Genomic DNA, 72,089 nt, shown 5'->3' on the forward strand with positions numbered 1-72,089 from the left:
AATCATGGGGCGGAGGAGGCTACGTGGGAGAAATAAACTGATATGCGACAAAGATATTCTCAACTCTTTGAAGGTAATGATTAAAGTTTCGGGATGAAACTTGTTTATGTAGGGTAGCCTGTAATAGCTTGCCCTTAACCTATGTGCTAATCAAGTTCCTGAATTAATTAAATAAATCAAACGAACTTGGTTTGTTTTTCTTTTGTGTTGTTAGTTAGAAATATGACCTATAAAACTATTTATTTATTCTTTATATACATATATATACATCCATATATACTAGTTAAGTAACAATTCAAACAAGTAGTTAATCTAATCACAGTATATGTTATCACGTAGCGTTTTCTGCAACCTCGGATGAAGGAATTATTTATTTGAGAGAAGTTTTGACTATGAAATTGAGCCATATACTTGGTATAGTAAATTATTAAGCATTATTTTTGGGAATAGATTAAGTTAAATTTAGAAGAGAGCTTTTAATCAGGCCTAGGATCCAGTAGAAAATCTGGTCAGCATGGTGATAGTGAGAGACCCTTTTAACCCTCTTAAACTCATCCAAATAAGGGGATTTTTGACATTGTGCATCCCCAAGGAACATACCTCAGTATCATAGTAACCTCCACCCATTTCTCATTCATTTACCACTTGCCCAGAACCTTTCTTTCTCTCTCTTCTGCGAGCCCAAAACCAGCGAAGGTAGCTGAAGGAAATAATGTCCTTGGTCCAAGTATGCATTTAATGTTAAGTCTAATAAAATTAAATGCGGTTCTGTATTAATTAACAAGTTAATAAATTCAGTGAGATCAAGTGATCAGAATGCCTAGCTAGAGGCCGCTTCAGTTCAAGTGGAATTAATGATATTAATCCACAGCTTACTCTTTACTGAACCCGTAGGGTCACACAAATAGTACGTAAACGGATCAAGTATTTAATGGCATTAAATACTCCATCTATGGATATTCGGAATCGACGGATCTTGGTTTCAGTGGGAGCTAAGATCGTCAAAGGCAAGTAAATGAATACTCCGGAAACGATGATATTTCCGGAAACGCAAATATGGATCGTATCGGAAATATAAATATTATCCAAGTCGTAGATGTTGCCGGAAACGGAAATATGGTACGTATCGGAAAATATTATCGGATATGGAAATATTACCGGAATCGGAAATATTGCTGGAAACGGAAATATTGTCAGAATCGGAAAATAATTCGGGAAACGGAAATATTAAATATTTGTTCGAAACGGAAATTAATTCCAGAATCGGAAATGTTAAATAGTGTTCGTATCGGAAATGAATTCCGAAATCGGGAATTTAATCGGAAGCGTATCGTACGAATTAGCATCGGACGAGACTTGCTAGACGAAGGCCCAGCACGAAGGCAGGCCGTCGCCCAGCAAGCCACACGCATCAAGCAAACACGCCAAGGCCTCGACCAGGCCCAGCGCAAGGCCAGGCCCAGCCAAGGTTTGGCGCGCGCGCACAAATGGGCTGCGGGCAGTAGGCCTGTGCGACGTGCGCTCAGCGTGGGCCGCGAGGCTTGCGCATGGGCGTCCGGTGCTCGTGCGGTGCGTGTGTACGTGCTATACGAATCCTAAAGCTATCGAAATTCGTGCATTGATTAAATCCTAATCCTAAAAGATTAAATTAATTATTTAGAGTTCTAATAGCATTCTAATTAATTAATTAGTATTCTAACAGGATTCGAAATCCTTTCCATGGTTCTATAAATATATGCCTAGGGTCATAAATTTATACACGAGTTTTTCAACAAGTATTCATACAATAAAACAGTGATTTTTGAGCAGAAAAATCTGTCACATTCTCGCCCATAATTAGCAGAAAATTATAGTACCTTAAGGGCGATTCTAGTTGGTCAATCTTAAGGCGGATCCGGACGTGCTGTGGACTATCTACGGAGGGACGACACTTGGAGTCCTAAAGACTTGTTCTTGTTCGGTTCGGGCGCAGCTAGGGAGGGCACGCTACAAAGTGTATGCACCTAAATTATGCTAATTGATTATGTGTAAATAATATATTTCCTGGCATTAAGGTTTTCCGCATGATTTATGTTTTGTCATATGTATCATAACCTAACAGTAGCTAAGCTACCATTTCTCTTCTCCTCCTTTTTCCTCTTCTCTTTTCTTGCATGAAAGTTAATCAAACTAATCTTTGATATTTATTACAGAGTGGGTAGCAAGAGATTCGTAGGAAAAAGCTTGGGAACTTGGAGAATTAGAGGAAAACTTTTAATTAGGTAAATCTGGAACTCAGTCACTAGTTGAGGTTATAAATAAAAATGCGTTGGAGATCTTGGACTGACTTCTTGATGATTTTTGTTCATTGATATAAGGTGCAGCTTGGTGTAATGTTTCGTGGGAAAAAAAAGGAGTTTAGGTCAACAAAACCTCTGTTGTAAGGTACACACTCAGAACTGGAATTTTGAAAAAACAATGAAATTGGGATTTATGGATGGATTTTAATTCTTGGTCGAATTAAATAGTTGTGGGACTTGTGAATATTGAAAAACCATGTTTTCTTGCTGTATTTGATATCAAAATTGTTAAAGAATGTTTGCATGTTATGAATGTATGGATTTTTCCATACAAGAATTGCCTTAGTTTAACATCTTGGTGATTAAGGGTTTTGGTGATGAATTCATATCTTTTTGTGGTGATTTGTTGTTGTGAATGGTAACTTCAGATTTCTGATTGTATGAAAAGAGTAATAGCCCTTGGTTTTGTGAGGAAGATTGCATTTCTTAAGTTGCATGTTTTCAAAATTTAATCTAGTTGGGCTTTCCATTAATAAATTCTTGTGTGACTTGCTTAAACAACCAAATAGAAAACTAATTCTGAAATCATTATTCCCCTTTATTAATCATAAATTTCAGTAGAATAATAAACGTGTTTACTAATTTGGTTTTAGAAAAGTTCAACTATTAGGCCTTTATAAGCATTTAAATTGAAACCGAAATCCTTATTTAAAGCATGTTTAAGAGAAAACTACTTTTAAATTTCTAGAATCAATTTGTCAAGGAATTTAATTCTTACTATGTTCACATGGATTCATTAGGGTTTCACCCAAGGAATTTCAACTATAAACGATAAGATGTTAACACAATAGTTAAACCTAACTAAATTTCTTACTACCGATTTCCAAATTTTATTTTGAAATATTTGTGGTTTGAATTGATTTTTCTTAAGACTAACTCCTATTGTCAACCACGATGTTGAACTAAGGCAATGACAACTATTAAAGATTATTTTAAATAATATCTTTTCAAATAAGTTAAAGAAGTGTTTGGGTTACTACCCAACCACATTGCTTTCGAAACAAAAATCAAGTTGTTAAGTGAATCTTTAAAATTTTGACTTAAGTAAAACTCTGATTTGAATTTTCTTTCTAAAAGTACTAGGGTGTGAAGCCATGATTTGTCTTGAATCAAACCAACTTTACATAATTAAATAGCTAAAACCTTTTGGCCTAGGGAAGTAGTCGTGTATCACGGTGATAAAAAACATTAAAAGCGAGTGCCATAATGGTTGACTCGTAGTTCGGCGGGATATACCCGTTAAAGCGGCTTGGCCGTAAAGAGAGTGCTATAAAAGTAGACTCGTAGAGGCGGGATAGACCCGTAATTAGAGACATATCCTAGTAAAGACTTGCAAGCGTAAGTTTAAAGAGGAGGCGACGTCCCCAGTGGTCTAGGGATAGTTGGTTGAATAACCCCTCCCTATTCGTGTTCACTTTCCATTAAGGCAACCCTTTAAGGAAATTCTTTAAACCAAGTACTTTTTTTTTTAAAAAAAAAAAGTGTTGTAAACATTTAATTCTGAAATCGATATTTGTTTGTATATAAGGTGACTATGTTGTTTCCATTTTCTTCTCTTTTATTATTATTTTCCACGTTATCCCTTATTTTAAACTGTTGTGTACTCAGCTTTGTGCTGACTGTGTGTTTTGTTTTTGAACCTGTCATAGTGGGGGCAGACCCTCGTGGATCGTGCAGGTAGGCTGTAATGGGGTTCAGTGATGTTAGTTATTTTGCTTAATGTATATATTGTGTGATGAATAATGTAATTAAATAGTATCTTAGGTTTTGTGGTTAGCTGGTCTTACATATGTAGACAAGTAATGTATTTTGGCTGAAGGAATGAGTTGTAAGTCTTGTATTATCTATGTTATTGTGGTCGAGTACCTTTAAACATATCATGTTTTGTAATGACTTAAAGGATGGTTCCTTGTGTAATAGCCCGTTAATCCAGGGTTAGACTTCCGATGTCTAGTTAATGAATGCCTATATTTGTGGGCTATTACAGTTGGTATCAGAGTCGAAGTTTTTCCTATAAGGTAATAAATAAAAATGAAGGATTTTTGTGGTGAAAAGGTTTGGAATTCGACGGAAGCTGAGTCCAAAATACATCGGACCTTATGAAATCCTCAGCAGAGTTGGAGAGGTGGCTTATGAAATAGCTTTACCAGTGGAGCTCTCCTGGGTGCACAACGTTTTTCATGTCTCACAACTACGGAAGTATGTGTATGATCCTTCACATGTGCTCACCTACGAACCATTACCACTAGATGAAGCTCTACACTATGAGGAGAAACCTCTTCGCATACTGGATAAGAAAGATAAGAACTTGAGGAACAAAGTAATCCCTTTGGTTAAAGTTTTGTGGTTGAATCATGGGGCGGAGGAGGCTACGTGGGAGAAAGAAACTGATATGTGACAATGATATCCTCAACTCTTTGAAGGTAATGATTAAAGTTTCAGGACGAAACTTCTTTAATTAAGTAGGGTAGCCTGTAATAGCTTGCTCTTAACCTATGTGCTAATCAAGTTCCTGGATTAATTAAATAAATCAAACAAACATGGTTTGTTTTTCTTTTGTGTTGTTAGTTAGAAATATGACCTATGAAACTATTTAATTATTCTTTATATATATATATACATCCATATATACTAGTTAAGTAACAATTCAAACAAGTAGTTAATCTAATCACAGTATAAGTTATCACGTAGCGTTTTCTGCAACCTCAGATGAAGGAATTATTTATTTGAGAGAAGTTTTGACTATGAAATTGAGCCATATACTTGGTATAGTAAATTATTAAGCATTATTTTTGGGAATAGATTAAGTTAAATTTAGAAGAGAGCTTTTAATCAGGCCTAGGAACCAGTGGAAAATCTGGTCAGCAAGGTCATAGTGAGAGACCCTTTTAACCCTCTTAAACTCATCTAAATAAGGGGATTTTTGACATTTTGCATCCCCAAGGAACATACCTTAGTATCATAGTAACCTCCACCCATTTCTCATTCATTTACCACTTGCCCAGAACCTTTCTTTCTCTCTCTTCTGCTCGCCCAAAACCAGCGAAGGTAGCTGAGCTTCCATTTCTCTTCTCCTCCGTTTTCCTCTTCTCTTTTCTTGCATGCAAGTTGATCAAACTAATCTTTGATGTTTATTACAGAGTGCCTAGCAAGAGATTTGTAGGAAAAAGCTTGGGAACATGAAGAATTAGAGGCAAACTTTAATTAGGTAAATCTGGAACTCAGTCACTAGTTGGATATCTTGGACTGGCTTCATGATGATTTTTGTTCATTGATATGAGGTGCAGCTTGGTGTAAAGTTTCGTGGGTAAAAAAGGAGTTTAGGTCAACAAAACCTCTGTTGTAAGATACACACTCAGAACTGGAATTTTGAAATAACAATGAAATTGGGATTTATGGATGGATTTTAATTCTTGGTCGAATTAAAGAGTTGTAGGACTTGTGAATGTTTAATAGCCATGTTTTCTTGCTGTATTTGATATCAAAAATGTTTAAGAATGTTTGCATGTTATGAAAGTATGGATTTTTCCAAACAAGAATTGCCTTAGTTTAACATCTTGGTGATTAAGGGTTTTGGTGATGAATTTCAATCTTTTTGTGGTGATTTGTTGTTGTGAATGGTAACTTGAGATTTCTGATTGTATGAAAAGATTAATAGCCCTTGTTTTTGTGAGGAAGATTGCATTTCTTAAGTTGCATGTTTTCAGAAATTAATCTAGTTGGGCTTTCCATTAATAAATTATTGTGTGACTTGCTTAAACAACCAAATAGAAAGCTAATTCTGAAATCACATTATTCCCCTTTATTAATCATAAATTTCAATAGAATAATGGTGTTTACTAATTTGGTTTTAGAAAAGTTCAACTATTAGGCCTTTATAATCATTTAAATTGAAACCGAAATCCTTATTGAAAGCATGTTTAAGAGAAAACTACTTTTAAGTTTCTAAAATCAATTTGTCAAGGAATAAATTCTTACGATGTTCACATGGATTCATTAGGTTTCACCCAAGGGATTTCAACTATAAACGATAAGGTGTTAACACAATAGTTAAACCTAACTAAATTTCTTACTACCGATTTCCAAATTTTATTTTGAAATATTTGTGCTTTGAATTAATTTTTCTTAAGACTAACTCTTATTGTCAACCACGATGTTGAACTAAGGCAATGACAACTATTAAAGATTATTTTAAATAATATCTTTTCAAATAAGTTAAAGAAGTGTTTAGGTTACTACCCAACCACATTGCTTTAGAAACAAAAATCAAGTTGTTAAGTGAATCTTCAAATTTTGACTTAAGTAAAACTCTGATTTGTGTTTTCTTTCTAAAAGTACTAGGGTGTGAAGCCATGATTTGTCTTGAATCAAACCAACATTACATAATTAAATAGCTAAAACCTTTTGGCCTAGAGAAGTAGTCGTGTATCACGGTGATAAAAAACATTAAAAGCGAGTGCCACAATGGTTGACTTGTAGTTCGGCGGGATAGACCCGTTAAAGCGGCTTGGCCGTAAAGCGAGTGCTACAAAATTAGACTCGTAGAGGCGGGATAGACCAGTAATTATGGACATGTCCTAGTAAAGCCTTGCAAGCGTAAGTTTAAAGAGGAGGGGACGGCCCCAGTGGTCTAGGGATAGTTGGTTGAATAACCCCTCCCTATTCGTGTTCACTTTCCCTTAAGGCAACCCTTTGAAGAATTTCTTTAAACCAAGTACTTTTTTTTAAAAAAAAAAAAAGGTGTTGTAAACATTTAATTCTGAAATCGATAATTTGTTTGTATATAAGGTGACTATTTTGTTTCCATTTTCTTCTCTTTTATTATTATTTTCCACATTATCCCTTATTTCAAACTGTTGTGTACTCAGCTTTGTGCTGACTGTGTGTTTTGTTTTTGACCCTGTCCTGATGCGGGAAGACACTCGTGGATCATGCAGGTAAGCTGTGATGGGGTTCAGTGTGGTGGTTCTTTTGCTTAATGTATATATTGTGTGATGAATAATGTAATTAAATAGTATCTTAGGTTTTGTGGTTAGCTGGTCTTACATATGTAGACAAGTAATGTATTTTGGCTGAAGGAATGGGTTGTAAATCTTGTACTATCTATGTTATTGTGGTCAAGTACCTTCAAACATATCATGTTTTGTAATGACTTAAAGGATGGTTCCATGTGTAATAGCCCGTTAATCCAGGGTTAGACTTCCGTTGTCTAGTTAATAAATGCCTATACATATTTACGGGCTATTATAGTTGGTATCAGAGCCGAATTTTTCCTATAAGGTAATAAATAAAAATGAAGGATTATTGTGGTGAAAAGGTTTGGAATACGAGGGAAGCTGAGTCCAAAATACATCGGACCTTATGAAATCCTCAGCAGAGTTGGAGAGGTGGCTTATGAAATAGCTTTACCAGTGGAGCTATCCCGGGTGCACAACGTTTTTCATGTGTCACAACTACGGAAGTATGTGTACGATCCTTCACATGTGCTCACCTATGAACCATTACAACTAGATTAAGCTCAGCACTTTGAGGAGAAACCTCTCCGCATACTGGATAAGAAAGATAAGAACTTGAGGAACAAAGTCATCCCTTTGGTTAAAGTTTCGTGGTCGAATCATGGGGCGGAGGAGGCTACGTGGGAGAAAGAAACTGATATGCGACAACGATATCCTCAACTCTTTGAAGGTAATGGTTAAAGTTTTGGGACGATACTTCTTTAAGTAGGGTAGCCTGTAATAGCTTGCCCTTAACCTATGTGCTAATCAAGTTCCTGAATTAATTAAATAAATCAAACGAACTTGGTTTGTTTTTCTTTTGTGTTGTTAGTTAGAAATATGACCTATGAAACTATTTAATTATTCTTTATATATATATACATCCATATATACTAGTTAAGTAACAATTCAAACAAGTAGTTAATCTAATCACAGTATAAGTTATCACGTAGCGTTTTCTGCAACCTCGAATGAAGGAAATATTTATTTGAGGGAAGTTTTGATTATGAAATTGGACCATATACTTGGTATAGTTAATTATTAAGCATTATTTTTGGGAATAGATTAAGTTAAATTTAGATAAGAGCTTTTAATCAAGCCTAGGAACCAGTGGAAAATCTGGTCAGCAAGGTCATAGTGAGAGACCCTTTTAACCCTCTTAAACTCATCCAAATAAGGGGCCTTTTGACATTTTGCATCCCCAAGGAACATACCTTAGTATCATAGTAACCTCCACCCATTTCTCATTCATTTACCACTTTCCCAGATCCTTTCTTTCTCTCTCTTCTGCTCGCCCAAAACCAGCGAAGGTAGCTGAGCTACCATTTCTCTTCTCCTCCATTTTCCTCTCCTCTTTTCTTGCATGCAAGTTGATCAAACTAATCTTTGATATTTATTACAGAGTGGGTAGCAAGAGATTTGTAGGAAAAAGCTTAGAAACATGGAGAATTAGAGGCAAACGTTTAATCAGGTTGATAAACTCTTTAGAATCAACTAGAAGTTGATAAACTCTTTAGAATCCCAAATGATTTTCGAAAACATAATTTTGAAACGAACATGACATATTCTACCTCGAGAAACCGACTTGGGTTGATAGACATGGATTATGACTGAAACCATAATTATAACATTTTATTTTATTAACAGAATCAATTTAGAAAACTCAATCATATTTCCACATTAGAATCCTTGTTTGCATTAAGAAAAATAAACATGACTTACTCAAGTATATTATCAAAATCGCCTTCATTCGAAAAAGAAAAAGAAAAATAATTTCCATGGAATCAAAGTAATAATAACTTAGTAAGGTACTTATAAAGACTACTCAATCAATAAAACCAAACCAGAAAATCCAGAAAATCTTAGTTACATTATCATCAACAATTTATTTTAGAATACGAAATATTAACTTGAATTGTTCAATTACATAATCGAAATCACTTAATTAAACTACTGAAATTATTTTCATAAAATCAAAATAATTAATCAATGACAAATTGATTCCCAATAACTATTTCAATCTAATTGGGCTAAACTAAAATAACTCTAAAAGGAATTGAAGTATACCTTTAAATATAAATGGAAGAGCAAGAAGGATTTAGCAACAACAAGATCGGAACAACAACAACAACAACAACAACAACAACAATAGCGGTGGCTGGGGAGCAAGGTCTCCGCAGGCAGCGACGAAGGGGAGGCGGCGGGGTGGCAGTGGCGGCGATGGAGCACCGGAACATAAGCAAAGAAGGAATGAGGGGCCACAAAAGTCAGCTACAACAACAATCAACAACCATTTGAGAAAACCACTTGCAACACCGACCGGCTAAACGACCAGCCGTGGAGGCATCGGTGGTGGCTACAACTCAGAGGAGAGAGAAAATTTGAGTAAGGGTTTTAGCTTAATTTGGGATCTTTGATTCAATTTAAGTTAATCAACTAGAAGAGGAAAAAGAATAGATTACCATTTGGGAGATGGAGCATGATGAAAGTGATGTCCATGGCCACCATTGGCGGTGGCGGTGGCGGTGGCGGTGGCGGTGCTGCGAGGGAGGAGGGGAAGGCAGAGCAAGAAAACGGGCAGAGATAGATCAACAACAACACTAGCAACACACGACATCAGTTGTGCATGCGGAGGAGAAGGGAGTACGGCGTCGGTGGGGCGGCGGAGCAAGGAGGAGGAGAGAGAGACTCACCGTGAGGAGAGAGAATGGAAAATGAGGGAGATGGGTTTGGGTTTGGGTTTTGGTTCATTTGTAAAAGAAATAATGGGCTTGTGGTTGGGCTTAGGTTCCTCTAGAAATGTTTTGCCACATAAATTAAGAAGTAATGGAAATTTGACAACAAGATAAAACAATTTGGTTATCTATTTAATCAACAAAATCATATTCGCAAATTCCCAATTAAAACATTAAACAATTGCTTAGCAAAAAAAAACATTAAACAATTAAATTAAGGACTTGTAAATTATGTTTTTTTTTTTAAATAAATTAGTTTAGAAATTATCAAAAATCCAAGCGCTTTAAACGAATAAATTTCCAATAAAATTAAATTATCTCGATGTAAAACTCGAGAATTCATTCGGAGAATAAATTAAATATAATAAAAATCAAATCAAATTCATTCATCTTTAAATGAAGTTTTGAAGGTCTTAATCTCAATTTAGGCTTAAGAGAAATTCTAACAACATGTTTAAGACGATAATTACTCTTCATATCATATTAAGTAATGCTTAAAAATCAGGGCTGTTACAATATTAGTCAACGTCACCGTCACCATCAGCACCTCCGTAAGTGTCTGCATTAGTCTCTGCATCTGCGTTTAAGCCAGTGTTGTCATGAGTCTACATGATTCTATCTTCTGATTTTGGAGCATGGTTTTTGAATGGTCAACCTCAACTATTTCTCTATAACTATATTATTGTACCTGATCAATTTGGAGCGTGTAAACAGTTTATTGTTCATACTCTTACTGTCTTGGTCGGTGATCAGTATACCTAATATTATGTTCCAAAGTATATAAATAGATGTATTCTTTACATGTTTCAGTAGCCGAATGAAATGAATATAATTAGTTGAATATTTAACATGTTTCAATAAGTGAGGGTAAAGAAAGAGTGTTGGTCAGCTACTATTTCTTTGTGAATTATTTCAGTGGCTGCATAGTTTGCAACTTTATGACAAACTTTACTGTAAAATATGAGGAGTAGATCTTGCAATATGCTATAAGAAAAGACTTCTCAAGTTGGCATATGAATATATACTTCATATATTTCATATTTTCTCATTGCTTATATAAATGATTGGCCATATGTAAAGTAATTAGGGACCGAGATCAGCCTGTCACTTTATTACTTCTACAGAGAAAGCATATGATCCTTATCTCTAGGATATGTATGACTTCTCTCATTTTCCCTTGTTTGTCACTAATTATATTCTGAGGCAATATTATATGGTTCCCCCTAAATAGATGTAAGTTTTAGATACAACTTTTACACTGCCTCTAATTATATTTTGAGGCAAGATCATATAGTTACCTCTAAATGTATGTGCTTTTAGAAGCAACACATTGTATTACCTCAAAAATAAGCCTTTAGAGGCAACCACTAATTAGCGACCGAATTATTAGAGGCATCCACTTTTTTGCTTCAAAACTCATTAGAGGCTACATCCTTGTTTTCAGAGGCAATTATGACTTGCCCCTGTAAACAAATTTTCTTGTAGTGCACCACTTGTGCCTGGCGCACCCCCTTGTGCTTTGTCCCCAGTCCAAGTCTCTAAAAATATCCCCAATTTTTCCAACAAGTGGAGGAGGAGATCAAAAGAGAAATAATAGTAAAACTATAACAAAATACTCTCCTGAGAATACAAAATTTTCCAATTCTTCACTCATAAAAAATTCTACAAAACTCAAGTACTAATCTCAAAACTCAAAGACTAATCTCAAGTTCAACTATCAAGAAATTGGAGCTCAAACAACGAAGCTTCAACCTAGAGGACCTAGGTTAACTTCCGAGGCTCTAATCTCAACACTAATCTTCTACATTTTCTATATTCTATTTTTATAATCTTCAAGTTTCTAATTAATCCAATGATGTTTATGTAGGGGTTTAAAGTTAAATACATAACATGATAGCGGTATAACCACCAACTCCGCCTGTGAGTATTGCGTATGCGGCATTCACTGCCGGTCCCAAGCCCGGATAAAGGAGGAAGGTTGCGGTAGGTTGGTGGCGGCCAACAGTAAAAATAATTAGTCACATATCATGACATGAATCGACAATGGAATATCGTGGGGTCGTCCCCTTCTCAGCGACGCGCTACACCTCTTAAGCTCGAGTGTAGTGAAAAATATGCGAGGGTTGCTAGGTCGTCGCCCAGAAGCGGCGCGCCACCCCTACACTTGAGGGTGGTGTCAAAATATGCAAGGGTGCGCTACACTTTGTAGGTTCGAGTGTAGTGGAAAATATGCAAGGGTTGCTAGGCCGTCGCCCGGAAGCGGCGCGCCACCCGAGGGTGGTGTTAACTATCCAAGGTTTCATGGTAAGGGCAGGGGTAAGGGTAAGGGTATTAGGATGCATTTTGGGACGTGGAACATTGGCTCTTTGACAGGGAGATCAGTTGAATTAGTAGAGTTTATGAGAAGGAGGAGAATTAACATATTATGTTTGCAGGGGAGACCAAGTGGGTTGGAAACAATGCAAGAGAAATAGCTCCATGGGGTGATAAGCTTTGGTATTTGGGAAAAACTAGGGGTAGGATTGGGGTAGGTATCCTTATTGACTGAGAATATATTGATGATGCAGTGGACGTGTCCCGAAAGAGTGATCGAATTATGAGTATTAAGCTTGTGATAGGGGATGAAGTTTTGATTATTGTGAGTGCCTATGCACCACAAGCAGGACTAGGTTCTTCAACTAGACAAGAATTCTGGGAGGATTTAGAAGAAGTGGTGCAACGTGTCCTAGAAGTGAGAAACTGATCACTGGTGGGGATCTCAACCGACATGTAGGCTCGAATCGCGATGGATTTGAAAGCATTCATGGTGGTTTTGGGTATGGGAATCGGAATGAAGCGGGAAATGCTATTTTGGATTTCGCATTGGCATATGACTTGGGTATAATGAACACTTGGTTTTAGAAAAGAGACTCTCACCTAGTAACCTATAGGAGTGGAGGTAATACGATTCAGATTTAGTAAGGATTGCTTTGAGACAGTGCTACACCAATTGTAAGGTGATTCCGAGTGAGAGTACATCAACCAAACATAGACTTGTGGTACTTGATTTTCGAGGTAGAAGTTATGTAAGGAGGAGAAGACCACTAGTGGAGTCTAGGATCAAGTGGTGGAAAATTCAAGGGGAGCAACAACTAAAATTCGTGGAAAGGTGGCAAGTGAAGGTATTTGGGACGGTTATATGGATTTGGATATAGAGTCATTATGCACAAGAATGGAGCGAACCATAAAGGGAGTGGCGAAAGAGGTCCTAGGGGAATCTAAAGGAATCATGCAACTAAGTAAGGACACATCTTGGTGGAACGAAGTTGAGCAGCAAGCGATAAAGAGAAAACGAGAATGCTATAAAGAGTTGGGAAAATGTAGAAGTGATGAGAACTACGAGAAGTACAAGGAGGCTAAAAGGGAAGCAAAAAGGCCGTACGAGAGGCAAGAGCAAAGGTGAAACAGGATATATACGCAAGATTAGATTCAAAAGAAGGGGAAAAGGACATCTATAGACTTGCTCGAATGAGAGACAAAAAGACGCGAGACATAGAGAGGATTAAATGTGTGAAAGATGTTGATAAAAAAGTTTTGGTGGGAGATAAGGAAATCAATGATAGATAGGGGTTCTACTTTGATAGCTTGTACAACGGGGATCAAGGGTACGATATTGGGGATACAAGTATCCCTGGGGATATGGTTAACCTAGACTTTATGCGAAGAATTCAAAAGAGAGAAGTCTAAATGGCACTGAAAAAGATGGGACGCAAGAGGGCAGTGGGGCCTGATGGTATACCTATGGAAGTCTGGAGATGCTTGGGAGAGAGAGGAGTTGTATGGTTAACAACTCTTTTCAACAAGATTTGGGGAAATAATAGGATGCCATTAGAGTGGGGGAAAAGTACTATCATCCCCTTGTATAAGAATAAGGGTGATGACCAGGATTGTGCCAACTATCAAGGAATCAAACTAATGAGTCATACTATGAAACTTTGGGAGCGGATTATTGAGCAAAGATTGAGGAGGATTGTGAAAATTTCGGAGAACTAGTTTTTTATTTATGCCTGGGAGATCGACTATAGGGACCATTCATCTTATAAGGAAACTAATGGAGAATTATCGGGATAAGAAGAAGGATTTACATGTGGTTTTCATTGATTTGGAGAAGGCGTATGATAAGGTACCAAGGGAAATTCTTTGGTGGGAATTAAGTAGAAAAGGAATTCCGAGGAAGTATGTTGATATCCTCAAGGACATGTATGAGGGAGTTAGCACGAGTGTGAGAACTAGTGTTGGTAAGACCGAAAAATTCCCCATTATGATTGGAGTGCATCAAGGTTCCGCACTTAGCCTATTTCTTTTTGCTATAGTCATGGACGAATTGACGAGGTCAATTCATGAATGTCATTTGCAGCGCGGGTAAAAGGGGCATTTTGTAGCGTTTTTGAGCGCTGCAAGTGTGATGGCTGCAAATAGTGGGCTTTTATTTGCAGCGAACACAAACGCTGCAAAAAGCCATTAATTGCAGCGCATGGTGTCTCACACGCGCTACAAAAAGTCCATTTTTTGCAGCCCTTTGCAGTACGCAAGCGCTGCAAAAAGTGGTTTCAAAGCCCCATTTCTGTAACTATTCGCAGCATTCACTTAACAGTACGCACTGTAAATAGTACATTTATTTTATAAAAAAATAATCAGATGAACAATCCATTGCCAGAATAATCCCTAATGAAACAACCAAATGCAATACACCCACCACCTAATTATAGCAATAAACACCAAGCCACCATCACATTCTAAGCCAAACCAACAATTGATATTCAATCAATCTACATATTACATCAACATTTCTATCCTAATTAAAACAATCAGATGAACGATGAACAATACTCAGTACCTGACTAAATCAATAAACAAAAAATGTCAACCAAAACTTTGAGTTGACAAGCCAAACTAACAATAACCCACCTCAATTGTAATTAAGTTCATACAAATATTAAAAAATAATCACCCTTCTCCTATCCGTTGCCCACCTTGCTCTATACAGCAGGAGAACACCTCTCTTTGAATGAGTGTCATCCTCCTCGTACCGAGCCCTGCAAAGAAATTTAACAAATAAATCAATATGAGAGGTCGGGGGATTAGTACTTCCCCGATAATACATATGAAAATTTTCTTCCCCGACAAATAAACCAACATCGAATAACTTTAAAAAACAAAGGTATATTTTGCATTACCCCATTAAACACAATAAGTAAATGTAGTATTTTATTGACTTTATTCTTTGTTACTGGTTGTATTTCTATGTCGTTTGCATTACTACTTCAAAAGTTAAATTATTATGTCTATCAACTACTTTGTCTATGTGATCTAAAATACAGTCATGACAAAGAATATAATTTTTCAAAGAAGATCAAAGTCCAAAACGATTTTCCATTCGATACTTGGGCTTTGATTCTCATAAAGAAACTCAACAATCAACATAATTTCAGACTCTCGTAAGAGACAGGTGGCAAGTCAGATATTGAAAAAATTCCGAGGTGGACAAACACAAGTCTTTTCCAGGTTGTTTACATTCTTAACCATTATCTATCCCCGTCCCCCAAATGAACAAATAAATAAATAAATAAGATATCAGGTCGACATTGATTACTAAGCATGTAGCAGTATGTTGCAATTATAGACAATAAGCTCTAGATCATCAATATACATAAGTCTAAATAATTTCACAGAAGGACTGAAATTGCAACTGAAATTGCCCACAGTTCACAGTTCAAACTATGTCCTCTAGCACACAATTACTATGCCATGGTATTACCTTGTTTTCTCAATTCTCATTGCTAATAAAAAGATCTATTGTGTGAACAATGATAACTACTTTATCTAACATCCTTACTGAAAGAATTCAATCAGTTTTCTTTAAGTAGATAGTCCTGCTCTCTGCCTTTGGTGCTCCTGCCCTTTTCATTTATATTGTCAATGATTTGACTAAGAAGTTAAAGGTGTTGTACATGATCATTAAAATTTAAATAAAACTCTATGGGTACAATACAACAACGAACAAGCACTAAGGTATTCTAGATTTCTAGAACAAGCAGTCACACATGGAGTTGTTAGCATTCATTACTTAAAGATGTCTTAGAAAACCCAACAATTATCAACATACCATGGGCAGAGATGGACAAAAATGTGAAAACTGGAGCCCCTCCACCATCACTAGTATCATCATTGTTCTCTAAAAATTTAGAAAACTGTTTAATGGCACTACCACTAGTAGTTTTCAAGAAGCATCTCATCAATTTCGTCATGTCAATAACAACAGCGACCTACAAGATATGTCATCCAGCCCTAATTAATAATGTAAGACATGGACTATGTGACATTATATAGAATATATTACACCTAACGGATACATATAATTCTCATGAGTAGCATCCAGCACCTAACAGACATGGACTAGAAGTTTTTGCTTAGAATCTATTGAAATAGGCGACAACGAGTAGTTTCAGAATCGAAATAGCATAGTAACTGGTTAAATTTTTTAATTAAATGAAGCTAGAATTACAAAATAAGAAGAAAAAAATTCAAAAAAATAAAGATGGAGCATAAAAGCTGAACGAATTCAGTCGCAAGAACTAAACAAAATTCCAAGAACAAATAGAGATTAAGACTCAAACCAATTCGGCCAGAAAAATTAACAAAATCGACCTAAATAACATAAAACAAACAAACAACATACAACAAAATTAACCCAAAAATGACCAGAATCAGTCTCCAGTCAATAAAACCACCCAAAACTACAACAAAGACCAGATTTGGTTCCAATTTGTACCAGACTCAGACCAGCTAAAATATTAAGTCTAGCATGGAATCGTCCCAAAGAGGAAAAGACCAAACAAATCAGATGATAAAAGAAATCTTGATATTTACCGGCCAGATACTTTCAGAAGTTCCAAGTTGCAACACAATATTCTAGCAGAAGAAATAACCAAGAGTAATTAATAAGCATCTGCTTACCAACTTTATAGGTTCCAATTTTAGAAGTTCCAAGTTACAACACAATATTCTCCTACTCTGGAATTCTTCGTATGGACATGTTGCATGCATCATCACAATTAACAGGAAGTTTGTGAATACCTGTTTCAATAAAATAAGAACAGATCAGATTGAAAAGGTCTGTTGAAACATGCAATGAGTTACTGATGATAAAATAAAACAAAGAAAACAAATGAGAACAGAGAAAATAAATAAGACCTGGTAAATAAAACCTTTCATATAATTGTAAAATATTAAAATTGTAACATGGTATTGAAGCAAAAGCAAATTTCCCTAGTAATTTTATAATTAGAAGGATCAAGCATTATCCTAACCTCTACTTGTAAAGAACGCTAATGTTAAGCGAGGTCTGGTTTGATTCCTACACTCCATACCTACATTTTATTCCAATAGTTAAGAGAATACAGCTAATGCCAAGTTCAACAGATAATTAGCAGCAGCATACAAGTATTAAAATCATCTTTGCTCCAGAAAATATTACCTTTAAAAGGGCAGGGCCCCCCTCTTCCCTAACAATAGTCTTGACACAATCTACTAAGCCTTTGTACTGGTTTCCTGATCCCTGTGGTGAAAATATATGATGCCAAGAGTCACTATAAGAACACATTCAACAAGTAAAGAATACATAAATAAGAATAGATCAGACCCAACATTGCCTTCTTATTCAAAAAAAATAACACATAGAAAAAAAAAACAAAAGAACAAACCAAAAACATCTATCAGTTTCAGAATTATTTCACCATGTAAATAACAAAAAAATAAAATAAGAAATTCAACATGGAGAAAACTCTAGTATAAATAACACATGATTTGCTGAATTGAGACCGGGTACTTGATTAACAAAATATAATGTGGTACAGGAAGACCAACCTTTGGGGACAAGAAAAGAACAGGGAGGCGTGGGGGAGAAGGGGAAATAAAGAGACGCGGAGGAAAAACATTAAAAGAGATAGCTAAAAGGTATCATCAGCCGGGGCAGAAAATGTCCCTGCAGCTGAAGTTAACATTGCAAAAGCAGGAGGTGTCATGTCAAAATCGCTCATCCATTTGCTGTCACAACACAAGTTAGAGTCCATAAAATCAAAGGAACTGTCATGAACACTTGCCAAAACATAAACAAACGACCATAAAGATTGGCAATATAAGAAATACTACTAAATGGACATACTCCAATATAAGTCAAAACTGATCCAGAAGATCTTCCCTCCAATGCAACATACTCCATAGGTTGATTGAACTTCGGGACAACTGGATAAGGTTCGAAAATAAGTACAAGACGTTCCATGACAAGGGATAAAAATGTAGGAAAAGAGAAAATAAATCAAGAATTGCTGGTAATACTAATGAGCACGATAATTACATCATTGCGTGGACAAAGAACAAATTCTGGAACACGATCTGATCAAGTATGACAGGAATCCTGGACAAATTCCCTTGTGGATCAACATAAATGCAGAAATACTGCTCAGTGTTCATCTGGAGATCAATAATTCAAATGTTAATTCATATTAAAAGAAATTTGTCAAAAGGGTGTAAATGGACTACCCATAGCTATATGACACGACATCTTGTTGGAAAGCCACAAACTTTAACAGTGAGCTCATACCTAAAGTATGAACATATTCGAAGAGGATGAATGTGCCAATTGTAACAAACGTTGATTTATAAAGATGGAAGAAGTAAGGACATAAATATCTGGTTAAGTAACTTTGTAGTTAAACACAGTCACTAACCCGCCTAGGCCTCAAGCATGCAGGACAGGAAATGGACAGGAAATGGACAAAGGGAGAGGTTAATGACAGAAAAATATGCACAACCACCACCATCTATGAATTCATCAAAATCGGCATCAGACTGTTCCATAGCATACATGAATTCATCCTGTCACCCTTATGTAGACCCAAATTTTAAAAAGAATGATTTTAAAAGGTAGCAGACTAAGGTTCATGAAATCATGGAAAATCACTGAGCTTTTCCTAGTATTTTATCATTCCGAGTGTTATTGATCATCCAATGAACAATACTATACACTATACTCAGTCCTAATTTTGCTTTCAACAGTAGCTTCATGAATCATTACACTGTATAATCAATACCTAGCCTCTGTACTGCCTTGCATATCAAAGGGTTTGCTGAAATTGAATCTAGAGAAGTATCTTGATTAAATTAGTTTTAATAAAAAATTATTAAACTGGTAATGGTGGTCTGATGAATTAATTTTAGGAGAATAGATTATTACAAAAAATAAAATCAACCATACAAAAACCAGATCCCAAAGAACTAAAACTTTGAAAATTAATCAACTCAATTGCACGGGATTTATTCAAAGATATGAAAATTTACAAATAAACATCGAGTGAATTCCAAATAGCCTTAACCAGTTTGAACCCAAAATAGACAAAATAGCATTAAAAAAACAAAAAATAACAAAAAAAACCATTAATAAAAAAGCTGAAGAAATTAGGGATTTAGAAAAACCCCCAAACCAATGCAGACAAAACCCTAGAAAAAGACGGCAATGAACAATTCGAAAAGAGATTACCTTGCCGTAGGTGAAGCAACAAACTGGAAGAATCATGGTTCAATTCAAAGGTCAGCTGCTCCATTTCGCCTTTCCCCATCGATGGAGCAATTCTGCGGTGGAGGAACTTGATGGGTTTTAGGCTTTAGGCAGAGGTTTACAAGGTCAGATTAATAAACACCTGAAAACAATCACAACCGGAACCAAAATTGCAGCAGACATTAAGATATAAATGCACTAATCAATAAATTCACACTCAACAAACAAAACCCTAAGCTGACGAAACGGCAAAACGCGGCATAACAAGCTAATTGAACGAAATTAAAAACAAAAATAACGCACAAATAAATCAATATTCAAACTCACAAGAAACCCTAAGCTGAAAAATCGGAACATTAACAAGCTAAATGCAAAAAAATACAAAAAAAAAGAAATTTAAACGCCCAAATCAATCAAAGTCTACACTCACAAACAAAACCTTAATGCAACATTTGACGACGACGATTAGCGCAATAAGCACAAATTTAACAGCGGAAAACTAAAAATCAATTAATGGAACGAATCTACAAGAAGTTGAGAAACTTACAATTAAATTCGAGGTAATTGGTAGTGAATCAGAGCTCCGATACAAGGTAGTTCGACGACTCTCCCATGGCTTAGCAATGTTAGATCTGATGAAGAGAGAGAGAGGAGAGAGAGGAGAGGGGGGGTATGGTAGGGTTTGAGGGAGTATGAAATGGGAGAGAGAATTCAACTTACTCGCAGCCTCCAGTAACCACGCCGCGCTGCAATTTAAGTCTATTTTTTTTTCGCAGCGTTCAGAGCCCATTAAAAGTTGCTAAAATATCATTAAACGGTTGACCCGCGTTGACCATTTGCTTTTCGCAGCGACCGGTTATCACGTGAGTTGTGAATGGGTTGCTGCAAATGTCTTTTTTTCTACTAGTGATCAAGATGGTATATCCTGGTGCATGATGTTTGTAGATGATATTGTGTTGATTGATGAAACAAAAGAAGGAGTGGAAAGTAAGTTGGATTTATGGAGAAAAACTTTGGAATCTCGTGGTTTTAGGCTGAGTAGATGATATGCTCATATTTTATAATGTTTTTACCCCTGTCCCTTAGTACTTTTTGATCTCAAATTAGCTCTTCGGAGCGATTTTTAGTACTAATGTGCTCATTGTAGTGTACTTGTAGTTTCAGGTTCATCATTGTAGGAATTAACGTATTTTGTGCATTTCCTACTTATTTGAATCAATACAAGAGATTATGTACTTTCAAGAGCACAAACATTGAGTTGGAAGAGTTTTCAAGCAAAGCGAATAGTGAAAGAAGTAGAATACGGACACTCGTCTACTCTTTTGATCATAACTAAGTTATTCAACTCCAAATGCAGATATCCAAATTGTATTTGATTCTAGACTTCAAAATCTTTCTAACGAGTGGTCACTTGCCTAACTTCGACTTATAAATAAGGAGATTTTTTTTAAGATGGGCGCGGATTTTAGGTTATTTCCGGTTTTCATTTGTTTTTTAAAAAAGGAAAAAACAATGGGAGTAATATCACTTGAGTCTTGTATGTTGATCACAAGTCCTAATGGATTAAAAAGAGTTTGTTAGTTGCGAATATATGTTATGTGTTGTGTCTTGAGTTCACCTTATGAATAAAATATTAATTAACGTAAAGTGCAACCAGAACAAGCTTCAAAACTCTTGGAACGTATATACCTTGAGTATGAACAATGGGGGGAGTCTTCCCGGAATTCTGTCGGTATGGTCCGACATTTAATTTATTCTTTCTTTTATGAGTATGAACAATGATACAAGACGTTGTTTCATTCTTTCTTTTATGCGTTGGAATTCCGTCGGTATGGTCCGACATGTACTTTATTTATTTTTTTGGTGTTTGGCGGGCTCCCAACACCATTCCTTTTATGGATATTTTCTTTTGGCCCGTTCGAAGCTTATTTTTAATTAATCTATGAGTCAAGAGTCGTGTCAAATGTCGATTCTTGTCTCCATGACTAATTGTTTATTAAATAGCTTTTGCATGTGGATTATTTATATTGTTGAGTGAAACATGTTAGACTAGGATTTCATTCTAGCTTGTTCATTCTCAGCTTTCGCTGACTTTGTGCTTCATGTTTCTTTTGTTCATGGCATTTTCCTTAATGACCCTATGATGATCCACCATTGCATTTGCGTTGTTGGGGAGTAGATTTTAATTAACAGGTTTGTAGAGATAACTTGTGGGAGAAGTTATCAAACATGGGATTAAGTTTGAGAGATATTTTTCTCCTGCATAATAAACTCTATTACTTTTATTAGTCATGACTACTCAAACTATTTAATTTGCTAGTTAATGGATATAAAATATTTTGGTTTAGGCCGTAACGGTTCCGTTTTGTATGGAGGCCATTAACTATTAATTATAGTTTGAAAGTTAGTTAATTCCGCTGCGTAATTCTGGTAATAATCTTAACCGTTATCACGGTGGCGGTAAGATCGTCCAACTCTCAGCAAGGATTTTGACATCTAATAAGAAGTGAAATGACATTTTTTTTCCCCTTGCTGAGAGTTGTACGCCATTTGTCTTTTAAAGTGTATAATCTTTTGAATCGGTTATCGTTTTCCAGCTTAAAAGTAGTTATCATCGAGTTCCAGATCTTCTCAAAAGCATTTGGTGTTATACACCCACTTAAACACTTGTATAATGTGTTTTTTAAGTTTTTATCAGACTTCAATAAACCAAATCTTTAGTTGGAATTTCGACTCAAGGGTTACAAGCATAACCTGTGTCGTGAAAAAGGAAAAACCTGAAAATGAAAAATGAATTTATGGTTACATTTTTATTGTTATAATTAGTCTTTTGCTGATATAGTTATTGTAGACACCTACTTTTGTCCCCATTCCCGAAAGGGAAGGTTCGATGATGAGAACGTAAATCTTCACTTGACAACGCGTCTCCTATAAAATAACGAATCTCAATCACCCTTCTCGTTTCACCCGAAACCTGCTATTTATGGAAACCTGCTAAAAATAGCAACTCCCGTAAAGGGTAGCTTCTAAAAGTGGCAAGTCATAAAAGATAGAAACCTGTCAGAATTAGGTGTTGCACTCCAACATAAATCCTAAATGAGATAGAAAACTGCGAGAATCCTATTCCTAATATGATTCGGAAATAAGAGTTACGTATTAATTAAAATCCTAACGAGTCTAGAGTTCGTAACGGGCCCAGATGCATTCCGTCATGAAATTGATACGCACTAAAAGACTCAATTAAGTCTCAAACACTACGGATTTCAGGAATCCGAATCTGACTAAGAAAACAGCCCAGACCCTATTTTCAACGCCTGGCTCTGGGCGCCGAAATCTTCGGCGCTCAGGCCTGGGCGCTGGAATTACCTGGGTACGTGTTTTTCCTAATTCTTTGTGGATTAGAGCTCTGCAATTCTATATTTCCACAAACTCTTTTCTATAAATATGGCCTTAAGTTCGACGTGAAAATAACAACACACAATTCATATTCTGAGTATTGACTCCAAACCCCTAGCCTAAGCCTCACGCTGCGAAATTGTTCACGCGTTCTGTCGCAATCGATCCATAAATCGAACAGAACGTATCCTATCCCATAATTTGAGATTCGTTAAATAAAAAGGAGAAATAGCAAAGTCAAAGTGGTTAGTTTTTTTAGAACCGTGACGCACCTCTCAAGGGTGCGTCGTAATGTGTCCCTTTTCTATGATTTAATTGCTTTCCTCGCCCTTTTTATGAACTGTTAAACTAACTAAATCTGATTGTTCTATCACGCTTAATAAATATAATATTTTTGGGAAATTGGATTATCATGCTAGGTCCCTTAATGCTATTTAAATCAGATAATCGTGATCGATCTAGTATTATATGTTGCATATTGCTAAAATCAACTCAGATTAGTTTAATAGTTAACGCATGTCCCTTCAATTATTTATGCTGAGCTAGTAAGGATATCCTGCCTCTGGAGTTATCGACGAGCGAGTACTCCTCTCGGTAGTTACAGTCCCCCGAACCCTCAATCTCTACCTTGCGGGTGTATGTTGAGAGATCCCCACATCAGGGATCACAAGGGAACCTACGGCCGTCGTGGTCAAACATAATTGCACTCCCTTTATGTCACGATAACCGGGTTTTGTCAGTTTTTCTCATTGTCGTTAAAAACTGAATGGCGACTCCTATATTACTAGTCAATTGGGTGTAAACTCACAGGAAATCCAATTACACTTGATTGAATAAAAAGAATCGTCACACCCACGAGGGACGAGGTCACGCATTGGCCTCGTGCTTTTTCGACCCCCTCATAGTGGCGACTCCACTGGGGATAGTGAAGGAAATACTCGTGCTTGTAGGTAATCAAAATAGCCGAAGGGTGAAACGATCCTACCCCGCGTTTATTTCCCCATCAAGTTGGGACGACCTGAAAATCAGCATATTAATGTGAACGGGCAGAACCGCATAATGAATCTTGGCTCCCTCAGGGAGTTTGGACTAAGGATACCCACCGCCAATCGAGGGGTGCATACGCTTCGAATGTTGTCCACTCGGCACTTTCGCTAGTAGTACACCCGTCCCAAACCCAATCGCTCGCCCACTAGGTCCCTCTCGCCTGCATGCCCCCTTGGCTTGCACTTGCGGGTTGGCCTCTTGAGCGAAATTCGTCTGTTGAAGACACTACCTCGACCGGGGCATGTGTTGGATCTACGATAGAAGCGGTACCAAGCCAGGCGCAAATAACTACCCATAGAAGCCTATCATAAACTACATGACATATTACTATTGCCTCATGATGGAATGTTAGTTATGTGTAGCGAAATATATGATTGTGTGTGACAAACTATCCTAGAAAAACCAACGACCTTAAAAATTGCCCAAACATTCATAAACCAATTTGCCAAAGAGTTATACCAAAGTGCGTGTTCCGCAAACCCGAACGATCGCCACAAAAATAAGCGACGCTCGGGATGGCCTGTAACGAATCCCACGAACGCTGCACAACGCGTAAAGGATGTTATAAGGAAAGCACGCAAAATTAAAGTCGCAAAAACAAAAGTATACGCAAACAGAGAACGAGAACCAGCCAGGGACGCATTTTCAACGCCCCTGGCTGGGCGCCAGAATTTCTCACGCCCTACGCTGGGCGCTGAAGTTGCTGCCTAGCCTTTTGGTCAGGCGCAACAGCCTCGGTGCCCGCGCAAAAAAATACGTAGCAAAAAAAACTTTTCGTAAAAAAAAAGGGGTTGCTACGAGGGCGTATGAAAAAGCGCTCGATTCTAAAAGCGACTAAAAAATAAAAATAAATAACTCTTTGTGTCGTTGTTAGGCCTCCTACGACGACAATGCTCGGCACCAAAACCGAGCATGCTAATTGAACCTTGAATGTTACATGGGCAAAGAATTCGAAAATAATAAAGTTTTCAAGGAAAAATAATGTTCGAATAAAAAAAAAAAAATCCGAGTCTAGACTACGCTATGCCAAAGTACAATCTAAATCCTAAGTCTTAGTTGTCTTATCCATAGAATCGGTCATAATGTTTGGTGTCGTTCTGCAAGTTAAACGGTTAAACCATATTGAGTCTCCCTTCCTAACATTTAAATCAATGAGCACCCATATGTAATTGTCATCCCTTTGTAAGAATCCACGACCTCCATACCCTCTCTCACCAATAAAAAGAATATATTATAGTATTTGCAAAATGGAAACAGTCACATTCTGAAAATCATTCCCCCATAGTCGCACAACCCCCAAAGTGAACCTAAGGTGTCAATACCATTGGCAAGAAAAATTAATGGCCTCAAGGCATATGATCACATTGGGTCACGACCATCATAGTCCTCTCGAGCCACTCGCTCCTTGAAATACTCCTAAGTACGGACTAAAAGATTTTCCATGAATGCAACATGACAAACCATGAAAATACCCAAATCGGCATGCCATAAGGCTACCATTGGGGTAAGGCAATACACACTAAGAGGGAAGCCGCACTAATAATTCTAGTCCTGCAAAAATAAAAATTCGATCTCCCCAATTAACTACCTTGCCAACATTAAGCAAAATGGCACATGACAAATGAACACCCAAGGGTTAAAATCTAAAGTGTCAACCAACGAAAGTTATGGTCCAATTAGCCTAAGTCTGAGAGTCGCTTGGTCAAGTATTATAGGCTTACGCCACGTCATTATTTTGAGTCTAGGCCACCTCCTTGTATTCATAGACGGGTTATAATCAGAAAGATTAATGAAAGTTCGAGTCTAAATCACAACTTCCAATTAAATCCCGAAAACTGGAATCTGAAAAGAAGCAAAAAAAAGTTATTTTCGATATAATTCTTTCGTTAAATTTCAATAAGGTAAAAATAACATTTTGAATCTACGCTATTTGCACATTTTAAGAAACGACTAAATACGCTTGCAAAGTAAGACAATTTAAAAGGTCCACCCTAGGCCTACTAAAATTAAAGGTCCACCCTAGGCCCACTAAAATTAAAGGTCCACTATAGGCCTACCAAACGAGGCTCACTCAGTCTCGCCTCGTGACTCAAAGACCACAACCATCTACCTTTTAGCCCAAATAAAAAAAAATTGAAGGATTTATGTTGGGGAGAAATCCCAAGCAAAAAGAAAAAATAGAAAGAGAAAAGGGAGAGCGAAAAGAGCAAGCCATGAAATACTTAAAAAGAAAGAGAAAAAGGAGTGCGAAAAGAGCGAGCCATGAAATACTTAGCCCGTACCTCCCAAAAGTGCGAAATTCACCCAAGTAAACGAAGGAAAAGAACTGAGTCAACCAATCCAAATCATAAAATTCTACGATGTCTACCCTTTCCAATCCTTATGCTCTTAGACGCCTTCGCTCCGGGGTCCCTGTTCAGCTCATTTAACCCATCTATGTTCTCATTGCCATAACCCAAGAAACCATTACTTCAACTCTTGTTTCTGAACTTGATATCAACTGCAAACACGTACGACCATTGACACGTGTGTCATACCCATTATTTCCAAAACCTGCTCTTACACCATCATTAGCATAATGACCATATAACTTGTGTGGATACATCCTGTTGATATACCCTTGAGCCGTCCCCATGCTACTCATTGGCCTTGTTGATGTAAACTCATGACACTAGCTTGAGGCTGCAAATTGTGAGTCCTAGCAGATATAATCCTCGTGCTTACCTATACAAATTATCCTATCTCATTCAACCCATCTTTCAAACCGTCTTGAGTCACGAATAAAAAAAGAAAACAAATGAAAAGTACAAAAAATAATAAATAATAAAAAAGCAAACTTTGCAAAAGCGCCTCTAAAGTTGGTCTAAAAAGAAAAAGAAGCATTTAGCGCACCAAAAAAAGATACGCCCAGAAGTCATTTTCAGCGCCCAGAGCTGGGCGCCGAAATCTTTAGCGCCCCAGCCTGGGCGTCGATTCTCTCTGGTTGCTAAAATTTGTCCAGAAGTGCTCGTCATTTTATCCGCACATACACGGAACAATAACGAACACTTGGGGGGTACAGCACGTATTCAGACATACGTACCACCAAAAAATACATGTACTCAAAAAAAATATATAAAACAAATTTTTGGCTTACGGCAAGGCAGCAAATTAAAATAATAATAAACTTCACTTATTATACCGTTTCAAATAATATGTTTCCACCTCGGAACGTACTTGTTTAAAATCGGCATTCTAAGAAACCATTTTCTAGGCTAAGAACTACGCAAGACCTGATTCCAAATTAAATCTATTTAAGGCGGATACGTAGGCAATCCATGATTCGGTCCAACCAATTTGCAAAAATATTAAAGCCTATAGAAAAACAAGAATAAAAAATAGAAGTCCCTTATTGAAATTTAATTACCTGCAACCCAAGTCGAAAGAAAAATTTAAGTCAAAGGAAGAATCCAAGTCACCAAGATGCCAAAATTAATGAGCACACATCGAAAAATAATAAGGGCACGTACCCTTGCCAGAAGGAGCACTCACACTCCTAGGCACTTAGCCAAGACTCAAAAGATCGCTTTGCCTCAATTGAATGGGGGCTAGCGCAAGCGTCCATGACCTCTAAAGTACTCGACTTGACCCTCCCTAAAGCGAACTAACTCATTTAAAGACTTTCTTTCACCACTAGACATAGTCGCTCGCCTAAAGACCTTCTTTCACCACTAGACACAGTCATGATCGCCAACAAGTAGTAAAGGCAGTAAGCTTGCAATGAAAAAGATTGTTCTACGGCATCGCCCCATCGTTCCTTCGAACTCAGGGCACCCGTTCATGGTAATTCGAATGCCTGCTAATCTCCTTTGAAAAAAAAAAATCAGACATTGTCAATAGGACTTGGCACTTAACCAAGGCTCACCCTACTCAGACATATGACACGGGCATCTAAAATCGAGATCTAAAAGCATCATTAATGGGAAGACATAATAGCAACTGGGGGCTAAAAAATTGAAATGAAAGAGCTAGGGAAAAAACTAAGTATACCTTGACCTTTTGTGCAGACATACACCAAGTAAATCTAAGTCGATTTGAAAACGGTTTATATTCCCGCAATTCTGGAAAAGATGGCCCTAAAAGCCCAAAACATATGCCAAACGGGCACAAGTAATATCTTGACACCTGCACCCTGGCTTCCAGCAAATCCTTAGATAGCATTCCAAAATCGTAACATATTTTGATTCACTCATGTAATCCTGTACGAACCCATCTATAAGTCAACCTACTTAGGACACCTCGGATTGTACACAGTAGGACTCGGATTTCGAATAATTTTCAAAGACTTCTTCGAACATAATAAAGTGTCATTGGTTTAATCTAAGTATACGTTTTGCAAGCGAGTCAAAGATATTTCTAAATATAATTATAGGTAAAGAAAGGCACCTAGCTTTTGGTCAGGGCACACTTCAACATGTAACTACCTTGACCATGGCAATGTCGCACAATACGACATTTACAAGAGAATTAGCAAAATCACTACTCGAACGTACCTCGCACTAAACGAGTCTGGTTCAAACTATTCATGATCCATGTCACCATGAATGCATAAAGACGTATGCAAAGCATTATAGAACCAAGCTCATCCCGTAGCTGCAATTAGGGGCTTGAGAAAAATACTCTAAAAATGCTCGAAATGACGATTTTATCAACTAATTCTCGACGCTAATGCTATACATACATCATAGGGGCACAATCCTAAGGTTTAATCGTGTAAAACAAACCTTAGAATGGCTACAACCCCTCCCAAATTCTAAGCACTACTTAGAATACATAAAGTCACCCCACTAACAAGGGTAACTGAAAATCGCGAGTCACCAAAACTCCGATCAAACTACTACACCTAACGCTCGCCCTATAAGCGCCCGTTACACAGTCTACCTCGTTCCAAAGCAAAAGCGAAAGAAAAAAATCAAGGATAAGAACTGTAAAAATATACCCAGAAATCATTTTCAATGCCCAGAGCTGGGCGCCGATATCTTTAACGCCCCAGCCTGGGCGCTGAATATCTCTGCTTGCTAAATCTTGCCCTGATATAAAAACAAGAAAGAAACATCTATGAATCCTCGCATCGAACGAAGTAATAAGCCGTGCACGCCCACGCAGAAGGTGCTACACTTGTTCGGGCACCTGAACGATTCAGCGCGATGAAGTACTCCAATGCAAAGAATAATAATGATATCCCAACACTTGGAGGAATGTTCTAAGACACGCCGTTAGGCCACACAAGCCTACGTTGCACCATAAGTTCAACCATCCCACAGTACAAGTCTAAAAAAGGTAAGGCACATTGCACTAATGCAAGCACGACCAAGAGTAAGAGGCAAAGACTACTTATCGCCCAAATGCAAGCCACACGACTTCTACATTAAGGATTAAAGGTAGCAAAACATTACCTACCACGGAAGGGATAGTTCTCACCTACATGAGCGAAACCCCAAGGCATCTTTCTCGAAAGAACCTACGAAAATCGTACGCCAAAAGGAAGCATCCCAAAATGCATACTTGGGGGCTCCAAGCTACGAAACAACCATAGCAAAATAAAAAATCTCGAAGCAAATGTTTGAACAAACAAAAGGGCACGATGTTTTAGCCCACTTCATGAATGGGCCTGAACCCTATCAAGCTTCTAAGCAAACTATTCAAAATCAGTCATTGCTCAAAAAAAAATATAATGATTCAAGCAAACTGATTAATGGACCGCACACAACGGCCATTCTATGAACGCTCGTTCGCACATACATATCATCATTCTAAGTATCGAACATTCACAAACGCGTTCAAAAGGAAAAATATACAACAACAAGAGCGGTCAAAGTCTTACGCCTCAAGGTATGTTCCTCGGGCCATATAGACTCGCCCAACTATCGCAATAACTGTACGCCTTAAGAGCAACAGTTCCTTAAAATAATCGCCCCAAAGCGACAAGCACTGTAGTCCACCAATCGGCTACGGCTTCTCAAGAAAATCATCACGTTCTAAAAACAAAGAAAAAACAAAAGAAAAGAGAATACATAGAACTTCCAAGTGAAATAAACGAATGAACAAGAGGCCAACTGTGTCATCAAAAGACCAGCCTAAACAACACTTTCAACGCCCCAACTGGGCGTGAATTATTTCAACGCCCAGGCCTGGGCGCCGAAAATGAACCCAGGCTCAAAAAACAGCTCTGACTTCTATAGGGCCCTGCCATGTTCATTCGACTTGAGAATTGCCGATTTCTTTACTGAAAGTCGCACCTCACGGCTTTGTTAAGAGTAGCACACCACTACAAAGATCGCTCGCATTACAAGCACGATCCCCAAACATGATCAAGGACATTAACAAAAAGCATATCCCCAAGAAACCTCTTTGACAAGAAATAACCGTCAAGCACGAATGCTTGGGGGCTCGAAAGAAAATATATATTTCAAAAGAGAGTATGCAAAGGTAAAACAATATTCCCAGACTATGCTGTACGAAGTCTCGTGTTTGGATAACCTCAAAAAAAAAAAAAATCGGTTTACGACCTCAAGACAAAGGTCGCCGTTGATACTTATACATGGTCCCCTAATCAAGGAACCAGGTACTGGCAAAATTGAGCCGTAAAGACTAGCTCAAAACCATGAAAGATGATGACCACAAGACAATGGTCCATCTAAGCACGTTGTCAACCCACATTCAGGTTGCAACTAAATCCGAGCATCCCTCGAAAGAAAATGAGTTCTTCAAAAAACAAAAAAACAGGCTCGCCCACCTTCAGCGGGCGGGGTCTGCGTCACTAACCGCGCAGGTCCTCAGTTTTCGAAAAAGAATCTTCAAAAAAATATATGTTTACAGGCTCGCCATCTTTAGCCGGCGGGGTCTGCGCCACTAACCGCGCAGGTCCTTAGTCGCTGCAGCGATAACTTTTTTGGTTTTCCATTTTTCCCAAAAACGGTGTGAGTAGCTTTTGGTTTTCCGTTTTTCCAAAAAAGAACGATGTGAGTAGCTTTTGGTTTTCCGTTTTTCCAAAAAAGAACGATGTGAGTAGCTTTTGGTTTTCCGTTTTTCCAAAAAAGAACGATGTGAGTAGCTTTTGGTTTTTCGTTTTTCCAAAAAAGAACGATGTGAGTAGCTTTCAGTTTTTCGTTTTTTCCAAAAAAGAACGATGTGAGTAGCTTTTGGTTTTCCGTTTTTCCAAAAAAAAGCGATGTGAGTAGTTTCCCTTTTTTCCAAAATTTAAAAGATTGGTTTTCCGTTTTTCCGAAAAAAAAAGAACGATGTGCTGGATTTTCCTTCGTTTTACGTCCCGTAAAAACAAGAGGGTTTTCTCGTTGAGCTAACCCTGAAAATGAGAATCTTTAAAAACATTTTTACCTCGTGATTGGGCTTGGCCAGGCCCAATTACACTTTATAGCTTTGATTTCGAAAACATCTGTAGCTACTCCCAATGACAAAGTGAGGGAGTTTCTACGCATCTTTAGATACTTCCAATGACAAAGTGAGGGAGTTTCTATACTATAAGTTGACAAATCCCAATGACACGTGAGGGATATGTCGACACTTCAAGTGATGACCCTTAAGTCAAATGTTATCACTCGGGGGCTCGTGAGACCCTCGCAAAACAGGTCACATACACCATGGCTTGTGTGACGCACTCCGTCCAGTACTTTGACCATCGTCTCATCCCGAGACGCAGTCAAAGTGGGGGCTAACTGTAGACACCTACTTTGTCCCCATTCCCGAAAGGGAAGGTTCGATGATGAGAACGTAAATCTTCACTTGACAACGCGTCTCCTATAAAATAACGAATCTCAATCACCCTTCTCGTTTCACCTGAAACCTGCTATTTATGGAAACCTGCTAAAAATAGCAACTGCCGTAAAGGGTAGCTTCTAAAAGTGGCAAGTCATAAAAGATAGAAACCTGTCAGAATTAGGTGTTGCACTCCAACATAAATCCTAAATGAGATAGAAAACTGCGAGAATCCTATTCCTAATATGATTCGGAAATAAGAGTTACGTATTAATTAAAATCCTAACGAGCCTAGAGTTCGTAACGAGCCCAGATGCATTCCGTCATGAAATTGATACGCACTAAAAGACTCAATTAAGTCTCAAACACTACGGATTTCAGGAATCCGAATCTGACTAAGAAAACAGCCCAGACCCTATTTTCAACGCCTGGCTCTGGGCGCCGAAATCTTCGGCGCTCAGGCCTGGGCGCTGGAATTACCTGGGTACGTGTTTTTTCCTAATTCTTTGTGGATTAGAGCTCTGCAATTCTATCTTTCCACAAACTCTTTTCTATAAATATGGCCTTAAGTTCGACGTGAAAATAACAACACACAATTCATATTCTGAGTATTGACTCCAAACCCCTAGCCTAAGCCTCACGCTGCGAAATTGTTCACGCGTTCTGTCGCAATCGATCCATAAATCGAACAGAACGTATCCTGTCCCATAATTTGAGATTCGTTAAATAAAAACGAGAAATAGCAAAGTCAAAGTGGTTAGTTTTCTGAGAACCGTGACGCACCTCTCAAGGGTGCGTCGTAATGTGTCCCTTTTCTATGATTTAATTGCTTTCCTCGCCCTTTTTATGAACTGTTAAACTAACTAAATCTGATTGTTCTATCACGCTTAATAAATATAATATTTTTGGGAAATTAGATTATCATGCTAGGTCCCTTAATGTTATTTAAATCAGATAATCGTGATCGATCTAGTATTATATGTTGCATATTGCTAAAATCAACTCAGATTAGTTTAATAGTTAACACATGTCCCTTCAATTATTTATGCTGAGCTAGTAAGGATATCCTGCCTCTGGAGTTATCGACGAGCGAGTACTCCTCTCGTTAGTTACAGTCCCCCGAACCCTCAATCTCTACCTTGCGGGTGTATGTTGAGAGATCCCCACACCAGGGATCACAAGGGAACCTACGGCCGTCGTGGTCAAACATAATTGCACTCCCTTTATGTCACGATAACCGGGTTTTGTCAGTTTTTCTCATTGTCGTTAAAAACTGAATGGCGACTCCTATATTACTAGTCAATTGGGTGTAAACTCACAGGAAATCCAATTACACTTGATTGAATAAAAAGAATCGTCACACCCACGAGGGACGAGGTCACGCATTAGCCTCGTGCTTTTTCGACCCCCTCACAGTTATCTTTTGGTATGGTAGTTACTCTTATCCTAGAGAACATATTACTGTTTATGTTTATAATTTACTATTTTTAATAAACATTATAGGTACTAATATATTAAAATAGTAACCATAACTTTTATTTAATTTATTTACTCTTTTTTATCATAGAATACTACTCCCTCCATTCCTAAATTATCTTCCTATTTGGTGTTTGGGGTGGAAAATAAAAAAATGAAATCTTGTAATGATTGGGTGTAAGAGTAATGATTGAGTGTAAGAGAAAATAATAAAGAAATGAAGAAAAGTAATAAAGAAATGAAGGAGAGAGAAGATATTTTTATTAAAGTAATAAAAAAATCATAAAAGTGGGGTTGGGTGGGTGATTGGGGAAATGTGAATGAATTAAATAAGGGATGGTGGGGAAATTTAAGGTAAAAAGTCATGTCCAAAAATAGAAACAGGAAGATCAAATAGGAACGACATTTATAGAAACAGAAAGATCAAAAAGGAATGGAGGGAGTATAATTAATAAATGAATACTATAATTAAAAGAAAAACAATATATACATAAAAGTATCTTATTTACCCTAAAACAAGAATCAATTTATAGTTACTTTTATACTTTTATAATTGTTCTTCTATTTTTTCTTCTTTCTTTTAGTAGTTTCTCTTTCTCCAACAATAGAGCAAAAGAAGTATATATTTTCCAATAACAATAGTCGTTCCTCCTTATATCTATTCTTCCCTTTTTTAACACAAAAACCAATAATAGCAACATGTTGACAAAAATGTAAAAATACAACAGTTCTCTCTCTCCCTCTTCTCCCTCTCTCAAACCCTAGCCTCCATTAGTGAATTTCGAAGGGGCTTCCATCGATTTTATTGGTGGAAAGCCCCGATCTTTTTATTTTGTTGTTCTTTTTCTAATTTTGTTTGATTTTTAGGGTTTTAATAATACTTCCTCCTTGTGCGAGGAATTGTTCTCCCTCGAAAGACAGGGTTTTTCTTCTCCTTTTAGGGAGAATTTTTCTTAGGTTAGATGATCCTAAATTTCTGGTGTACGAGGGAGAATTTTATTTAATTTCGCAGGAGAAATTGATTCAGCGATGAAGATTTGTGTTGTGTCGCAGTAGATGTCATTTTACATCTACAATCAATTGAATCTGATTTAATTCAATATCAAAATTACAACAGATCAAAAGACCCCTTCGATGAAAGTTGTATCAAACAACGATGTGTTAGAGGGTATACAAGATGTTCGATGCGCGATGATCGTAGTTTTGCAGAAAACGAGTTTTATTTTATTCGATTTGTTATGTATTTGATAGATTCAGATTCCTTTTGTAGATATCGTATGACTTTTTATTAATGAATTAATTTTAATTCAAAAAAAAACATGTTGACAATATTGATTATAAATTTCATCATTTGTTTTCCTTGCTTCTCCAATTAGGCATCCAATTATTTCTTTATCAGTCTTTTGTTCTTGTTAATGATTTGAATTCTCTATGATTTTGTGAATTGCATAAAGTGTATGTACGTATTATTGAACCTGTAAAGATATTTTTACTATTTTACTAACTATATATAATTTAAAGATTACTAATAAGGATTACAATAACTATATCACATATAGTAATAACTATATAATATTAAGAGGTACTACGTACCATTTGATCATTAGAGTAACTAGCTATATCACATATAATAATAACTATATATTTTTAAGTAAACTATACATGATCTCTAATTCTTGAAGTTATTTACACTAACTATTTGCACGGACTCCAATGCAATATTTACCCACTAATATATCCAATTTTGAAAAATTTATAAAAGTTGATATTCTGAAAATACATATCGAGTTCCAATCTAACAAGATCTTATATGATTATGTTTTGATGTATATAATAATGAGAATTTACGGTCAAAGTTTTCATACTTTGGACACATATTCCAATGCGTACAGAAGTTTCAGGAACGAAGATAGTGCATAGGAAAGTTACTACATACTACTTCGGTTTCTAAAAGTTCAATTCTTTACGCTTTGGAAAATGTATCCAAAGTATGAAAACTTTGACCGTAAATTCTCACTATTATATACATCAAAATGTTACATGTAAGGTCTTACTCTCGGTATGCATCTTCAAAATATCAACTTTTTATAATATTTTCACATACAAAATTGGATATAGTAGTTAAATATTACATTGGAGTCCGTGCAAATAGTAACAATAAAAACTTTATGAAATGGATGTAATACATATTAAAGTAACTATATCATTCCTCCTTTACATTAATGATCTACAAGTATGATTTTCTTATTAAATTTGAGTAATTATTTTAGTTACTCTTTTTAGGTTGTAGTTACTCATTTCTTGTTATAATTACTTGTTGGTTTAGTGGCCGGACTTGGTAAGGAGGATCTCGTGTTCAATTCCCCGCAATAACAATTTGAAGGGAACTGAAACCTATCCACTCAGAACTCGCCCCGAATCTAAATTATCCCTAAGAGTGAAGCGGTTGATAACACCATTAAAAAAATAACTATATGATTGTCAAAGATAACTACTTGTATCTAATAACGACACTCAGCTGTAATATATTAAATAACTTAATCAATGTTAATTCAACTACATACATAGGAAGAATACTATATACTACCTCCATTTCTAAATGATTTTTACGCTTTGAAAAATGTGTCCATTAATTAAACTTTGACCATAAATTTCCACTATTATATCTATCAAAAATTATCATGGGATATCTTGTTAGATTCGTCTCAAAATGTATTTTATAAATATTAACTTTTTTAAAAAAAATTATCATACAAAATTTGCTTATTAACAGTAAAAAATTACACTGGAATCCGTACAAATAGTAAGTATAAAGATATTTTTAAAACGGAGGTAATACTCATTAAACTATATCATACCTTTTTAACATGAATGATCTGCGATTACGACTTGCTGAAATTTATTTCCATCTTGAATGTCGTATGTATTTGGCTGGTTCGGTAAATTTCCTAGAAAATAAAATTTAGTAATCAGTTTAATTCATAGTATATTTTAATCCAATAGAAATCGGAATATTACACTACAAGAAATTGTATTATTAACGACGGGAAATCCCGTCGCGAAAGGCCAATAATCATTTATTAACGACGGGATTTTCTGTCGCGAACCCGTCATAAAAGGGGGCCGTCGTTAATAGAAAATCCCGTCGTAAATCCATCGTAAACTCGTCGTAAAAGACATTTGCGACGGTTATTCCCGTCATTGTTTGGTGTTAGCCCCGTCGCAAAAGCCTTTTGCAACGGGATTTTTAACCCGTCGTAATTAGGTTGTCGTTAAAGATACAAATTCTTGTAGTGTTATCTTCGTAGATATTGTCGATATTATATAATTCTTCTTCAATTACACTATTTAAATTGATATTTAGATCGTCAGCTTAAATAAAATACTTTGACAAGAAAGAGAATGTGTAAGCTGGAGGAGGGAGAAAATTTTGTTGCTCGAGTGATAAATGATAATATACTAATTTTAGCGGCCGCATGTTTATTGATGACACATGATTTGTAGAGTATAAATAACGGAAATGTCGTAGTAGCGTAAATCCGGTCCATACAAGTGGAATTGTTTTTCTTATAGAGTAATGATAATTCAAGATTAAAGTTTGTAAAGTTTGACCCAAAAAATGGCAATGAGGATCCTTACCTCATGATCCTCACTCCAATTATATTAATGTTTGTATCTCTTACATGATCCCTGCACTTACTCGCATTCTCATTTCCCACAAAAAATAATTCATCTACTATCAAATTCGTACAATTAAATAATTAACGCACTACCCTGCTTATAAATAATTTACAGAGCATTAAAATTTAACTCAAAACCCCTACAATTATGTGTCAGTCAAATTGTAACTAATATTAAAATATAAAAAAATACTTCGTACTCAATCTAGAGGGGGTGAAAAGTGTAAACATTACTCCCTCCGTGTTTTTTAGGGGTTATATATACTACTTCCGATCGTCTTTTTTTAGGCGTCACATTTCTGTTTTTATATTTTTCTACCCCACCTCCTAATTTAATAAATATATTTAATTTCCTCTAGAGAATCACTACATTAAACAATTGTTTTCACTAGACTCAACCTCCACCCTCCAAAATATTCTGATCCCCAATCCCTTTCTGTGATTCAAATATTTACCCATTCCCACTTGATTTATTATTTTATGAGATTAACTTTCAATCCTTAAATACGCGTATTACACAACATGTCACCTATAATAAAACTTATGAACTTCATTTAAAAAAAAAAAAAAATTATTTAAACGGGAAAAGAGTTTGTCAACGAAATAGAAATGATACTCCCTCCGTATTTATTTTAGAGATACACTTGATCGGGCACGGGTATTAAGAAAAAGAATTGAATGAAATAAAGTAATAAAACAAGTGGGGTTGAGTAGATATTTTAATAAGAAAAACAAGTGGGGACCATGTTATTTTAGGGAGTGGAGGTGGGGATGGAGTGTAGATATATTATTTAATTAGATGGTGGGGTTGATAAGTTGCTAAAAATGGCAAGTGTATCTCTTAAATAAATACGGCCGGAAAAGGCAAGTGTATCTCTTAAATAAATATAGAGGGAGTATTCAATTGAGAAATATCTGGTGTGGAAATGAAGACTTAAGAAAGCAGCATATCTTTGGAAGAATCCCTACAATTTCGGGCTGTTGCATTCGTACACTCTGTCCACTCCATGTTGTTCTTCCCCCTAAGATTCATGGAACCTCCGGTGCACCCGCGATTTTCTATTATTTCATCTATGATAAACAAGGCTCTTTCTCTCTCCACTCATTACTAAATTAGTCTTATATGCACGCGATATGTGTGAGGTTATACACAAACTAAAATTGTGTTTTTACAACTAATCACCACAAATAAGCAAGAAAAATGGTTTACAAATTCCACTCATCGAAAAACAAAAATTCCGTAAATAAATGAATTCTTCTTGAAACCTTTCGATGAAGTTTTCAATATGAGGCGAGAAAAAAGTGCATTGCACACTCTCATGGCGTCATCCTACCAAAAAAAACAGTTAGAAAAAAAAATTATGTTATGGGAAAATAACATAATAAAAAGACCACGTGTCATAAAAGATCACATGTCAATCCCCTCAGTTTATTTTTGTCATATAAGGAGAATAAAATTAATTAGAGACTAAGAGTAGTTTTATTTCTAAGATTAACATAAAATTTCACATGACAAAAAATATCACAAAGATTAAGGAACGTAGGGAGTAGTAGCATTTTATTGCGATAGATTCAAGTTCAATTGAATAAAGCCACGAAGTTTGCCCAAGCCCAAAATCAACAATCACAATTCACGACCCAAACTAGGAACCTCCATTTTCTCTTTCCATCAATTTCAAAACCCTCACTCACCGTCTCTCTTCTCCAACATGGCGGCAGCAAAGGAAACCAGTAATGGCGACATTACATCTAACAATTAACGCAACTCAAGCTAAACAAGGTCCACCCGTGTCCGGTGGGAGCAATCTTAGGTCAATTAAAGCTCAATCTCATGGCTTTTTGCAAGGATTTCAACGCTCGTACTCAAAAGTACAATATTGATACTCTAATAATCATCAATAATGAGCAACAAACTTTAATAATCTTAAAGATTTGAATTATTTCCTTGATTGAAAATTTTACAAATTGTTTTGGCGCGAATGACTGGGTTTATAAATTTGACGAATTTTGTTTGACTTTTACAGGATATTTATGCGTGATATATGTGGGTTTCCTAATTTGTTATCCTTGGTTTGAAAGGCTAGAGTAATTAGAGTTTTCTTTTTTTTTTCTTTTTTTTATAATTATCAAGGGCATAATGGACTATTTAATAAGGGACACCAAAAGTGTAATTACTAAAATGCCCTCAGCTTTTGCCTTATGTAATAGAGATTATGTGCATGATTAGCAACCATCAAATTGCGATTCATGCTACCGGATGGTAAAATTTTAGAATGTATGCGAATACTACATTCTCTAATCCCTAATGATGTTTCAATTTCACTAGTTATCAGGCTCGGTCCTTGGGGTAGGCGGGGAGTGCGACCGCCTAGGGCCCAAGCCAAAAACAGAAATGTTAGAGAGAGAGAGAGCCCCCCCCCCCAACCGCCGGATTCCACTAGCCACCTCGTAGTCAGCCAGTACACTTCTCAACAACCAGCAAAGGAAACCAACCCTCAACCGGAAACCAAGCCACCACCGTCCCCCAACTCCAACCACCTCCTTCAAAAACCCAAATTCAACCATCCTGCCCAATCCCAACTAAGCCTTCGTATGCCGCTACACTGTAGAAATCAACCATCACAGCCAACACCAAATACCGTCCATTATCCTCCCTGCAAGTCATCACCTCCACCACCCCCACCCAATTATGACCCGAATACGGAAGCCTTTATTAGTCTTGGTCAGGACGAAGCCTTGGTGCTCTCGGAGCAATGGGTCAACTCACTTATCATTAAAGTGATAGGAAAATCATTTTCAGTAGAATATCTCAAGATAACACTGCAATGAATTTGGAAAATCCAACAACCAATTCGTTTCATTGCTTTAGGCAGAGGATTCTACAATGTTTCAGTCCCACGGAGGAAATAAGAGAACATATCTTATCAAATGGTCCATGGTTTATCACAAGCTATATGCTCATAGTTTAACCATGGATGCGAGGTTTCAAGCCGTCACAAGCCATAATCTCGAAAGCTCCGGTCTAGATCTCCCTTCCAAAACTGCCCATTGAGTTTCACTAGTTACCAATGTTCCAAAGGATCGCAAACGAAATTGGGACTTTCATCAAAACGGACACAAAAGCTCTGGAACAGAACAGAGTCAGATTTGCAAGAATCCAAGTGTTGTTGGACCTTGCAAAACAGAGGAAGGAAACAGTCTGGCTAAGAGCGTCTAAACAACCCATCCACTACGAGGAGATACCACACTTCTGCACCCACTGCCAATCAATCGGCCATAGGATAGAAAGATGCCGGCAAAAATCGATGGAAACAGGAAAAGCAAAGGACAGCGCGGAGGATGAACACAGGAACGCCAGTGAGGAAATAGGGAAAAACGTGTCAACATCTCCGATTACCAATGACGAGGAAGACCCAGCCAATCCTTGGATTCATGTTCCTAGCAAAGAGACAAAATAAAAAAGAGAAAAGAAAAGATAATTGTGAAAAGCAAGAAAGCTGCAGTGCAGCAAAAGTCAGGCGGAAAGCAAGAAGAAAAACGGGGGAAAAAACAAAATCAAACAGGTCAACTCAAGAAGTCAATTGGAAATGTGGGTAAGTACCCAATTTCAGTCCACAAGGTCACCACAAGATTGTCAAAGACCAAAACAAAGCCCATTTGGAAAAACCCTCCGAAAAGGCGGGCCCAGTTGAAGGTGGACCACTGGAAGATCCGACTTTGGGAGTTCAAAAGTCGTAGCAACATATTCCCAAAAAAACCCAAACATCAAAACAAAAACCCTTCAGCCCCCCCCCCCCCCCCACCCCATTCAATGCTCCCAACGACTTTGACCTCCCACCGTCAAACCAACCAATCACAAACCAGGAAAACCAATCGTTCACTTTCACCTCAACAGAAAAACCTAATATAAACAAAAACCAACCACTCAACCCCACTTCTCCTCCTTCATCACTCTCTCTCTCTTCCCCCCCAATCTCTCTCCAACCCCAAACCTAGAAACATCAAAAAACCCCAAAAATGTCGACCGAGGCGGACTCGGACATGTTCGACTTTAGAAACGAGTCGGAGGACAACGACTCCATGATACCACTCCCATGTATCCGCCGATACTTCAAACGCCGATCAACCCCCAACCAAAGATTCACTCTTCCTTCCAACCTCTCCCACTTGATTTTCCATTCCCAATCATCGAACCCACAGAAGATGTACCTGCCAACCATTATGTATGCAAGGAAGCTCCGATCCCAACCTTAATTTCAACAAAATGAGATTCACTCTCAAAATGACAAACCAGTGGATAGACGTCAGTGTAGAAGCAATCAGGAATTTCATTATTGAACCACAGTGGGTGGACTACCCATACCAAGATATGGAAATGTCACCAAAAAAAGGAGGTATGATGATGCATATGCACCTGCCGGACCTCAAGGCAGTGAAAGCTCTCTCCCCTGGGCTGGAGAAATTTGTCAGATGGTGGATGGTGAGCAACGAAGCAAAGAAGGAGCAGTTCATCTTCCCACCGGAACTGGAGTTTCTCTGCGATCCAATCCCAATCTTCCCTCATGTGACGAAAACTTAGCAACTCTCTCAGCAAGGTCGCCTCTCAAGGGGACGTTTGGAGAATCAACCAATGCACCGATGGTCATATACACAACTGAGAGTCTCCCCCAGGTGGAAATCAAGGTGATTTTAGTAAAGGAGATAGAGGAGGGGGACTGTGAGATGGAGCTGGAGTTTGTAGCCAGAAAGGAAGTCCTATGGAGCAAGAAGAGTCGGGAGTTCATGAACAAGATGGACCCCTCCACTCAGCAGAAATACAAAGAGTTCTACAGAACTCACAAGAGTCCTGATCCAATGATAATTGTTGCATAGAACTGCATGGGAATAGCTCGCAGAGGATTCCAAGCCAACCTGCGCCACCTATATGATGAACATCTGCCCCAAATCCTCATCCTCACCGAAACCAAAACAAGCCCAAAAGACACAGAGCGCATAATGAAAAAAAACCCCCTTTGAGAATTATGTACTGGCTGAGCCATATGGGCTATCTGGTGGAATAATAGTCATGTGGAGCCCCCACTTCATCAACTTTCAGATGATAGGAAGGGATCTTCATGCTATTTACGGCGTTGTGGAGGTAAACAATTCTAACCCCTTTCAGTTTTCGCTTTCAGCTATATATGCTAGCACAAAGTTTAAAAGTAGACTAGAATCTTGGAATGAATTAATTGATATGTCTAAACATGTGTCTGTGCCTTGGGTGGTAATGGGAGACTTCGATAAAATTACCTGCCAATCGGATAAACTGGGTGGAAATCGTATAAAACAATACAGGGCTGATAATTTTGTTGATGCAATGAATGAATGTGGTTTGATAGATGCGAGTAGCATAGGAAGTAGATTTACATGGTTTAATAAGAAAAAAGATAATCCCATTTACCAAAAACTAGATAGGGCTTGGTTAAATATGCATTGGTTAAATTTGTTCCCTAATTCCACTATCCATAACCTCCCAAGAGGGACTTCAGACCATAACCCAATCAAACTGAACACAGAACAAAGGGAGAGAAGGATCACTTCTGCTCAACCCAACTTTAAATTGGAGCCATTGTGGTATGCTGAACCTGGTTTCTCAAACATGGTAGATGAAAAGTTGAATGCTGACTGTTCTAATTTTGTGACTAAACTCAACAACATATCAAAAACAATGTCTGCTTGGGCTAAAGATAACATAGGGAACATTTTAAAAATGGGAAAATTCTATCTGCTAGATTAAGTGGGATACAAAAAGCCTTGGAAACCAGGCCAAACTGCAGGCATCTACTGGAATTAAATGAGGAACTCTCTAAGGAGTTGGGCCCATCTATGAACAGGAAGAAGCCTTCTGGATGGCCAGGGCAAGTTCTAACTGGATCAAAAGTGGTGATGCAAACACTGGTTTCTTGCATAAATCAGTTATCATAAGGAGAAGAAGAAATAAAATCTCTAAGCTCACTTCTGAAGTTGGCCTAACTAGGGATGGCAACGGGTAGGATCTGGACCGGATCCTATAGGATCCAGATCCAGATCCGTTTTTTAGGCAAGGATCCAAATCCTACCCGGATCCGCTGGGTAATGAATTTGAGGATCCAGATCCAGATCCGACGGATCCTACGGATCTGGGTCCAAAACGGATCCAAAACGGATCCTAACTTATTTTTTCATCAAACGACCTTAATTTTCATTTTAACCTTAAAACGATAAAACTTCAATAACAACGCTATTTGTCCATACAAGCATTCACTAAAATAAAATTTAACAAATCCAACATAAATAATATTAAAAGTTCAAAAACTTCAATAATACTACAATTCTTAAGTCTTTATTTTTATATTTTTATATATATTTTTTATAAACACGGGTAAACGGATCCGGATCTGGGTAATGACTTAGGACCCGATCCAGATCCGTTTTTAAAACCAAGGATCCATATCCTACCCGGATCCGTCGGGTCCAAAAATTGAGGATCCAGATCCGTTGAAAACGGATCTGGATCCACGGATCCGGGTCGGGTCCATTACCCACTGCCATCCCTAGGCCTAACTGTAAAGGGTCCTGACTTAGTCTCCCACATTGTCAGTTACTTCACCAATCTCTTTAGTTCTGAGCTAAGTATTTCCCCTTGTGAAAACCTTCATTATAGTAATGAAATTAGTATAGATCAACCAACAACCATCGAGGAAGTAGGGAAGGCAGTTTTTGAACTAGGACCCCTAAAAGCCCTAGGAAGGGATGGCCTCCATGCTTATTTCTACCAACAACATTGGGGGATTCTTTGGCAAGACACTTATAAATTAGTAGATAGCACCCTCCAGGAAAGATCCTTCCCTGATTCAATTAATGACACTACCATTTGCATCATCCCAAAGTATGAGCATCCAGAGACTATTAAGCAATTCAGACCATCAACCTTTGGAATGCCAGTTATAAGATTGTGTCCAAAATCCTAGTGAATAGAATTAGGCCCCACCTCAGTGACCTCATCTCCCCCAACCAGAATAGTTTTCTCCTAGGAAGAGGTTGTGACATAAAAATATAGCTTCCTCAGAAATCCTTCACTCCATGAAAACTAGGAAAGGAAAAGTAGGATGGTTTGCCTTTACAATTGACCTGTAGAAGGCTTATGACAGGTTAGAATGGAACTTTATTAGATTATGTCTGGCTAGGAAAGGATTTGACAAGAACTCATGTGATCTAATTATGAACTGTGTGGCTTCCCCCTCCACCTCTATCGTTGTTAATAGCCAACCCTCCCCTAGCTTTAGCACTTCTAGGGGCATCAGACAAGGAGACCCTATATCCCCCTACATCTTTATCCTATGCATGGAGCTTATCTAAGAGTCATCGAACAAGGGGGACTGGAAACCCTTCTACCTGAGGAGAAATAGCATTCCCATCACCCATCTCATGTTTGTTGATGACTTGCTCTTGTTTGGGGATACTTCTAATAGAACCTTACAGAGTATGAGGGAGGTGCTTGGGAATTTTTGGGAAAGTTCTGGTCAAAAAATGAATAATTCTAAGAGCAAAATCTATTTCTCAAAGTACACTCCCCAAGATCAAAAGGACTTGTGCTGCGGTTCCCTAGAAGTCCAACCCAGCCCAGACCTAGGTACCTACCTTGGGTTCCCTTTGACTGATAAGAGACCTACTAAAAACCAAATAGAGTATGTTTGTAGGAACATCAAAAGAAAGTTGGCCTCCTGGAAAGAAAAATGCCTAAGTAAAGCTGGTAGATTAGTTCTCATAAAGGCATCCCTCACTGCCATAGCCAACTACTCTATGCAAGTCTTGTATCTCCCCAAGAAAACCCTTCAAACAATTGACCAGATTTGTGCTAACTTCTTGTGGGATTCTGAACCCCAAAAACAAAAAACTCACTTAGTTGCTTGGCTTAAATCTTGTGGTGATACTAGCCTGGCAGGTCTGAGTGTTAGGTCAGCAGTGTCAATGGACCAAGTCCTCATGACCAAGCTTTGCTGGAAGTTTGACACAAGCTCAAACCTTGCCAGTAGACTTGTGAAGGACAAGTACATAAAGAATAGCTCTTATCCCACTACTTTCCCTAAGGGTTCCCATATCTAGCAGAATGTAGGAAATGGATGGGATTTATATCAAAGGCTAACTGCATGGTCTATTAGAGATGGTGAGAGTATTAGTCTTTGGTATGAAAACTGGACAGGTAAAAGACCTATCAGAACCCTAGTTGCTGGACCAATTAACAAAGATGAAGAGGACCAAAAGCTAAGTAGCATTATGAAGAATGGGAACTGGAATCTTAAAAAGTTGTCCTTCATCCTCCCTACTGATCTATTAATGTGGATTCATGCCATTCCCATGCCTCTATTTGGGAAAGATGTCCCTTACTGCTCCCTAACTTCAAGCCTCAAATTTGACTCTAAGACTGCTTATAACACCATTTGGAGAAAAAAGTTTCCTGGCCTGTTACCTAGTGGCAAATGGAGTTGTATCTGGAAAGCTAGATGCTTGTTAGGTTATGACAAATATAAAACATATATTTCATGCGGAAAAACCATAAAGCCAGGAATCCAAATTAATTGCCACATAGTCAATTAGCATAATCTAGGATATATACATGTGACGCGTGCCTTCCCTAGCTGCTCCCGAACCGAACAAGAACAAGTTTAGGACTCCAAGTGTCGTCCCTCCGTAGATAGTCCACAACACGTTCGGATCCGCCTTAGATTCAATTAACTAGAATTTAACCTAAGGTTTTATGTTATTCGTACTTAATTATTTGGCAAATTATTAAGCTTAGTTTAATCTTAAAACTATATGAATACTTGAGAATATGATGTATATAAATTGTGATTTCCATCACCTTTTTATAGGGTAGGATTATCGGAACTAGAAACCTACTAGGATTCAATTTATCTAATTCAATTAGAATTAGACATAAATTAAATCTTTTGATTTTAGTATTTAGCTTAACAACTAACTCTAGTAGTTTTAGGAAAATAATCTAATCAGACAAATCCTAAATGCCTAAGGATTCGAAACATGCACGAACACACCGACACGTACGAACAGCCCACAAGGAGCTGCTGTGCGCGCGTGGAGCTCGGCCCAGCAAGCAGCCACGCGGCCCATTGCAAGGGCGCTGCTCCTGCTGGCCGTGCCTTGCTCGCTGGGCCTGGCCTTGCTTCGTGCTCGGCTGGGCCTGCTTGCTTTGCGGGCTGCTGCTGCTCGCTTGCTGCGTTTGCGCGGGCTTCGCTAGGCGAGGGCCTAGCTTCGTGCTGGGCCTTGCGTCTAGCAATCTCGTCCGATGTTTATTTCGGTCGCGCTTCCGATTTGTTTTCCTATTCCGGAATTCATTTCCGATTCGAACAATATTTAATATTTCCGATTCCGGAATTAATTTCCGTTTCGAACAAATATTTAATATTTCCGATTTCGGAATTTATTTCCGATTCCGATAATATTTCCGATTCCGACAATATTTCCGTTTCCGGCAATATTTCCGATTCCGGCAATATTTCCATTTCCGATAATATTTTCCGATACGTACCATGTTTCCGTTTCCGGCAATATCTACGACTTGGATAATATATATATTTTCGATACAATCCATATTTCCGTTTCCGGCAATATCCTCGTTTCCGGAGTATTCATAATTTGCCTTTTGACGATTTCAGCTCCCACTGGAACCGAGATCCGTCGATTCCGAATATCCATAAATGGAGTATTTAATTCACTTAAATACTTGATCCGTTCACGTACTATTTGTGTGACCCTACGGGTTCAGTCAAGAGTAAGCTGTGGATTAATATTATTTATTCCACTTGAACTACCAACATTGAGTTGGCTCAAGTGGTAAGCAGCTTGATGCCGCTTAAGGGAGGTCTTGGGTTCGAGCCTCGCCGTATGCAGAAACTCTTGTTGGGAGACTCACCCACCATAAGCAAGGTGTGAGACACGGGTCGATCCGGATGTAGTCGGAGCTAAGCTCCGGTGAACCGGGTGTGCTATGCGTAAAAAGAATTCCACTTGAACTGAAGAGGCCTCTAGCTAGGCATACAGCTCACTTGATCTCACTAAATTATTAACTTGCATAATTAATTAATACTGAACCGCATTTATTAGACTTAGTATTGAACGCATACTTGGACCAAGGGCATTATTTCCTTCAGTCTCCCACTTGTCCTTAGGGACAACTGTGCATTGCCTAATTCATTTGTCGCTTGATGCTTGCTCATGAACATAAGGTAAGAGTTTTCATCCTTATTATGTCCAGAGATATTTCTCGATTTCAGAGTTCAACTGATCAAATAAACAGATAATCATAGCCTATGATTCATCTGAGCACGGCCATGCATTTTACAGTTTCTAGCTCTCCGAGTGGCCGTGTACAACATTCAGCATCTCATCCTGATTTATGGGAGGACAATCCCAATCTTGCGATCTTGAGATTAGACTTCGTTTGATAGGTGATTACCCGAGCGTTGCCGTTATAGCCTCCTTTTACGGTGCGACGGTTGACAACGTAATCTCAAATCACTTAGGAATTGAGGATTAGTGTCTAATAATTTTAATGAAATTTACCTATGACAGATTTTTATCTCTTACAGTAAAGTTTCATAGGTCTATCTGATACTAGTCTTCTCAACGTAAGTATCTATGCAAATGATTGCGACATTGCCATGTCCACATAGTTCAAGAAATAGAACTACTAGTCATCTTGCATTCTAGTCGTCTAGCGTTTTCTATGCGTCCACCTTTATAGAAAACTTCCGACCAGGGACCATTTTCAACTTTTGACATTCAAGTTCACTTGATAGACATTTCTTAGTCACAGGACTGGTCCTGACAGTTTATCTTGAATATATCGTCAAATTGAAAGGACTCATCATTTAATACTAAACCAAGATTAAATGGAATATGAAAATACATTTCATATATGATAAATGTTCAACCCCAATGTTTTACAACCATGGGCCTTTAGCCCATCTTTAAAACAGTTCATGGATTTCAAAGCTATGCTTGATTTCCGGTGCTACGATGTGAGTGTTGTTTCTCACTTCTTGCGTAGGTTTAGTTATCATGTTTTGCCAATCTTAATATCCCTTTCATCGAATGTCTTTCGAGATAGGATGATAAGATCTTTTGAGTTTGTTTATTATGTGATCTAGTCTTTCTTACTTCAATAGTGGTTCTACGAATTTTGCAATGAAGAACCATTAAGTCAACAGACATGTGATCTACCCAAGTTCAGTGAAGAACTCTTAACTTAAACAACCCTGTTTTATTGCTTCTTAGGCAATAAGTACTTTTACTTCAACTGTATAGGTTGCTAGTGATGCTTTGTTTGGATTTACCTATCCAAGCAGTTCATAGATATGTGGAAGACTTTCCATCTGTATCTCAGAACATAGAAATTAATATTAATTTCCCACGCAACAAGTCATGGTCTCTAATCCATGTTGCCATTTCAAAACACGATGCTCTTTAGCTCGTCCTTGCCAATGGTTAACTCCAAAGGAATCTTGCTTGATCCTTTGCCAGTGTTTATGCGTGTAACATCAATATTTAGCATATCTTTATTTCCTTGAATCAAGAACTATTCCTATGTACCTTTTCAAGTACCATAAGTTTTTCTTGATTTCAATCTACTTGATCTTTACTTAGACCAATAGAGATTGGTATATGTTCGTTATGCCTAAAGCCATACGATACATTTTTGGCGATCCTTATATTATATCATATATGATAAATTCTTTTGCAGAATAATTCCCAATTGAATTCTATTCAATGTAACTTTAGCTATCCAATTTCAGTAGATACTGAATCTAGCTAAATTCTTTGACATATAATATAGGTGAAGAATCTCATTAGATTCTTTGATGTTTAACTTAGTAAACGCTTATACATAGTTCAAACATTCTACTTAGATTTATTCATATGGGTCGAATATCTCCAATGGAGTCTTTCGTGTTTGATTTAGTAAATACCATTACTTAATCCAAAACAATAATATAAGATCTTAGTGCCTAGTATGTACTAAGTTTCGCCTTGGTCCATCATTGATGAATAATTTCAAATCCAAGTCATTAGCATTTGAATGTTATTTCACAATATGTGTGATACACATAGGACCAATTATGTTTTTACGTACTCCCACTAAACTTCTTATATATCCATAAGAATCATGTACATTTTATGAAAATAAAATACTTATTAGTTTCACTAAAATACAGTTCCAATTCCCAATTGCTTACTTAAATATGTACTTAGATTTCATAAGCTAGCTTTCCTTTTCAAGCATTTATTTGGATCCACAAATCCTATGACATACCATGTACATAGTTTATTCCAACATTTGATTGAGGAATACGTTTTGTCATCCAATTGCCATATGTACCAATATGCAATCATTGCTTGATTTATAGACTTGAGCATTATGATTATGCATGAGGTTTCAACATAATCCACGCCATGAATTTGCTTGTAACCTTTAGCAACTAATCTAGCTTTGTGTGTGAACATAATTCCATGTTTTGATGGTTTTTATCCTTAAAACCAATTTGCAACCAATAGGTTTTAACCTATTCTTGCAAATCAAACATTGGTTATGTTTTATGGCCTTTAACCATCTAAATCATTTGAGTCTATATATGGCCTCTAACCATTTTAGGGAATCTATATTTCGTCATAGCTTTCTCACAAGTCACATACTCATTATTATCTTGATAATAGGTTGACTGTAAGTTGTAGGTTTCTTCACTATCTAATAGAAGAATCTCATAGTTTCAGTGACCTGAACTCTATGTTTCTTCACTATCTAATAGAAGAATCTCATAGTTTCAGTGACTTGAACTCTATGTCTACTTGGGTATAGAATATCAAACAATAGAATATCAACAGGCACTTTGAGAGTCTTTTGAATATTCTGTTCTCCTTGAAGAACTTGTAAAGTCTTCTAAGAGATGTGTATTCTTTAAAGCCACTTCTAAAGTCCTTAAAGAATACGTGTTCGGATTTTCTAAAGAACTTCGAAAAGCCTCCGGAATGTCCGTTTATGTTTGTTGTTCGCCTCGAATACTTTCGAGGTCTATTTTCTCCCACTTGTCATTTTGGAAAAGAATCTCCAAAAGGACATTATTTCGAGCAAACAAACATTATGTTCTAAAAAATTCGTGGTAGAAACAATACCTTTGTGTCTCATTTGAATAAATCACAATGAATCATATATCTATACTTGGGCCTTAGTTTGTTGAATAACAAACACTAAGCTCCCACTGAGTTTAGCAACTTTTTAGATATATATTATGAAAAGATATTCTAAAATTACTTTTCAATAGCTTTGACGAATTTGGTTTAGTTTGGTGGTAGTTGAGCATATTGTTTTAGAAATTATAGGAAAAGTCTGTATGATTCATCATTGATTGAATCAAGTACTAATTGACTTCGATCATTCCAACTTAGATATGCCATATCTTATGGAGCTAGATCGTGAAATTACAACACACAATTATTGATGATCATTTTTGGTCTTAAAGTAATCATCGTTATGATCTAACCTGGATCTTTATGATTTCTTGCCATGTGGATTTTTATACTTCTGAATCTTTGACCTAGCCAAACAGATTCAAACTTATATCACTTTGAGTAAATAAACCAATATTTACTCAAATCTAGGTGAAATAATAAAGTCATAAAATCTTTCTTTAGCTTTGAACTCTATTGTCTAGGGGTTCTAACAACAGTTCATATCTTTTGTTACTTTCAACAAGTAAGACTAACTTGTCTTTAATGATCTAGAAATCAATCAACTTTCAAAAGTCCATCAAAATAGAGCTTTAGGACGTTAACTTTTTGATATGGTCTAAGAAACAGTGCCAAAGATTATTGGAACTCAAATCAAGGGATTGATTTGAACCTAGTAAAGTTCTTCTTGTTAAAGAGTTGTTTGTTTTAATCAAGCATACATGACTCAACCCGTAAATGACCATTTCATCCAAATAAACAAACAAACAAACATTGTTTTTGTTTTTCTTGGATGTGAGGCTTTCTGTGTTTGATGCAGAAATTTAGGTATGCTGATTATAGCCATTAAGTTTCAGCCTTGAAAGGAATTAAAACAAACTAGATGACCCTACAACTAATGTAGCATTGCCCTGCTTCATTTCCCACTTGTAGGCCATTTGTGTAGCCTAGCTTCCATTGTTTGAGTTATTACCGAAATAAGAACCTTAAGCGGTATATGATACCAAGGAAGTTTGATTGCTAGGTCACTTCTCTTTAAACATATATTTTTAGGTAGAAACGGAATCGTAAATTCCTTTCTTTTGTTCCTTGTTTTCGTATTTCTTGTACCCTTTCTTATAGTCTTAAGAATTGACTTCTCTAGTGTTGACTTTTATACTTTGTTAGACATGTCCAATGTCGCTCCAACAAAGTTCTTACCATTTTATTTATGTTAAATATTCTTTTTCAACTAGATGATCTTACCAGAAGCAATTAAAGTTCTCTAAGCATCGATCTATTCGAATGTCTAGGGACTAGACTCATTCGAGAATTAAATGGACAAAGATATTAGGTTGTTAACCATTGGTAAAGCTGAGCGTTTAAACTCAATGCTTTATGATCTCAAAACTACATTGTATTTTGAATTCACAAGCACCAATCGGTTTGCCATTCGACTTTGATACTCGAAAACAACCATAAAAGTCTATATAAGAAACATACATTAAATTGCTCATTTTCTCTCATTTTGGTGAATCGTTCTTGGATTCACTACCAATCGAGGAAATTTACTGTTACCCTTCTAAAAGGATTTACTGCAGCGCAAGACATTTAATTATAAACAATAATTACAACATACATTGAAGCATGCAAAGTCTAAACATTTATCATGAGTAATAACTTGAGAATTAAAGCAATCATGCAATTTAAACAAGTCATTGGCATTTTACTCGAATTTATTGTTCCGGCAGGTGTGAATAAAAAATGATTCCAAGACCATTAAATCATTGAAGAATTAAGCACATTATGTATTTAGACTCAATTCTAAAATATTTTAGGTAAGCAAATCCTTGCTAATAGTCTAGAAACTACTCTTGGTTGATAGGTACGTCTTAGAACTTATTAGGTAAACCTATCCCGTTTGCCACGACATAAAAGGACTCCTTACTTATATCGTTGAGTTTAACTAACATGTACTCACAATTATTTGTGTACCTTACCCCGTTAGGATCAATAGGTAACACCTCGCTATGGCGGAAAACTATTACTAAGATTGATGTAAAGGTTATCCAAGTAAGTGTTATTTTGGCATGGCACCTTTTAACTCAATTTTTAAAGTTTGGAACTTAAGGCTCTTACTATGTTGGTTAGATTTTAAGTGAACTAAAATCCTTAATCATGCAACATAATCAAGCCATAATCTCATGCATAATTAAGACATATATAAAGCAATAAATAACTTAAAGCATGCATAAGATATAAATGTGATATAGTATGGCCCGACTTCATCTTGAAGCTTCAACTTCAAATTTCGTCTTGAAAATGGATTGGAAACTCCGTCTTGAATTTCACCATAGGAGGCGCCATTTTCTTCAAATAGGATATGCTATAATTGAAACTAATTACAACTATTTGATGGTACGCAAACCATATTTAAATTAAAAACTTTGGTGCATTAGACCAATTTTACATTCAAATTAATGGTATGCAGACCATATTTTCTATCCTATTTGGGCCATACTGGTCACTTTCCATAACCTGCAAAACAGTACATTTACAATATACCATTCATCCATTCATTTATCAATGGATGGCCCACAGAGCTGGTTAGTAGAACATATTATGCATCAAATAAATATTTGCATCACATAAATATTTGCATCGGCTTCCAATAATCTACAAATTATTCAATCCTTATTAATTCTAATCGAGTTGTTTTAACCTTAAAGGAATGTAGACCTAATTAAGAGTTTATGACTAAACGCTCCCACTAAAACCAAGAATTTTACATACTTTACGAATTTAAACATAAAATTGTATTTCCTAGTCTAACCGGAAACTTAGAAATTTAATTAAAATTTAAAGCTCATATAAACTATTATTTAAATCCTTTAATTTATTTTCAGTTGATTAAATTAATTAATTTAAATTTAATCAAGGTTTTAATTTTAGTAAAATAATTAGTATAAATAAATTTATAATAATTAAATTATTCAAAATTAAATTCCGAGAAAAAATTAAATTACGAATTTTAAATTTAATTAAAATCGTTTTCAACCGAAAAATCAAAATTAAAAAAGATCAATCGGGCCAAGACAAGGCCGTGGGCTCGCGCCCATGCCTCGTCGAGTCCAACTAGCTGCAACGCCCAATGGGCTGCTTCGACCGCAAGGCCTGAGCGACCATGCGCAAACGCAGCAAGCCGAGCAAGCCACGCTTGCGCGTAGCCCACTCGTCGCTGTGTCGAGGAATCCCTCGATGGGTTGGGCGACGTTGCTGGACGAGCCAGCCCACGCGCACAGCACACGAGTGCTCACTGCCTTGCTTCTCGCCCTTCCGCCCACGTGCTCGTAGCACACAGCGCATAGCAGGGGCTGCTGCCTTGCGCGCGTGTGTCACGGCCTTGCTCGTTGCACCGTACCGCATGGGCGACGAGCTCCCTTGCTCGTGGTCGCATGCTCGCACTATACAACACCCCTTAAGGGTAACACTTAGCGTCCATTGCTTCGTGCGTGCAAGATTCGTGAACGGATTTCATAAAATTATAACTTTTAATATTAAATTTATCGACGAATTAATAAATCATATTAATTTCATAAATTTTGGGCGAAAAATCAAAAATTTATTATTCAAATTAATTTCCGATAATACTTATTTTCATGGATTCAAATCTAGGTCATAAAATTTTAAAACTTTTCCATTTTAACAAATTTCATGGTGGTTTTTAATCATAGGTTCCTAATTAAATTGCTAATTAATTATGAAAATCAAATCAAATTCTAAATTATTCGAATTTCAACATATTAATTACAATTACAAATTAGGTTGTATAATTAACAAGCTTAGGCATTAAAATTGTTAAACATATACAGTAGGTCAATCATAGATTCAAGATTTACAAACAAGAATCGCAAATATTTAATTTAACATCCAAAAATTAAAAATTTTGCGTTCGAAAAACTAAAACCTCCGAAAAGTCATAGTTAGGCTTCGAATTTGGGAATTCTGGGTTCGGCATCAAATCTTTGATTTTTGTCAAAATTTTAAAACGTCGTTTACATGCGAAATTCACTATCAAATTATACGATTCCGACCATTATTGACTAAACTGCCGAAAATCTTGCCAACATATAATTAAATAATCGCACGAATTTGCAATTAATTACATAAATCGAAATTAATCACCCCTTTAATTCATTGCAAATTTATAAAATTTAACCATGTATACTATAATTGATTATCTCTATTATATAAGCCAGCTCCTGAGGGCATTTTTGTAACTTAACTTTTCGTGTCCCCCAATAAAATTACAAAAACACCCTTCACATGTTCACCCAACTACCCTCCACGTTTTCAAACAGATAGCCAATGTTCTCAATTTTGAAAATTGAAATTTTAACAAATAAGGAAACCTGAATTAGCGTATAATCTCCCTGTAATCTCTCACAAATCAGGAAAGAATTTAAAAATCCCTAAAATCTCTCCCTTTAATCTCTCACCTCACGTTATTAAGAAAAAAGAACCAAATTGATTACAGTTTCCAAAAAATAGTCCCTCCAATCTCACCTCTCACGTTCAGGGAAAAAAATCAAACAAATTTATAAATTGATTACAATTTCTAAAATTACTAATTATCTTTTCATTCATTCAATAACTGTAAACCGAGTTCCATCAGAGTTCGTTGATAGCAAGCTCCACCACCGCCAATACATGTAAGTAGTACACTCTTCTCTTTGATTCATGTAGAAAATAAAAACAAAAATTTGTGTTAATGAAAATATTCGACTGAAAAATACATGACTTGCAGATGAAATTGGTTATTGCAATGAAATTGAATATTCATTAATTTTACAATTCATGAAATCTGAAATAAATAATTGTTTTACAAGATTTTAAGTTCTGTTTTTAATTAATTATTTCAGAATTTTATTCATGCTTTTATCTTTTCTTAAATATTCGACTGAAAAATACATGACTTGCAGATGAAATTGGTTATTGCAATGAAATTGAATATTCATTAATTTTACAATTCATGAAATCTGAAATAAATAATGGTTTTACAAGATTTTAAGTTCGGTTTTTAATTAATTATTTCAGAATTTTATTCATTTTTTTTATCTTTTCTTAACAATATCTGATTAAATGTCCATATCACTCAAACAAAATTATAAATTGATTATCAACTTATAAATTGATACAAAATTTATAAATTGATTACCAACATCTGATTAAATGTCCGTATCTGTCAAACCAATTTATAAATTTATGATATTGTTTATAATCAACCAATTTTCAGAGTGCTTAATTTAAATTGACATAATTTGATTAAAATCATGAATACCTGAAATAAAAAATGGTTTTTGCAGGTTTTATTCTCGGTTTTAAGTTCATCACGTATACAATTACCAACGACACAAGGTATGTTCCCCATCGATCTCTTAAACAAAAAATAAATAGTATGCATGCTTCTGTTGATTTTAATTAATTATTACAGATTTTACATCATGCTTTTAATTAAATAAGCTGTTAAATGATTTTAATCTATAATTTCAGATTTTATTAGTTTATAAAAGAGAGAAAAAACCCACCTTTTTTATTGTCAGCAGTTGCATCAATAGAGTCATCCATCCCACAATATGATCGAAACTCAGAATTCAATTTCTGCATATACAATAACCCAGAAAACCCACACAAATTAACCAAAAAAAGAAAAAGTATATGCAGACAACAATAAACCCTTTTATAATTGTAATTACCCAATTGAATGCCAATTGAAAATAAACAAAGGAAAATAAATGAAGGTTTCAAGAGGGATTCACCAAAATAAATGAAGGTTTCAAGAGGAAAACTTGTGATTCAAATTGTTATACTCAACAGCAACCAAGATTACCTTAGATAAATAACAATTATCTAAAATTCCACTCTTTGTTGATAATGGAATACGTACACTAAAGAAGATTGAATTATCACACCTCACAGTCCTTGACCTTTATTTAATCTTTCAACCTTTCTTCCTAGGCCATTAGTTGGGATATTAACCAGTCCATAATCAATATACATCGCGTGCATTCAATTGTATATATAAAATAAAAACTGAAACTAAACAAATTTTTAATAATAAAAATTCATGAATTAATAATAGTCATTTATATAACATGAATTAATAATAGTCATTTATATAACACAAAATATAACTCTGGTATGCGTGAGTTATTGGATTTGGCATAGATAACTCTTTCACGATGTTAACCTTTCTTCCTAGGCCATTACTTTGACTATCGCATACTGTCTCATTCAAGTAGAAGTTGTTAAAAAGAGATTGGTTAAATTGCAACTTAAAAGATAAACGGGAACGAACTGATCTCAGTTCATGAGCAAATAACAAAGTTTGGCCAAATATGTGACCATTGAAAAGTCTGGACAAAGCCAAATTTTTCCCAAAAAAATCTAACCAAACATTAACCTCATGGGAATTCACAGCAGAACAACTATGAAGCTATATTCATATTCACTTCTGAGGGCATAAGAGTTTGGGGGATTTGCCCGAAAATGGTAACTAGCACAATTCAACCAACTACAAGTAGAACACCACTTTTCTTTCTCAAATTTGAACCACACACAATCCCCAGCAAAAAAAAACAAATTTTCCACTAATAAACACTTTAATTATTAGTGAAGCAACAATAAATCCTTAAACTAAACCCTAAATATCCAACACTTTCCACAAATTAAAACCAAAAAAGAAGGTCCGAAAAAAAAAAGCCAACATGCTTAACCTCACAAAATTAAAATAAAGGTAAATTAAATGATTCTGAAGTTAAATCAAGATATGCATATACAAATCGGCAAAGGTATGAACCTGACAAGTGATACTGCATATGTTTATACAAATTTTGTATAAACTAATGCAGGTTACCCACAACAACACCAATATCAAAGAAAAACTACTTAATTCAACTAACATCAACTAATAAATCAACTTATGACATGCTTTGTTAATTTTTCTTTTTAAAAATGGCATTTTACACACACTCAATAGAGCTAAATTAAACAAATTAACAAACCTAAAGCTAAACAAATCAATCGAAATCAGTCTAAATTAACAAACAATCCCACTAACCACTCAACCACAAATCAATGACCTTAAAAAAAATCCCAAACAATAGTAATCATATAAATCATGGAACAATTAGAATCATTTCAGAATTAAAAAACCATCATCTATAACTCTAAAATAGCAATAATGAACAAAACCAAAAAATAGACATGAGTAAAATGAATGCCTTTTTTAAGCGAATTCAGAGCTCCCGCAGCACTGATCGCAGCAACCTGATGTCCTTCATTCCCCTCCTCGGCGCGCGCCTCGCCCATCGCCTTGACTGGCGCCTCGCCTAGCAGCTATGCACCTTCTTCCGCAATCCATGACATGAAACTCAAAATTCCAAAAATAACTAATTAAGATGTTTTGCAACAATTAAGATGCAACAATTAATTAAGATGTTTGACATGAAACCCAATATTCCAAAAATAACCCCAACTAAAATTAATGATGCAACAATAAATTCTTAAACTAAACCCTAAATAACCAACAATTTACACAAATCAATGTTTTGCATGAAGTAAAATCCGATTAAAAACCCAAAAACATAATTCGAACTCACCATATGCTCATCATTTCTGCAAAATCTCCTTTTGTTTTACTGTGAATTCGGCGATGCAGGGAGATCCAATCGTCTGTGAGCTCGAAAAGAGGTGAGGGAGGAGTGAGTAATCGCCTGTGAGATAGAAAAGAGGTGAGGGAGAGGAGTTGCGAAGCAGCGAGACCCAAGAGTTTCTCGCCGCCATTTTTTTTCTTCAGATATGAGGAGAGATGAAGGGAGAGAACGGTGAGAAATATGAGAGAGGAGATAGAAACGAGGTGAGGGATCTAGAGAGATCCAAAGACCAAAGTTAATCTCCTCCGTATTTTAACTAAACTTATTTTGTGTTAAAAATCATAAAATGAATTTTTTAAATCTATTTTAATTTAAATGTAAAGTCATTTTTAAAGGAAAGGAAAGACCTTCATTTTAATCTACATAAAATCTTAAAAAATTAATTTTAAAAATTAATTAGTGAGTAAATTTTATTATCCACCTTCCATTATACATCATCGATTTATTTAATTTCTTCTGTATATGAAATTATTAATTTAGCGGAACCAATAATTAATCAAACATGAAGCGAAGAACTAATAACAATTCAATTTGCAAAACTGGAAGAATAATTTGGAAAACAACCCTTCACTTGGTTATTTTGTTACAATAAAAACCGATGATGTATGCTGGAAGGTGGATAATGAAATTTAGTCACTAATTAATTTTATTTTTCTGCAATTTTTCGGATTATTTTCTGAATTTATGAGTAAATTGATTATTTCTGATTTTTTGAATTTTTCTGATTTTTCTGAGTTCGATAAAAAATAGAGACGCATCAAGGAGAAGAATCAACAATCCAGGAAAAAAATATCTACGAAAGAAGAAATTAAAAGTAATATGATGCAAATTTTAAACTGTTTTAGTTGTATTTACTTTTTAGTATTGAATTTGAGTAAATTGTGTTTATTTCTTATTTTAAGGAAAATCGCCATAAATTATGTAATTTGGTCTGGTTTGTGACAATATATTCATCTATAATTTTAGTTTGTGTATAATCTCGCACGCATCGCGTGCATAAAGGAATAGTGGAATTAATTAGAGGCTCATGATACCACTGTTAGGTTATGAAAAATATAAAACATATATTTCATGCGGAAAAACCATAAAGCCAGGAATCCAAATTAATTGCCACATATTCATTTAGCATAATCTAGGATAAATACATGTGACTAGTGCCTTCCCTAGCCGCTCCCGAACCGAACAAGAACAAGTTTAGGACTCCAAGTGTCGTCCCTCCGTAGATAGTCCATACCACGTTCAGATCCGCCTTAGATTCAATTAACTAGAATTTAGCCTATGGTTTTATGTTATTCGTACTTAATTATTTGGCAAATTATTAAGCTTAGTTTAATCTTAAAACTATATGAATACTGGAGAATATGATGTATATAAATTGTGATTTCCATCACCTATTTATAGGGTAGGATTATCGGAACTAGAAACCTACTAGGATTCAATTTATCTAATTCAATTATAATTAGACTTAAATTAAATCTTTTGTTTTTAGTGTTTAGCTTAACAACTAACTCTAGTAGTTTTAGGAAAATAATCTAATCGGAAAAATCCTAAACGCCTAAGGATTCGAAACATGCACGAACACAACGACACGCACGAACAGCCCACGAGGAGCTGATGTGCGCGCGCGGAGCTCGGCCCAGCAAGTAGCCACGCGGCCCTTTGCAAGGGCGCTGCTGCTGCTGGCCTTGCCTTGCTCGCTGGGCCTGGCCTTGCTTCGTGCTCGGCTGGGCCTGCTTGCTTGGCGGGCTGCTGCTGCTCGCTTGTTGCGTTTGCGCGGGCTTCGCTAGGCGCGGGCCTAGCTTTCGTGCTGGGTCTTGCGTCTAGCAAGCTCGTCCGATGTTTGTTTCGGTTGCGCTTCCGATTTATTTTCCGATTTCGGAATTCATTTCTGATTCGAACAATATTTAATATTTCCGATTCCGGAATTAATATCCGTTTCGAACAAATATTTCATATTTCCGATTTTGGAATTTATTTCCGATTCCGATAATATTTCCGATTCCAGCAATATTTCCGTTTCCGGCAATATTTCCGATACCGGCAATATTTCCATTTCCAATAATATTTTCTGATACGTACCATGTTTCCGTTTCCGGCAACATCTACGACTTAGATAACATATATATTTCCATATGATCCATATTTCCGTTTCCGGCAATATCATCGTTTCCGGAGTATTCATAATATGCCTTTTGACGATTTCAGCTCCCACTGGAACCGAGATCCGTCGATTCCGAATATCCATAAATGGAGTATTTAATTCACTTAAATACTTGATCCGTTCACGTACTATTTGTGTGACCCTACGGGTTCAGTCAAGAGTAAGATGTGGATTAATATTATTAATTCCACTTGAACTGAAGAGGCCTCTAGCTAGGCATACAGTTCAATTGATCTCACTAAATTATTAACTTGCATAATTAATTAATACTGAACTGCATTTATTAGACTTAGCATTGAATGCATACTTAGACCAAGGGCATTATTTCCTTCACACCTAGGATCCAATTTTTTCTATGGCTGGTTCTGTGGAAGAAACTCCCAACTGCCTCTCACTTAACTAGCAGACAGATCATCCCTAATTGTCATTGTAAATTCTGCTCTATTGCCCAAGAAGACATTGAGCACATATTTTTAAACTGTCCTAGAGCTCATGAGTTCTGGATGAAGTTGAGTTTAATCCCAAATTTAGTCATGTCAACTCTGATTTTGAAACTTGGATTCTGGAAAATATAAAAGATAATGATACTGATTTAAATCTTACCACACCCCTTCGTCAAACTACCTTTGCCTATTGCTTGTGGAGGATATGGATAAGAAGAAACCTGCGGACCTTCCAGAAAGAAAACAAAAGCATAACCCCTTGGTGTCAGCAAACAATCAGGCTCTCGAATGAATTTTCAAACTTAGCCAGCACCTACAAACAACAAATTAAACCAATGCATATAGAACCCAACCCCCACCCCCACTCTGAGTTTATTGTTAAATATGATGCTACTTTTTGCACATCCACTCTCTTTGCTTCCTTTGCTATTGTCTGCAGGGACTCAAACCGCATGATTAGGGCTGAAATTGCTGGTACCTTTTCCACAACTTCAGCCATAACTGCAGAAACACAAGCTATTCTTTTGGAAGTATCATGGGTTACAAACAACAGATGGAAGAATGTTACAGTCTACTCAGATTGCAAAGCAGCAGTAGAAGGATTAAATGATGACCAAGCTCCAGCTTCGAGCCTTACTAACTCATATGGAAAATGCAGGGCATTGCAAAGAATCCAAGAAAGCCTTTGTGTGAAATTCAGAAGAAGAGAACAACTTATTGAGGTGGACTACTACTACTACAGAAATACCATTTAACAGCGCTTGTTTTTGCATTTAACAGCGCTTCTAAGAGCGTTGTTAATCGCTCCGCTGTTAAAAGAAAAAGGCACATTTAACAGCGCTTGCTAGAAGCGCTGTCAAAGGTCCCTTTAGGATAATTCAAATTATTATTTTACAGCACATTAGAAGCGCTATTAAAGGTATGTTGTCAAAACTTTAACCGCCAACTTTTAAATTATTTTGTAATAGCGGATATCCTAGAAGCGCTGTTAAAGTGATTTTTATCATTTTTAAAAATATTTTTTTTGGTTATGCCATATATTTCATTTTATGATACCACAAAACTATACCAGGTTCATAATAACACCATGTGAATAATATAGTGGTTAAACATTAATTTCAAACCTCCAATAATTTTTTTTTTTTTGCAATTGTCATTATAATATAACTGATTACATAAATATGTTCTAAAATCAGACCACAACATTAAACTATGCAAAACACATTAATTAATAGAGTTGTACGGAGTATATTTTTGATTCCTTCAATGCAATCTATCTACGATACATTTGTTGAACAACATAGCGCACCCAATGAGTTCTTGCTTCTGAACTGAGATGAAATTGTTGTATGACATGTGTCTGATTTATTGGATTCCAACACATAAACAGAAGAGTCTTCACTGGCTGAGATAATGTGTTTCCCATCTGATGTAAATGATGCAGAGATCTGACTTCTTGCATTTCGAAGACCTGATAATAGAAAATAACATAACAGAAATTAGGACAGAAATAAAATTCACTGAGCAACTTTGTACAAATAAAACTGCATAATGTTCAACAACTTTCGGGAATTTGAATTTGCAAAACTTCCTGGAAATGTGATTTGTAACATGCAACCAAACAACTATTATACTTTCAATACTGATTAAGTGAAGATGACTCAGAAGAAGCCTCAAACAGAATTAACTCAGAGATGAGTAACCAACCTTTATATTTACATATTACATTAACCCCAGTATCCGGACCTGGGAATCAGCAATAGTAACCATGAACTTGCTTGGGTCACCAGGGGAAAACTGGGTCAATTATACACAAATCAAAATCAACATTACGAAACACTAGGTAGATAACATAGGAGTTGAACAGAAAAAGGCAAAAGATACTAAATTCTAGATAACCACCTGAAAACCAGGTACTCTTCTTATAGACGCCTTCTTCTTACCATATAACGATATTTAATAAGTCAATTTCAGTCGATTATCTAAATTAAGTTAGATATATTATTATTTATTATTGTAATTGTAAACATAAATAAAGAGTCTTTTGGAGGTTCTTTTGGGTTAACTAGGTCCATTTTGAGTTATTTGCAAGCATATAGAAATCATCACAGACTGCATCAATATCATCACTTCCGTTTATGATCCAACACAAGCACCCTAGAAGATACACATAATAATAAAGGACATACGATCTGTTACTCTTAATTTTGATTATATTTTGTGTAGGAAAGTGCGTCGTTCTTTATTAATTCAGGCCCATAGCCTAGCTACAACCGCAATACTTTAGCCCTTTTGTTGTTTGTTACGTTGTCAAAACAAAAAATTAAGTCAGATTTAAAACATAACTAAACAACAAGAGCTTCCTGCATTTCACCAGGAAATATAAATAAGAGCTGGCTGTAAATTATAGGCAAACTTTTCTAACTAACTTCTAACTAACTGAAGCTCCATTTCTCTTAGTTACGTTCATTTTTAGTTCTTTCCATTAAATTTTACGTCCTTTAGGTCTGATGCATCACCGTATCTTTATATGCATTTAGACTGATCAATTAAATGTTAGGCAGAAGAGGTTATAAATCACGGCAACAAATATGTAAGGATGTATACTAAACAAACAATGAAGAGGAAGTACCTTCATGAAGATTGCATCACCAGAAGGAATCAATTTGAACATGTCTCCACCCACATGAGTCACACCTACACTTACAACAAGAAAGTATCACTTTTTCACCCTTAAAAACAAACCAACACTTGAATATCGATACAAACATAAAACATCATTGTTGAGGCCTGAGGGAGATAAAGTGTAAATCTACTCTGTTAAATTTCACAGTACAATATATAAGTGAGAAAAATGAAGAAGCTACTGCAAGCTTGGGTTATAGTTGCTGTGGCAGAACTGCCATTGCATCTGAACCTCCTCACTGATTACTATTGGGTTATAGTTGTCTTTTGTGTCAGCATAAAGAAGCTACTGCCAGCTTGAAAAAGAAAGTAACTTCTTTATGCTAACAGAAGAAACTATAAGGGGTGGGTGCAGGGGGGGGGGGGAATCTCACTAGTCCCTCTGCAACATGGCAAAGCCAGCCTATAAGGCTCTTGTTAGAAGAACATAACTAAGTTAACTTCCTGATCCGTCTAAACATGGAGTACTAAGTAACTCAAATTACTATGTACTAAGTTAACTTCCTGATCCGTCTAAACATGGAGTACTAAGTAGCTCTTGCAACCCTTTTCTTTGTATGTAAACTGGTTGTTTCATTCTTCGTACTTCATTTGGGTCGTTCACTAAGATATTTTTGTAAGTAGGACATTGTTGTTTCCAGAGTTGGGGGAGGTTCTTTAGCTGCAGCCATTGGCCAAGTTGTGTGCATTAATCTCAGCTCCTCTAACTGTGAAAGATAGAGCAGTTACCAGTTGTGCGGCTCGATTTAGTTGATGCAGTCTATATACATGTTTCATGTCAAAGCACTAATCGTCAATTCCCAAAAAACGAATCAAGGAAAAATTTTGGAAAACGAACCATAATCTGGTGCAACTAATATCAATAAGCTCACATACATTACAAACACAAATCAAGTATATTTCTCACAAAAGGTATAAAAAGGCAAGCTAAGGGAAGAATATTAGTCTATAGTTCAATACTTTGTACTAATCAAAGGAAACATTTTAGAGTACTTCACCTGAAATACAACTAGAATGACGGCCCAGGAAGGTGATTTCGTATATTTTGCATACTTCTCGAATGCAAACTGTACAACAATACCAACCAAGTAAGGAGCTAGAGAAGCTGATGCTGCAGGACCAGTCCACGGCCAAACAAAACCATTGTCACCATTGGAATAATAAGACTAAGCTGTCTAAGCATCAAAATAGCAACTGAAGATATACGACTCCCCATCTGAGTGGTTAGCTTTCCACAACTGCTGGCAACAGGAACACTTTTAGCGGGGCTACGCAGAGAGTGAATAAGGAAAAGAAAAATTGCGACACCACAGTAGAAGAGAGCCTCTGTGAAAAATAGTATGAGAAAATCTGCATTGAAGGGATGAAGAGAACTTAATAGTGTACCAGACAAACATAAAGAGAAACTTTGACTGATTATGTAACACTGGAAATTTGGATGGAGCACTAATGGAGTGGTGCTGATAGTTTCAGGACAAGTGAATACTATGAATAGATAAGAGAAGTTACTTATGAGCTTCCATAATTAAATTGGATATAATTATCCCAATTCCTAACCCCTAACGACCTAATTGACAATTCAGGTGCAAAACCTTTCATATCAATTAGTATATTCAGACTAGTGCAACGAAATAAGAAGAAATGACTAGAATTAGAGTTTTCATTACAAATTCGGGCTTCAAAATTTAAACCCTTGCCCAACAAATTGAAACCCCAAACCCTAGTTTTTATCAACGAATCAAAGAAACAATGTAGATAAAAAGGAGGAGAGGGAAAACGACCTCGCCCTGGGAAATTATGCGACGGCATTCGCGAAGAACGACGGCAGTGAGGAAAACCAAAACCTAAAACCCATAATTAAAACAATCGTAATTGAATTCAAACCCCCTTCCCAACAAAACCAATTCAAGAAAATTAATTAACTATAATCGCACACTTAAAACGCAAAATTAAAAACAACCCAAACATAAATTAGCAAAATTCATTGAACTCTATGGAGTATAGCTTCCAATTCGATTATTCAATCTTGCCGTGAGAAGGGAAGCGCCGCCAGGCGAAGGGAAACACCGCGTGAAGGAAATCTCCGCCGTGGGTTTCGCCGCTCCGGTTGTGATCGATTGAGATTTGAGAGTATTGACAGTATAAGGGTTTTGCAGGGAAGAAACGAGGGAGGAAGAAACCGGTTGTTTTATGTTTTGAGAGTGTGTTAGGTTTTTTTTCGTATATTATTTGACAGCGTTGGTTGTTGGAGCGCTGTTATACATCTGCAAATATGACAGGGCATATCCAGTAAGCGCTGTAATGTGAGCATTTATGATAGCGCGTTTATTATAAGCGCTGTAATATATTATATTTGATATCTTTAACAGCATAAGGGTAAAAAGCGCTGTTAAATTAACGCTGTTAAATGATATTTTGGTAGTAGTGTACGTGGCAAAGAAGGCCACGACCCGACTGAGTCTGTTGGATCAAGGCGTTGATTTATCCCCCCCACCATGTTAAGCTAATGATATCTCTAGTGACAATGAAACTTATTTTTTGGAAGCATGCTTGCTTCGTAATTATGCCATAAGTGGCTGTATTTTTGCCTCCGTAAGGAGTGGGGCTATGTGAAAAAACTCTAGATAACGTTTTGGTGCTTAGAAATTAATGAAGTAACTCTTTCTGACCAAAAAAAAAAAAGGGCACAAGCCAAAAGAGGGCCGCAAAAAAATTAAAAACTCTTTTACGTTATTAGGTTAACTGTATTTAGTATTATGGGCAAGTGGGAAAGGAAAAAAAAAAATGTTGTTCAATTAACCATTTTCCAATGCAAAAATCACGGATTAAATATTTGCTTCGATTCTTCCGTCACCAATTAATTATTCTGACCATTTACCTCCTTCTCAGCTCATATTTGTTCTTCCGTTCCCAAATTGGGAAATTTTCAAAAAATTAATTTTTCAACAACTAAAATCACTTAATCGAGTAACTTTGTGTTGTTGCAACTCCTTATGTCGTAAACTATACTTCCCCTTCCTAATTTCAGAGGCAATTCAGACGAGAACTTCCACTTCTTTACCAATTCCTGCATGAGGCTCCTGTTGGTAAGCTCGGTTGGAAAGAGCACCATGAAACCTAGTCCTAGTTCCGCCACTAACTATAAGGGGGGGCTAACTATAAGCTGAACAAAAATAAATATAAAACTAATTACAAATTGCACCTTCATCCTACAACCTTTAAAAGTGAGAACTTGATTTTCACTATTCATCCAATAGTGTGATGACTAACATGCCCTTGCATTCTTCCATTAACTCCTACTTTGCCCCTGACTTCAGATCGTGACTTTGCTCCCTTCTTGGATCCCTCCTTCGTGCTTTCCTTTTTTCCCTTTCACCCCTGGTTCTTGGAATCTTGGATCAAACCCTAACTATTGATCCATCTCCTCCGCCCCCATTTTCTCCCTCCTCTCTCTTCTTCTTCTTCTTCTTCGGTTTCCGCCATTGAATTTAAATTCTCTCTCTTCCCTTTTCCTCATCTCTCCTGCAATTGATACTCCATAGACTTGGTGAAGCTTTTCGTGTTCCACAAAAATGGTGTCCGGTGGATCGATAGTGCCGCATCAACCTCACTTTCCGAAGCTCTCTTGCCTTTCCATCTTCATTTTCGCTATTCTAATGGTAATATATTATTCTTGTTCTTCAATTTCGCATTTATAATTCAATCTAATTCGATAATTATTTGTGATTTCTGCTTGTTTATTTCATCTGAATTTAATTTGCGTTTTGTTGATTTCATTATTTGCGTTTTATTGATTTCATTATTTGCGTTTTATTGATTTCATTATTTGCTTTTTGTTGATTTCATCTGGAACATGCGTTTAATCTTCGTTTTCTTCGGGTGAAATTTGTTCTGATTTAGCTACTTTATTGATTGTTGCTTCTAAATTTATGCCTAGGTTCTAATTTATGATTTTAATTTAGATTTTAATTTATGATTTTGATTTAGTTACAAGATGTTTGTGATTCAAAAGCTGGTGCTGAAATTCTTGACTTGGATCTTCTCAAGGTAATTTCTCTCTCTTTTACTTATTTTCCGTTTCTTGGATTTAATTTAATTTTGTGTAAGAAATGGTTGGTGATTAGGGTTTTGTTTCGTGTGTGTAATATAAAGTTTTGATTTTTATAATGTATAGTTTGTTGGTTGTAGTGAGTATATTATTCTAATTGGGTGTGTCATTGTTTTTTCGATTGAAAAGAGATTTTGAGGGTGAGTTCGTTTATTGTTTGCAAAATCTCTTGGGATCAGTTTGTCTTTAGTGTATAAGGTTTTTATGCTTTTTAGCAATCTTAAACTTCTTTGTTCCCTTATTAAGACACCAACTTCTCTGGGGGACTCTTTAAGGTATACTTCAAATGACAAATCCCCATCTTTTTAGTGTTATTAGTTTTTTTTAATATTTGTTTTTCTGATTTAATCATGGTTTTGATGATGTACTTTGATTCATAGTGTTCATATTGATGAATTTCTATTCTGGGTTTGACTTGCTTCAGCTTAATGACTGACTTACTTAGCTGATTTAAAATTTGCAATTTTTGTATGAGAAAAGTGTAATCATTTGATTTCCCATTTGAGAAAGAAGGTTTTTGATTTTATTTGGTTTATGTGTGTAATTATGTTGATCATTCCTCAGATGATTGTAGAATATTATGATTAATAATTAGGGTATTTAGAAAGATTTAGATGATGGGTAAAACATAAAAGCGGAATTGCTTTGTCGATTGGAGTTATTAATAAATTGTAATTTTTCCTGAGTTCCTTTGTTAATTGAACATGCTTTATTGTTTCTTCGTCTTTCTGGGTTAGCGTCTTTGATTTATTTTCCTTTTCTGGGTTCATTAGTGTTTTCTGGGTTCATCAGTGTTTGGTTTTTTTACTGAGTTCGTGATTCTTGATCACAAATCTGTATTTTAATATTTTTGTTTTTGTCTTTTCGGATCGTTCTGTCTTGCTCGGGGTCTACTATGTTCTTCAATTCGTCTTTCTGCTAATTTTGAAGACATCCGTTCTTTGGTGTTCTTTTCATTGTTCCAATGCTTCTCAATGTAATTGAAACTCTAAGTTGTAGTCAAGGGATTGATTTAGTTACTGATCTTATGATATTTTAATTACTTTTGCAACAAACTAATCAATTGGGCATTCTTCCTCCTTATTTTGTTCATAGAATTGCTTTAGTTTTTATGTTTGTGAGGTAAGTTTTAATTGTTAAATCTTTATCTCATCTCCATGAATCATTTATTCCAAATTCTCTTAGTTTCGTCACTTTTTCTTTTTTCTTTTTTTTTATTTCAGTTTGGTTTAAGGATTGGATTTAGGATTTAGGCAGAGTTCTTGAAATTTAGGGTTTGGCTTTAGGTATCTTAAACATCTCAATTTTTTTCTTTTTTAATGGCCTAATTTCAGTAATTTAATTGTTAATTAACAAACTCTTCATAAAATTGTTGTATTTCATTTGCAGGGGCGATTCCGGTGATATTAAGCTCACCAAAGATGGAAACACCTTTTGAGAGAAATGGGCTCAATTCTAAAATATTCTCCATCTTCGGTTTCGTCTTCCTTCAACCTCCTCTTCTCTCACCGCCACTTTCCTGATGAGGACCGATGTTCCTTCTTCAACAAATCTGAGGTTGTTGATCGTGTCATTACCTCGCCAAGAACTTCCAGAAAGTTGACCCTTCCAAGGTTTGAGTTTTAATCTCAATTTTTTCCATTATTTTATTTAGAAATGTCAATTAATGGTCTATTTAATTTGATAAATCGGCATAAGTAGCTTGTTGGAGTCAGCCTTTTAGGGTTCTTATGTCTGATTTTATTCCAAGCGTCAGTCGTTGATTAATTGGTTTTAGAATAATTAATTCAGGGTTTTTAATTTTTGTTGCTGTTGTTGTTGGGGTCAACTTCGAGTATCGGTATGAAATTGAACAAGTCGATGTGTATTTTGATGGTTGTTCGTTTGAATACAAGTAGGATAAGAAGAATAAAGAAGTGTTCTGTAGGAAGTTTTAGTTGTAAGTGGAATAGGAGGGCACAAACATTAGCTTACTTAACTTATTTTGTGTTCTGTAAGTCGACACCGGGAAGAACAACGAACATAATGTAGTATCCTAAACGTTTTTGCTAGCTGTTGACCAGTTGCGTATATTTGTGTTCATTAGTTGCTTGATATAAAGAGCTTTCCTGTCACTGGCGTCGATGGAGTAGTGGGGAAAATTGGATATGAGATGTACATATTTTAGGTGATTTGATCACTTTTTGAGTGATTGTGCATGTATGTGTTTTTACTTTTGTTACCTCTGGTTTGTGTTGCTTTCAGAGAATTTGATTTCACTTTTATCATTTATGTAGAATCATTTCTCTCGCATTTGATTTGTGATTGTCAAGAAAAGGCCAAATATTTCCTCACTTTCCTTCGCTGATGTTTAAAATCTTTCTCATAACGCTTTTTGAGTGCGGGTCCCTTCAGTTTTCATATTGATTGTTAGGTTTACCATGGTTAGCCCTCTTCTTTGCTCACGTTGTTTATATATTTGAAGATATCAGTGCCTGGTCTCTCAGGCTTGATATCTCTTGTATTACATTCTAGAAGCTCTATATCCTCTCAGTTTTTTTCTTTGGGCAGCTAAAGTTTGGTTCTTTGACTTTGTTTTGTGTTTTTTGAAATCATATCCAGTGCGCATGAGCTCAATAAGGAGAAGAACATGTCTATTCCTCAATTTGAACCGTGCAGATGCACGTTGATGTTTTCTATGTTGGGATGAACAACTGTTGCTAGACGAAGTTGTTAATGTCCGGGATGCTCTTAAGCGATCTGATTTTGGAAAAGAACAATCTCCAAGGAAGGTAGATGAAGGTTCCAAGGAGTCTAAAGGTGGATCTCAAGCCGCTTCAGAAGCTAATGAGTCAGCCTCCACTTTAAAGTGGGCACAAAAACCAGATCAGTTATGTTCATTCAGTATCAGATCAGAATTAAATTGTAAGCGTTTATGTTCGTTCAGTATCAGATAAGTTTGAATAAATTGAATTATATTATGTGAGTAAATACTTGTAATTGGAGAGAGCTAGAGAGGGGATCGGGGGTCAGGGTTAGAGAGAGAGACAGTAAAGTATAGATGAAGGAGGGAGGAGACAGTGAATTTGAAACTGGTTGGCTTGGAAATTGGTTTTGTATCCAACATTGGATGCTACCACCATATTCTTGAGTGATTTTCATGGAGACCATCAATGAAAATACATATGCTGTAAGCCTCGTCTGTCACCAAATATTCAGTTATACTTCGTATTCAGTTTCCATAAAATTAATCGCAGCATTAGACACAAATGAACAATAAAAAACTGTATTGGTTTTCGTATTGAGCAATGAATTTCGTTATATCCATTAGAGTCGAACACATATGAACACAAACTTTAGCTATTATTGTTGCATCTGATGTAATTATATGTTATTTCATAAGTTTAGTTGCCTTGATATAATCTAATAAGAATTACTCTTTTCAGAATGGTTAGGAAACCTTTAAAAAGGTTCAACACATGCTTAGATGATGTTTCTCCTTTATGTTGTTGATCCTATCTAATTTGTGTTGCACTGCTGCAGTGTATTCTGAGAAAGTTGACCAAATTGTTAGCCATGGGAGCAAATTGTTACATGGACTTGAGCAGCCTCTTGTAGATCGTAAGTGATCTAACTTTGCGTATATGATTTACACTGCAGTTTCAGTTGACAGACTTGCATATTAGAATGCGTGTCTTTGAATTACATCAGGCTGTAATTTATTGAAGTATTTTCTTCTGTTGCATTGTGTTTAGGAAGCTAAATAAGGACATGTTAGTTAAAAGCCTTTCTGCCCCCCTCCCCTCACAAAGGATTTCAGTTATTACCAATGATGGATAAAATAATGTGGTGAGTTTGCACGATACCATTATTAGTAGTTGAATTCTCTTTGAGTTGGCCTTTAATATTTATGAAATTAGGAATCTTTGTCTGATAATTGTAATCCATCATGATTCAGGAGTCAGGACTATTTAAAAGGTAGCTATTAATCTTGCTGAATTGCATGAGATATTTATATCTCTGAAGGATCTGTCTTTCTTATATCTCTTTCTCGCTCTTATTTTTAATCAAATAAATCATGACTTTATTATGGTCTAGTACTCCAGTTTCCCGGATACAACGTGATCAACTAGAAAGTAAGAATATGAGGGGGGGGGGGGGGGTGTTGTACAGTTTGTTTTATAAGCTATGGGTCGTCAACGACTGGGTTCTCCTAGAAAGTAAGAATTTGAGGTTTTCCTTTATTATAAATATAGTTTCTTTGATAAGTTATAAGAGTTGAGTAACTTTGAATTTAGGTATCCGGATACCTGATGGTTCTCCAATACAATCTGTGTGTGTGGAATTATTGTATGTTAATCTCTTGTAAAGGATTCTTAACTGGATGAATGGTCTACTTTTTGACAGGGACGAAGTGCAATTTCAGTTGTTGATTCGCCGAAAGTCTTAACCGTACGGGTCATGCTCATTGATGGATTATTTTCCTTGTAGTTGCTTATATTTTTGCTTTGATTTCAATGTTGAATAGTTAATTTACTGATGCGTATGTTCTGCTTGTCTGGTGGTCTTGCCGTGTTCTCACTACAGAAAATTAAGAAGAACAAGAACACAGAGGTGGCCTTTGCAACGATTTCCTCAGTTTTGTTTACAAAGGATGGGTCTAATAATACATATTCTTGAAAGGCCTCCCTGGGTTCTAAGCACACTACTTACATGAAACAATGTAATAACTCCCAACT

The 72,089-nt window shown here is 36.4% G+C and overlaps 2 protein-coding genes and 2 long non-coding RNA genes across 14 annotated transcripts; 1 reads left to right on the forward strand and 3 right to left on the reverse strand.

The window, feature by feature from the left end:
- Window positions 1–9,278: 9,278 nt before the first annotated feature.
- Window positions 9,279–10,501, reverse strand: LOC110785944 (uncharacterized). Its single transcript, XR_002532736.2, has 2 exons — window positions 9,796–10,501; window positions 9,279–9,689 (listed from the first exon to the last, which is right to left on the reverse strand). It is a non-coding gene; the product is annotated as an uncharacterized lncRNA (long non-coding RNA).
- A 4,340-nt stretch (window positions 10,502–14,841) lies between these two features.
- LOC110785949 (uncharacterized) lies at window positions 14,842–20,435 on the reverse strand. 10 transcript variants are annotated; one of them, XR_002532743.2, is made up of 9 exons: window positions 20,211–20,435; window positions 19,646–19,805; window positions 18,464–18,579; window positions 18,272–18,351; window positions 17,585–17,665; window positions 17,418–17,477; window positions 17,065–17,184; window positions 16,214–16,373; window positions 14,842–15,143 (listed from the first exon to the last, which is right to left on the reverse strand). XR_002532743.2 is itself a non-coding variant. In XM_056826343.1 (8 exons), exons 4-8 carry the CDS (start codon window positions 18,326–18,328, stop codon window positions 15,055–15,057), a joined length of 507 nt encoding a protein of 168 aa, XP_056682321.1. In that variant the 5' UTR covers window positions 18,329–18,351; window positions 18,464–18,579; window positions 19,646–19,737; window positions 20,211–20,435; the 3' UTR covers window positions 14,842–15,054. The 10 variants fall into 10 exon arrangements, 4 of the variants coding, with proteins under 4 accessions (XP_056682321.1, XP_056682320.1, XP_056682319.1 ...); XR_008918344.1 differs by lacking the exon at window positions 18,272–18,351; XR_008918341.1 differs by having other exon boundaries at window positions 17,585–18,351.
- Window positions 20,436–42,082: 21,647 nt separating this feature from the next.
- On the forward strand, window positions 42,083–42,793 carry LOC110785938 (uncharacterized). Its single transcript, XM_021990451.1, has one exon. The coding sequence runs from the start codon at window positions 42,083–42,085 to the stop codon at window positions 42,791–42,793; it is 711 nt and encodes a 236-aa protein (XP_021846143.1).
- An 18,901-nt stretch (window positions 42,794–61,694) lies between these two features.
- On the reverse strand, window positions 61,695–64,630 carry LOC130472526 (uncharacterized). 2 transcript variants are annotated; one of them, XR_008933034.1, is made up of 4 exons: window positions 64,262–64,630; window positions 63,211–63,275; window positions 62,286–62,375; window positions 61,695–62,049 (listed from the first exon to the last, which is right to left on the reverse strand). It is a non-coding gene; the product is annotated as an uncharacterized lncRNA (long non-coding RNA). The 2 variants fall into 2 exon arrangements; XR_008933032.1 differs by lacking the exon at window positions 64,262–64,630 and having other exon boundaries at window positions 63,211–63,378.
- Window positions 64,631–72,089: the final 7,459 nt, after the last annotated feature.

Source organism: Spinacia oleracea, chromosome 4 (genome assembly GCF_020520425.1).
Source record: "Spinacia oleracea cultivar Varoflay chromosome 4, BTI_SOV_V1, whole genome shotgun sequence".
Lineage (NCBI taxonomy): Eukaryota > Viridiplantae > Streptophyta > Magnoliopsida > Caryophyllales > Amaranthaceae > Spinacia > Spinacia oleracea.

What these genes read in the sequence shown, in the direction of transcription:
- LOC110785949 (XM_056826343.1), bottom strand. Translation starts at nt 18,328, where the DNA reads ATGGAGTATGTTGCATTGGAGGGAAGATCTTCTGGATCAGTTTTGACT. An exon ending in AATTGGAACCTATAAAGTTG is followed by an intron (nt 16,374 to 17,064) that starts GTAAGCAGATGC and finishes CATATCTTGTAG; the next exon opens with GTCGCTGTTGTTATTGACAT. An exon ending in TTTGTCCATCTCTGCCCATG is followed by an intron (nt 15,144 to 16,213) that starts GTATGTTGATAA and finishes ATTTCTTTGCAG; the next exon opens with GGCTCGGTACGAGGAGGATG.
- LOC110785938 (XM_021990451.1), top strand. Translation starts at nt 42,083, where the DNA reads ATGTGGAGCCCCCACTTCATCAACTTTCAGATGATAGGAAGGGATCTT.